At 46.0% G+C, this 71,827-nt stretch overlaps 3 protein-coding genes across 4 annotated transcripts in view; all 3 read right to left on the bottom strand.

Annotated features, from left to right (window-relative positions):
- ube2z (ubiquitin-conjugating enzyme E2Z) overlaps positions 1-1,799 on the bottom strand; it is an 11,615-nt gene extending 9,816 nt beyond the window's left edge. The window contains exon 1 of the mRNA XM_007904355.2: positions 1,623-1,799. Coding sequence (XP_007902546.1) covers positions 1,623-1,795 — 173 coding nt within the window. The 5' untranslated portion in view covers positions 1,796-1,799. The remainder of the gene's footprint in view (positions 1-1,622) is intronic.
- Positions 1,800-2,922: 1,123 nt separating this feature from the next.
- On the bottom strand, positions 2,923-7,500 carry atp5mc1 (ATP synthase membrane subunit c locus 1). 2 transcript variants are annotated; one of them, NM_001292284.1, is given in 5 exon segments: positions 2,923-3,232; positions 3,832-4,025; positions 4,835-4,912; positions 5,466-5,515; positions 7,431-7,500. In NM_001292284.1, coding segments are annotated over 4 exon segments (429 nt in total). In that variant the 5' UTR covers positions 5,508-5,515; positions 7,431-7,500; the 3' UTR covers positions 2,923-3,117.
- Positions 7,501-35,116: 27,616 nt separating this feature from the next.
- On the bottom strand, positions 35,117-61,997 carry LOC103185712 (tax1-binding protein 1). The gene is made up of 17 exons (XM_042343218.1): positions 61,916-61,997; positions 60,576-60,686; positions 60,245-60,368; positions 57,270-57,459; positions 55,513-55,603; positions 54,411-54,571; positions 53,716-53,874; positions 52,860-53,009; positions 51,974-52,122; positions 51,157-51,205; positions 49,844-50,035; positions 49,356-49,565; positions 41,626-41,721; positions 40,418-40,571; positions 39,271-39,308; positions 38,499-38,533; positions 35,117-36,901 (listed from the first exon to the last, which is right to left on the bottom strand). Exons 4-17 carry the CDS (start codon positions 57,447-57,449, stop codon positions 36,733-36,735), a joined length of 1,833 nt encoding a protein of 610 aa, XP_042199152.1. The 5' UTR covers positions 57,450-57,459; positions 60,245-60,368; positions 60,576-60,686; positions 61,916-61,997; the 3' UTR covers positions 35,117-36,732.
- Between the last annotated feature and the right edge of the window lie 9,830 nt (positions 61,998-71,827).

Raw genomic sequence — 71,827 nt, 5'->3', positions numbered from 1 at the left:
TTAATAGCCAACTGAAGAGCGGGGACCTCCTTTTACTGTCTCATCTAAAAAGCCCTGAACTATGACCTAAAATCCTAACACGAGGCTTGAGCTCATAGTCCAGGTTAAGCCTCAAGCCCAGTCCTGGGGAAACACGCTGTATTAACGGTGTATTAACTGATGTAGAGAATGGAGCTTGCATTTTTATAGGCCTTTTCACTTCAAATCATCTCAAAGCATTTCACAGGTAATTCCTTCCAAGCTGTCATGGCTGTTATTGTAGTCAAAAGGCGAGGAAATGGGATTAAAAGATCTGCCGTAACAAAGCAATGGATCTGTTTGCCTAAATCTCTATCCTTTACGGTAAAATCCTGCGAAGCGTCTCGACAGTATGATAAGGTAAATAATAATCCTTGCATTTGATATTGTGCCTTATCACGTTTTCGAGAGCTTAATATCAAATGCAAGGATCACTAACTCATCGTTGCTGAATCCGACCTCCTCAGCTCCCAGTCGTGGATTGAGTGTCCAAATTATTATTATTATTATTTTTAGGAGGGACTATTACCCCTGGAAAAGCGATCCGCCACTTGACTAACAATCAGGTCCCTACTTACCGTTAGGTAATCGGGCGAGTGGAGTAAGGAAACTTGTCCAGCGTTACGCACTGCCCGGGCACTGAAACCAGGTTGTCTCGCTTGCCAGGTGAGTGCTCTCACCCCTGAGCTACAGGGCTCTGAGTATACTGCAAAGATGTATATAAAGTAGATCTCTATCTATCGCTGAACAAAATGAGTCCAACTGAGGTAAACGCTACATGTTCGTGGTGAAGGGACACTCCTCAGTTCACCATAACCTTGCACCCCAACTAGGATTACTGAACTGTCGCACCGACGCCCCGAACCCCCCCACCCGCCCCACACTGACATAATCACGTCAACAGCGACTCATCCCTTCAAACACAAATAAAATCTGCCTTTTCCCAAACATCAAAAACACCTGAAAAATTAAATATTTTCCACAAAACACACAATCTCAAGATCTTTTGAAATGAGCCCAGAAATCCAGGTACCAGAGAAACCCGTGACCCCTCCTCCCCACCCCAGGGGGAGACCTGTGACCCCTCCTCCCCACCCCAGGGGGAGACCTGTGACCCCTCCTCCCCACCCCAGGGGGAGACCTGTGACCCCTCCTCCCCACCCCAGGGGGAGACCTGTGACCCCTCCTCCCCACCCCAGGGGAGACCTGTGACCCCTCCTCCCCACCCCAGGGGGAGACCTGTGACCCCCACTCCCCACCCCAGGGGGAGACCTGTGACCCCAACTCCCCACCCCAGGGGGAGACCTGTGACCCCAACTCCCCACCCCAGGGGGAGACCTGTGACCCCCACTCCCCACCCCAGGGGGACACCTGTGACCCCAACTCCCCACCCCAGGGGGGAGGCCTGTGACCTGTGACCCCCCCTCCCCTCCCCGGGGGAGACCTGTGACCCCCCCTCCCCACCCCAGGGGGAGGCCTGTGACCCCCCTCCCCTCCCCGGGGGGGAGGCCTGTGACCTGTGACCCCCCCTCCCCACCCCGGGGGGGAGGCCTGTGACCTGTGACCCCCCTCCCCTCCCCGGGGGGGGTGGGGGGTGTTGTCACCTCTTGATGCGGAGCAGACAGGGTTGGGAGGGCTTCTCGCTGTCCCAGTCGGTGCTGAAGGTCGGGTCCCAGGACGTGGCGTGGAGTTGGCTGAGGAGGCCGGTGGTGACGGAGCCGGTGCTGCCCGGTAACAGCAGTGGGTTCGCGCTCTCCTCCACCGGAGCCTCCGCCATATTCCCTGTCGCCCCGCACTGCGCAGCCGCGGCACCGCGGCCCTCCCGTCGTCCCGATGCTCCGCGCCGCGAGCGCCCGCGGCGGCGCCACCCGCCGGTCACCGCCAGCATTGCAGCCTCAGCGCCGCCCTCCGGCCGCCGCCGGTATTGCACCCGCTGACCATCACCAGCGCCGCCCTCCGGCCGTGCGGTGTATTGGAAGCCTCACATTTGCCGAAGGTCACTCGGCTGTTGAGGGCCATTTGCAATGACGGTGTGAATTGGCTTCTGCACTCACCCCACACGGTCACCGCGAGTGACCAGACATCGCGCGAAGGTCTTTGAGAGATCGCAATGCGATGACAGTGTACAATGGCTCTGGCAGTCGGTATCGTGGCTGATCCATCCACATCTGTTGGTGGGGGCACCGCAGAGAGAAACAACAACAACAAACAAAATGTCTCCCTGTGTGTCCGTCTGTGTCAATCTACAACCACCGCCACAACAAAATTACATTCGCAAAGCGCCTTTCATGTCGGGAGGACGTCCCAAGACGCTGGACAGTCGGTGTTTCGAACCCAAGCTGGGGGTCGGGATCGGGGAGGGTGGAGGACAAGTGGGGGAAACATGGTGATCAAAAGCACGGTCAAACAGGAGGGTCTTGAGATGGGTTTCGAAGACAAGGGAGAGGGTGAGGAGGAGGGACTGCGGGATGGAGTTCCAGAGGGTGGGCGCAGAGTGGCAGAAGGCCTGTCGGCCAATGGTGGGGCAGGTGAAGTGGGGGACATGAAGCAGGCTGGAGCCCACTGAGCGGAGGGAGCGGGCAGGATGGTACGGGGTTAGCAAGTCGCAGGGGATCAAGACCATGGAGGGCTTTGAAGGTGAGGACCAGGATCTTAAACTGTATCCCCTGTGTGATGGGAAGCCAGTAGAGTTGGGCGAGCGTGGGGGTGATAGGGTCACGGAGCCTGGTATAGGAGAGGACAGGGGCTGCAGGGTTCTGGATGATCTGCAGCCTGTGGAGGGAGGAGTTGGGGAGGCTGACAAGCAAGGAGTTTGCATAGTGCACACTCTGAAGGGAGAAAATATCTTGCAGGTCTCGGCTCCAAATATTTCAGAGGGAAGCATTCCAAGAAACACAGCTAAGAGACATTCAACCGTTTTATTCAGAGATCCTGTTAGAGGCTAAATCAAAAGTTCTTACACAATTGGAATTGGAAAAAGATTACATCACTGGGGACACTTGGGGTCGACAGTGGCTTTCCTTCCCAGTGCCAATCCTGCGCACCACAATAATTTATTCTTCCACGGCCATCTTCTCGCTTCTGCTGAGAGAATCGACATTACATAGCGAACAGGATCAGGAAGGCGACCATCAGACAGAACAGACCCATCGCCTCAGACAGGGCGAAGCCCAGGATGGCGTAGGAGAAAAGCTGTTGTTTCAGGGACGGATTTCTGCAATCAAAAAAAGGGAATCAGATTAAAATTGATTTTAATCAACTACTGTAGTTTGCTCCCCCCGCCCTGAACTGCCAGCCCGACTGGGACTCCTTTCAGATTGTGCAGATTCAGGCATCAGTTGCCTACAGCAGGAGAGCTCCAATGTCCAACTCAGTTATGTTGATGCAATCCAGCAGCTTACTTCATGACCTTAAAAACCCCAATGCATCAAAGGTTAACCCTAACCCCAACCCACCACTGCCTTTAACTTGGATACAGCTCAGAAGAATTTTTTTTAAAAAAACAGTTATTGGGTGTGAAATGTCCTGCCAAGTCAGGAAATAGACATGTATGTGAAAAGTAAAGGCTCAGAAGAGTGTCGGGATAGACTGAGGCATTGGGGTTGAATGATCAATTAGCCCTGAGAGCCGATGCAGAGTCAATGGGCCGAATGGCCTCCTTCCATGAATGGAGTTGGGAACAAGTTCCATTGCTCTCGCACACAGCCAGCTGCAGGCTTCGGACTACACCTAGAGTGGATTAAGACGGCTTGGCAGTGGAATAAAACCCTACAAAGGCACTCAAGAGTTCCCATTCCCCGGGGAAAGACGTACCTGGCATAGCCGATGATCAAGCTGCCGAACACGGTCCCGATCCCGGCCCCAGAGCCGGCGACCCCGACTGTAGCGGCTCCGGCTCCAATGAACTTGGCTGCTGTGTCGATGTCCCGCGCGATGGCGCTGGTCTGGAAATCTCGCCGCGCTACCTGCAGCAGGGCATTCCCACTGTGTGAGGGAACAGGCTGAGCCTAAAGGGAAAAAAGAGGTAAAGCTCAGAGCTCAAATTACGAAGTTCGGAGATGAAGTTTTTCTTCTTAGGTCTCGCTCAACAACAATTTGCCTTTACACAGTGCCCCACACGCAAGGTAGCGCCCAGAGCGCTTGACAGTGGCAAACCACAACGCCGAGCTGGGGGTACGGAACAGTGGCACGGTCGAAGAGCAAGAACAGACACGACCTGAAGATGGGGAAGGAAAGGGCAAGATGGAGGGCTAGAGGAAGAATGTTCTAGAGGTTCAGGGCATTCCCCTTGTGTAAGAGGCTGGCTGGTAACCCACCCCTTGAATAGGAAACCCACCCCTTGAATGCCCGGCTGAGAAACAATTTATTAAAGATCTGGCGTGCATTCAACTTGGTCTTCAAATCAGACCTGAAGACCTTCCTCTTCAACCATGTCACCTTCCCTCCCAGCTCTGCATCAAGCCATGCAGCTGTTTGAGATGCTACTCGAGTAAAGGGCTCTATATAAATGCAAGTTGTTGTGGTACATCAACCGCACATTACATTCTATTTTCATTCCACTTACAACCTTGAAACATAAAGCACTTTATGGTAATTACTGCCAGAAGTGCAGCAGCCATTTTATGTGAAGGATACCTATTCTATGAAACAGAAGTCTTTAAATGTTGTTGGACTTTAATAAAGAGTCAATAAGGAGAAATTCTTCCCACTCGTCAGTGACTAGAGGGCATCAAGGTGTTTAAGCAGAGTATTCAAATCTGCTGTCTAACAGGAATAGCAATACAAGAGAGAGTAACTTAAACATTAAAGTCCTTACTTGTTCACCTCTGACCTCTGGTCTGCCGAAGACGGAAGCTGACACTGGCCGGAGGAATGTCCTTGAAGTGCTGCGGACCTGCACGGGAAATGGTGCCGTTAGTTTAACCTGGGCCATCACATCAATGTCAGTGATCACAGGACATCGGTGGCCTTGTAGACGTTTGCTTAAAGAGACATTTGCCATCAAGCTGCTTCTAACCTGTGTTACAGACCGAAGCAGGAACGAGGGAGAATGGGTAGCGTCTATTCGAATAAACTGCTCATTTGAGCCGTACACGGCCTGAAGCCAAGGGCTCCTTCTCTGCCTTATGTTCCAGTGATTATTGGGGCAGCACCATGCCACGCAGGGCACAAGGTCACAGGCCACATTTTCAGGCCGTCCTGAATAAGGTGCTCAATCAAGGTCGAGATTCAGCATCAATGCTTCCAAAGGAATTGGGAAGGACAAAGAACAGGTTCCTGCTCCTGATCTCGCGATCCATCAAATCAGTCAAATCTTTGGGAAGGAGCAGCAAATAGAATTTTGGGGGCGCAACCGTAACGAGCCACACATACATTTTTTAAAAAAAAATTAACTTGTGCAAATAAAACAAACAGGTGATAGCCCATCTATCTCAAGAAACACTCACCACAGCAGGGCAGGAGACAAATTTAGCACAGGCATACATCATATTTTCAGCTGTAGGAAAAAAAATTACAGTTTACATTAGTGTATTGTACGTCAAACCAGAAATCCAGAGAAACAAACAGGATTTATAACCGTACCTAACCTGCACACCACAACCTGACTTGGTTACGAGCTTTATTAAGAGTTTTGCACTAACAACCACGATTAGAACATAAATCCTAGACTGAAACATGGGAAGTTATGGGACATAGTATATGGTTTGGACATGTCAAATGACTGCCAGGGTGGTGGACGGCAAACTAGACGGACCTTGGTCTTTCGTTTAGCAAATTCGTATTTTCTTATAGTTATTTAACGAAATAGCAACAAAGAACCGGGTGTGGACAATAATAACCATTCTACTGCTCTTGAGTTTTTGAATTTCCAGGTTCAATCTCGGTAATTCCCCATCTGATACAGCACTTGGTTACCAGCATTAGAACACAGCCATGCGCTGCCACATCGCCCCTGCTGTCAACGCGAGCGAATAAAACCACAAAAATCAAATCCACTTCAAAACAAGAGTGGAAAGACAGGTTAGGCAGTCTCAGGGATGCGGTGCCTCACCAAACAAAGCTCGGGGATCTGCGTGTTCTCACCCTCAGAGAGAAACCCTGAGCTGCTGTTCACTTGTCGCCAGTTTTAAACCCAAGCAAACATCACAGAAACCGCAGTGGAGGGTGTCAGCCTCACTGCAGACATAAACCAGCCGGGTAACGAGCCCGGCTATGATCTTAATCAGTCCACCCGCCCACCATTACTGCCCGTTTCAAACGACCTTGCCACCTGGAAGCTGACTTTAAAAGAGAGTCGGTCTCACACAAGAGACGGACTTCAGTCCAGCTGTGCGCTGCGCTTAAGGCAGGCAGAAGAGCCACGAGGTGCCCCGGGCGCGCGCACCCGCCCGCCCGCCCCGGTTTTTCTGTGACCGCGAGCACCAACTCCAAAGGGGCAGATCAAAGGCGCGGACCGTAACCTTAATCCCTCAATCCGCGGCCGGCTGCGGGCGGCGGCCGCTGCGGCACAACTAATGCGGCCGTCGCGCTTCGCTCACGGGGCGGGCGAGTGGATTCACCGCGAAGGGGCTTCCAGACGCCTCGCTCGACCACGTGAGGCGTTGGATCAGAACCGGGGATTATTATCACCACCGTCATCATCATTATTATCATCATTATCATTATAATCATCATTATTATTATCATTATTATTATCATTATAATCATCATTATTATCATTATTATTATCATCATTATTATCATTATTATCATCATTATTATCATTATTATTATTATTAGTATCATTAGGAGAAATTCAACGACACGAATTAAGCACAAATCGCCTTCAAATCTACAAACGTTGCATTGGGGGAAAAACCCCACAGGAGATCCAACTGAGATCTGAGCAGAAAAGGACACAGAGGCGGTGGCGGCGTCGGGGGGTTCTTCTCGGGGAGTTATTTTTTTTCGCGAGAAATCAAAACAAAAACAGAGGGAACTTTTGAAGAAGAGGAGAAAAAAAAACGACGACGACGACGACGATAATTATAACAATCGGTGGTCCCCATTCGCTTTGGAATCGATCGCATTTGGACGGAGGGAGAGAGAGAGAGAGAGAGAGAGGGCGGAGGGTTTGGAGGTCACAGGGCCCCTCCCGGGCCCAGCGGCCCCGGGTAGCGGTGTGCACCCGGCGGTGGGTGGGGGGGGAGGCGGGAGAGGGAGGAGGGGTGAAGGGGGGGGGGTCGGGCTCTCAGTTCAGGGGCTCAAGCACTCTCCCCCTGTGTACCCCCCTCTCTCCCCGCGCGGCGGAGGTCAAACTCCGGGGCCGAGGCCGACACCGGAGGCCCCGCGGGTCCAAGTCCAGCGGACAAGCGGCGCTGCTCCGGCTCCGGCTCCGGGCCGCCCCGGGGGAGTCGGTGCTGCTGCCTTACCGGGCGCGGGCGGGCGGCGGGCGGGGGGTGTCTCGGTGGCCGGTGTCTGCTCTCAGCTTCTTTTTTTTTTCCCGCCCCCTCAATGGCGGCGCCGCCCTCGTAACTCGCCCTCACCTTCCCCTGGCCCCGCCTCCGCCACGTCCTGGCTCCTGATTGGCCGACTCCCCCCCCCGTGCAGCGCCCGCCTCCCCCTCGCGCCGTGTGATTGGTCCCCGGGCCTTGTCCCTCCCGCCGCTCGTCCAATCCGAACCGCCGCCAGCGCGGCGGGCGGCAAGAGTAGCCCCCCACGCCGGGTCCGGCTGCGCCGCCTGATCTCTCGGAGGACTCCTAGTGGTAGGATTAATATCTCGCCCACCCCACCCCACCCCCCCTTCGCACTGTTGATGTCCTGTCAAGGTCATTGGCAGAGTGGGGAGTGTTGAGCACAGGCCCCAAAGGCACAGCGCTGTCCATGCTGCAAATCTGAAAACAAAGCCACATAATGGCTGCGAACGCTCCGCGACGCCGTCCGGCGCGGAGGGCGCTACATAAATCCAATTGTTGTTGTCGTCGTCGACATTGTCGTTGTTGTCGTCGTCGTTGTTGGGACCACCCGGCAGGTCAGGCGGCAGCTGTCGCGGGTTAACGTTTCCAGGTCGACGACCTGCTGTCAGGACTCTCGAAACGGCCCAATCGGCCCAATCGCCCGCGCTCGCGCCTCTTAGGTTCCCACCGCCTCCACACCAGTGCTCGGTCACGGTAGATAATAATAATAATAATAATCCTTGCATTTGATATAGCGCTTTTCACGTCGGGAGGACGTCCCAAAGCGCTTCACAGAACACACTGCAAAGTGAATTGACTGTATATTTGTGGGCGAACGCGGCAGCCAATTGCGCACAGCAATGTCCCACAAACAGTCGTAGATTGAAAATGACCAATTAATTATTGTTTTTGGTTTTTGAAGGGATTATTATTAGGCTCTGTCTGGAGTAAGGAAACTTGCCCAAGGTTTCGCCCTCTGCCTGGAATTGAACTCAGGAATTGAAACTCTTCCCTCTGTGCGTTGTGCTAGTGCGGGAGTTTTGACCGGCTGAGATACGATTGGCCCAGCGTCCTTCCTCTCTGCGTGATTCCGGATGGTGATTTTAATTGTGACATTCCTTTGAAAACGCAACCCTCCTTTCCCTTCCCCCCCCCCCCCCCAACATTGCGCTGGACTTTGTGAGTCCGTCCCGTGTTGTGGCTTGAAACCACAATCTTCTGACTTAATGGCAAGAGTGCTCCCAAATGCCAAGCTGCCACACACCTGGCTGAACTATATCACAAAAAGCAGATGAACTGGTTTTATCTGAGGAAGTTTCACAACATCTGAAAAACATATAACCTTTTGACAGGCATAAGAAAGTATCAAACTCCGCTTGCCCATGCCCTCAGTCCTTCCTGGACTCTACTGTTTCCCCATCCTCCAAAAGACCGATTTCAAGGTTCTCACCTTCACTTATAAATCCCTTCACGCCCTAGCACCTCCCTAACTCCAGAGCCGGGCGATGTTGAGGAGGTGGGGGAAGGCAGAGAGGGTCATGGCACGGATGTGGGGTAGAAAGGATAGTTGAGGGTCAAATAAGATGCCAAGGTTCCGGACTGACTTAGTCAGGTGGAGTGTGCATCCATGAATGGTGATGCTGTCAGAGCCTGAGGAGTGGCGGTGGAGGAGGATAGAATGATCAACGGTATTGAAGGCAGCAGAGAGGTCAAGCCAGAGGGAGCCCTGGTTGCAGATGGACAGAATGTCATTCGTCACTACAGTCCATATTGGATCCTTTGGTTGCAAGCGAAGCTGCAACGGGTATTTCTTTCTCGTAACATTATAAGCTCTGGCCTGACTTTGGGTTGTATCGGTATCAGTGTCACCTTCGCCTTTGCTTTGGGCAAAACATAGGATGAGAACTCCATTTCCCACAATGCAGGAGAAGGTTCACACCTGAGGGGAGTACATTCATGTTGGGATCACTTCCCATGTAATGCTTTAACTGACCAATAGGTAGCAGATAAGGTCTGTTAAAACCACAAAAACACTCCTTGGCCAATCTATGTCAGATATTTTGTTGCAAAAAAAGAATGGTATACTTTGGAGTACAACTTGAATGCAATACATTGATGCTGTACTGAAGTCCTTCCTATGTTTGGCTCAGATAGTTTATTCAGATAGTTCACATCTCCTATGTATGGACTATCTTTTTGGCCTTGGTGAAGCTTCCTATCTTACAGATGCAATCCATTGTTTTAGTTTTCATTCATCTCGTACAGAGCATCAACTGTTTAAAGTTACCCTAAATCCCTCCACTTCCCCATCTGCTCCTACCCCACTCCTCTGCTTGCCTCTGATACTCAACTGTTGGAGTCCTGAGGGTTAGTGGTTAGAGCATTTGCATCGCAAGCGAGAGGAACCTGGTTCGATTACCAGGCAGGGGTGGGGGGGTGAAATGTTGGTCAGTTTCCTCACTCCACACACCTTTGTTTAGCTAGCCGTAAGTAAAGTGAATTGACTGTATATTTTGTGGGGGAAACTCGGTAGCGAATTGGGCACAGCAGTGTCCCGCAAATTGTCACGGATTCAGTGACCACATTTTTTTATGGGTTTATTACACCCGGAAAAGTGATCTTTCAATCGACTAACAACCGGGTTCCTACTTACTGCGAGGCAAACAGGGGTGTGTGGAGTAAGGAAACTTGGCCAAAGTTTCACCCTGCCCGGGAATCGAACTCCGGTCCTCTCGCTTGAGAGGCGAGTGCTCTAACCACTGAGCTACAGGACTCCATGTCCTGAAGTGTGTGGATGGTTTTCATTTTGGTTTTGAATTCTGTTATATTTCCTCTGTTTTAGCACTGCGATGACACTTTTTGTAAGTCAGGAAATCCTTTTAAACTCAACAGTAAACTTTCATTCAGCTGTTGGGCCCAACACTTGGCTCAGGAATGAAACATGATCAGAAAAGGGTCAAAGCTGAATTGTTAACATTTTTCTCTTCCACATGCTCGCTGACCTGCTGTCGATGTTCAGCTTGCACACTCTTTTTCTTTTTCTTACCAGGTATTTGTTGGTTTCCTACGCAATTTATCATTGGCGATCCGTTTCCAGTTCCGAATGCAGGTTCAGTTCCAGGTCTTGCACAATGGGCCTTTTATCCTTATAATAATCCTTGCATTTGATATAGCGCCTTACCACATCTTCGAATCGTCTCAAGCGCTTCACAGAACATATTGTAATCAAATTGACTGTGTATTTTGTGAGCGAACCTCGGCAGCCAATTATGCACAGCAGCATCCCACAAACCATCGTGGATTTGGTGACCACATTTTTTTAAGGGATTATTACACCCGGAAGAGTGATCTTCCAATCGATTAACAACCGGCATCCAATTGCGCACAGCAGTGTCCTACAAACAGTGGTGGATCGAGTGACCATATTATTATTATTTTTTTTGAAGGGATCCTTTCACATATTGAACTCTCTAGTAGAGTTCTTAATTAGAAAACACACGCACACACACACACACACAATAAATCTTTGCCATGCTCCTCTGTGGGCTATAAATATGGAAGGGAAAAGGGAATCCAAACGCCCAATCAACTGTCTAATGCCTGTTCTCCAGATTGCAGAGTAACGTTGACTCGGTCTACAGAACACAGAGACTGAAATGAACATCAATCCAATACACTTTGGGGGCCAGACGTCCATTAGATGCATGCCTAGTGGACCAATAAAATCTTTCCAATTCTAGTATATATTTATTATGGTTCTCTGTGGAGTATTTATTATGTGGCTTTTATACGAATCTGGAACCCAAAATAATAATAATGTAATAATAATCCATCAGTCACCCAATTGGTCATTCTTCCCTCATACGATGATAATCCTTGCATTTGATATGGCGCATGCATTCCGTTCCAGAGCAATGGATATTTCATTATGTCTTTGAGACGTCTCAAATATACTGTAAAGTGAATTGACTGTATATTTTGTGGGTGAAACGCGGCAGCCATTTGCGCACAGCGGTGTCCCCCAAACAGTCGTGGATTGAGTGACCAAATTATTATTATTATTTTATTTATTTATTGAAGGGATTATTAACCCCGGACTAACAAGCAGGTTCCTACTTACTGCTAGGTAAACAGGTATGTGGAGATTAGAAACTTGCCCAACATTGCGCTCTACCTGGGATTCAAACCCAGGTTCTCTCGCTTGCGAGGCGAGTGCTCTAACCCCTACAGGACTCCACAGAAATAATAGGTCAAAGTCACTTTTGCTGGGCTAACCCCTCTCCTGATTTGACTAACTCCAGCTGTAATGCGATCCAATGAAGTCGCCTTGGGATTCAGGGGATTTTTCTCTTTGCTGAGCCGTGTGTCTGAAAGAGACTTCCACCTCCGCATGGAAATATCCATTGCTCTGGAAGGGAATGCATACCACTCTCTCTGGGGGTACACACACTTACTGAACTAAAGATATTAGGCACAAGTTGGCAAGAGCCAAGACTTTTGGGGGACTCTAGGGTGTGTATTGGGAGATTAATCAGGCAGAACATGAACTGCTAAGCTTCCCACTGCTTGAGCAGCTCGGACCACCCGTAGGGCTTTGGCTTACAGGGTTAACAGGAGCCGAGTGGGAAGAATCTCCGGGGACTGTCTGCCCTCCACGTCCTGCCAATAAGACAGTCTGCCTGTCATTAGCAGTGTCTCGGAGTACCTTGTATCTGCCTGACCCAAGGAGCGGACAACAGAGACACCCACAGGATTGACTGAATTCCGATTCCGTTGCTAGACATGTCACCTTGGAGCCATGAAAAAATCCTGCTTACTTCCCTTCCACTCCAAGGAAAAAGTCTGTGGAGGTTTTAGCTTCCATTTGGAAATGCCTACATTGTGGGTTAATGAATCGCTGACCATGAACTGAAATCCTAACCATTCGCTTGGCAATAATCTCTCCGATATACGACTCCAATTTAGGAACAATTTATTTGACTGGAGGGAAACTATATATTTTTTTTGCCAATTAAATGTCAGGTCCAGATTAAGGACGCCGGCTGTTCAGTATTGAGTTTCTTGGCAGAAACACAATCTGAATTTGCAAAACAAGATCCAAATTGTTTGGAGGAATTATTCTGTTTGAACGATGTGCATCCATCCCAATGCAATATCCAACCAGGCATGAAATAAGAAGCATTAGAGTATATTGTAGTCTTGGCAGGTGAGCAATGACAAAGTTCACATGACGTTTGCAATTATACACGTAATCATAATAATCAATAATAATAATTCTTTCATTTGATAAAGCACCATTCATGTCAGGAGGACGTCTCAAAGAGCTTCGCAGAATTTACTGTAAAGTGTAGTATGCAGTTTGTAGGCAAACGCGGTTGCAAATCTGTGCACAGTGATGTCCGATAATACTAAGAATTTCAATAGTTTCCTGCTAAACATCTGCAAGAATATGTATTTTTAATTTTAAAAAAACTCATATTACTGGGGTTTCTAATATAGACGGTTGATCACAAAATGTTAGGATGAGAACAGTAATAAAAGTGAATTGACTGTATATTTTGTGGCTGCGCAGCAGTGTCCCACAAACAGTCGTGGATTAAGTGAACAAATTATTATTATTTTTATTTACTTATTTTGAAGGGATTATTACCATGTGTTACCCCTTATGAAAAGGGCATCCTGGCAGCTTCACAGAAAGCATATTGCTTGGGATATACTTGGTATGGTTTTTCCATTAGTAATGGACTCCCAGAGTAAGTAATATCAAGTCCTGTAGCTTGCCTTGCAAGTGAGATGGGACCTAAGTTCGATTCCTTGGCAGGACAAAATATTGGGCAAGTTTTCTTATTCCACATTGCCTCTGTTTACCTACCATTAAGTATGGTAATAATCCCTCCAAAAAAAAATGTGGTCACACAATCTATACCTGTTTGTGGGACACTGTTGTGCGTAATTGACAGCCGAGTTTGGCAGGTTGGCAGGAGCCAAGGTTGGGGACCCCAGAGTATGTGTTGTTGTAACTCCTGGAGTCTAAACCGCTAAATCCCCATCTCTTGAAAACACTATCTGGCAAGCTCTCACGCTGTTTGTCCAGCTAGGACCACCTGTTAGGGCTTCAGCTTGCAGGGTTAATGGGATCTGAGTGGGAAGACTCCTTGCCCCAAGTGACTAGTGTGCCATTCCAGGTCTTGCCGAAGAGCTAGGTGGTGGTGGAGTACTGCTGACCTGCCTGTCTCAGGAATTGGACTACAGAGACCGCCACAGAGGGCTGGCTCAATTCTGATATTCTTTTGCCAACCATATCACCGTGGAATCAGTTCAGGTATAAGGAGATCTTGCTTACCTCCCCAAGCAGGACCTAAGTTTAACACCTCCTCCAAAAGATGGTACCTGTGATGGTATCAGCACATCCCCAGCACTGCATTGGAGTGTCAGCCTAGACTATGTGAGTTTGAGGTCCTGACATGGGGCTTGAACCACAACATTTTAACTTAGAAGTGAGGCTGCTACCAACAGCCAGGTTGACAGACATATAAAATGAATACAGTTTTTGTTCTACTGAACCAAACTGTGCCTAAGATCAGGATTTGCATCTGAGCAATGTGCTAAATAATAATAATAATAATAATAATAATAATAATAATAATAATAATCATCCTTGCATCGCGGAGTCCTGTAGCTCAGTGGTTAGAGCACTCGCTTTGCAAGTGAGAGACCTGAGTTCAATTCCAGGCAGAGGGCGAAACCTCGGGCAAGTTTCCTTACTCCACACAGAGCCTAATAATAATCCCTCCAAAACCAAAAACAATAATAAATTGGTCATTTTCAATCTACGACTGTTTGTGGGACATTGCTGTGCGCAATTGGCTGCCGCGTTCGTCCACAAATATACAGTCAATTCACTTTACAGTGTGTTCTGTGAAGCGCTTTGGGACGTCCTCCCGACGTGAAAAGCGCTATATCAAATGCAAGGATTATTATTATTATTATTATTATTATTAATATAGCGCCTTAGGTTTTCAATGTAAGTGGAAAAATTATTCAATTCAGTGCTAATTAAACAAACCGCTGCAAATTCTGTTTATGTCTCACTCTGTTAGATATCTTCACGACCAGGGTTCACTTTGTTACATGTCCTTTGGTGACTTCCAATTGTAGGGGCAGGACAACAAGTCTGAGTGCATGTTTGTTGATTTCAATAACAGAATATACTGCTGATGTAAGCCCTCCCTCCCTCCCCACTCCACTGCACCTCCACAAATTGGAAATCCCATGAGAATATACCAGATGGAACTCTTTGGGCTATAATAATAATCCTTACATTTGTATCACCCCTTTCATGTCAGGAGGATGTCCCAAAGCGCTTCACAGGATATTGCATTAAAGTCAGTGACTGTGTATTTTGTGGGCAAATGAGAGATGTTGTGGTGTTTGACACAAAACCCATGGTCCCTAAACAGTGATCTAATTTACCAGCGCCACATCTGTTTTGTGTAGGTTGTAGCCACAGAGTACCGTCCGCTGATGTGACTAACGCAATCCGGCAGATAACGAGAGGCAACACAAGCAGAAGGCACGACACCCAAGAAAATGATTCCCAAAACAAAAGCAGTTTATGACGGAGAAAGAGGATGCCGTGTCGTTTTCCTTTGAAAGCAATAAACTGTGTTCCTGTTGGCATATACTTGCAAATATATTACCCAAACGTCAGGATGTTTGCCAATATCTTTTGATATATAACTTGTTCCGTCTAGAGCAGTGGAGTATTGAAGAGCTGTCAGCACTAATATACTTTCCCTTCGCAAACATCTGCCTTTTATTATAATTCACCTAAGAAGAAACTTGCTCCAGAACAGAGTAACAGGAAACTTTCTCTCCCCCCAACACCCCCCCCCCCCCCACCAACCCTCCTCCCTTCCCAAGACAGGATGTGAGAATATACAGGAATATTGGTATTTTATTTGAAACAAATTTTGTTCTGCTTTGCTCTGGAAGGGGGTGACTTACACCAGGGTACAACTCCACAGGCATTGAGTGCCTCACCTCGATTTACATGTGAGAGGCATCACACTAAACTTCCTCCGCGTTGCCCCTTCAACAACAACAACAGCAAAATGACATTTGTTTAACGCCTTTCACGTCGAGAGAACGTCCCGAGGTGCTGTCCCAAGGCTTCCTCATCTTCAAATTAAGCCTGAAGACCTTCCTCTTTGACTGTGCCCATGGTTACCTCCCCCTCCTCCCAGCTCGGTGTCGTGCTCCGCCACTGTCAAGCGCTCTGAGACGCAATCCTTCGTGAGGGGGCGCTGTGTAAATGAAAGTTGTTGTTATTGCACCACATTATTGGGCAGTGCAGCCCAACCCTGTCCTCACCCAAGCCTGAAATTCCAGTCAAGATGTCAGCCTGGCTCAGTTGGTAACACTCGAGTCAGAAAGTTGTGGGTTCAAGTCCCACTTCAGGGGCTTTGAACCTTTACTGTCTCGGCTGACACTCCACTGCAATACTGGAGGTCCACTGCATGTTCGAGATATTCAGGGGGATGTTAAACGATCCAATGGTACTATTTGAAAAGAAAAAGAGTTTCTCTCTCCTCGGGTCCTGGCCAAAATCCCCCAGATAAAATTGGTCACTCACTTGATGGTCGTTTTCGAAACACTGTTGTTTGTAAATTGACTGTCTCGTTGCCCAACAGAAATGCACAGTCACTGCAGTTTATAATGGATCCTGTGAAGGGCTTTGAGATGTCCTCCTGATGTTAAAGGTGGTATATTAAATGCAAAGGTTTGACACAGGTTGATTGAATATTTAAATTTAAGAGCGTTCAGAATCGTGAAAAATCCTTAAATCCAGTATTAATTTGGAAGCTGCTTTTTCTTAAAGTGAACTGGCTTTCAAATTAAGAGTGAGTTGAAGAATTTTCCACATTTATTAGACTTTAAAGATAACAATAATAATAATCCTTACATTTGGCATAGCGCCTTTCACATCAGGAGGACATCTCAAAGCACTTCACAGGATATACTGTGGAGTGGAATGACTATTTTATAGGTGAATGCGGTAGAAATAGCTTGTTCCCACCGTTTGGGGAGTGCATAACCAGAGGACACAAATATAAGATCGCGACTGAGGGATCTAAAAGAAAATTTAGGAGGACAGTGAGATTGTGGAACTCACTGCCTAAATCGGCGGTTGAATCAGATAGTGTAGACGCATTCAAAAGGAAGCTGAACCTTCACGTGAGGAAGAAGGGAAAAGAAGAGTGTGGGAGGCGGTAAGTAAAGGAATGGTGGAGACTTGGGTGGTTTATAAATAGCGGCACAGAATGGTTGGACCGACTGGCCTGTTTGCGTGCTGTAAGTTCTTTGTCACCTTTGTAAAGCAATGTCCCACCAAGTGAATGATGAGTAAGGACGAGTTTTTAGGACACGGGGAAAGCTCCCTTCCCCTTTCGGTTAATAATCTTTGGGTTTCCAGTGTTAACTCACTCACTCACACACACACACACATCCTTTGCAGCAGGAATCACAGGCTGGGACATTGGGTGATTTTTCTCTCTTTAGCCCATCAGTGCTGAGACCAGTTGTAGCCACAAGTCAGATCTCAGTTGAGATGAATTAACTCAGCACAGGTGGAGGATTGAGCCTGAGATTTCCTGGTGTGTTGGGGTCAATTTCACACTGGGCGATGAACTTATCAACTGAGTCACTGGCAGAATTACAGTCGCCCTCTTGTTAGATGGATGTGGGGACCTTGGATCGAAATTGGGTCAAATTCTTTTTTCCCCCCCTCTTGAATTGATCTGAAAGGACAATGTGAGCAATTGTGTGACTGGGTTAATTTGCGATCAAAGGATCTTTGGTCTGGTGGTGTCATCAAACGGAATTGGGAAAGGAACTGCTGGATATTGATTCTCCCGTTTGTTGTGGCAATCCTAAATAGTTTTGAGCCGTAGGTAAGATTTATTCGCAGCCATAACATTCCCTGCCAGTTAGGCTTGGAAGAGGAACTATATAAATTACCCGACTATAAAAGGAGTTAGCTCCATCGACCTGTTTCAAATCAAAAGCAGCCAGCAGTCACATAAAGATGATGGAATGTGTTGCTGTGTCAGCCAGTATCCCTCATCCAGCCTCTACACCAGGTCCCCATCCTCCAAACGTGCTCCATTACACCCAGATATAACATGCGTTCTGTTATCAGTAACAGACTCAGTTATAAAATGTTCCCTCTTATACATACACCCAGTAGAAGACTCAGTTCTATCCTTGCTTTCTTACACACACCTTAATAACAGGCACAGTTATAATAACTCTGTCTTACACATGCCTCCAGTCACAGACTCAGTTATAATTCTCCCTCTCTCATACGTATGCTATGCTAGTAGTACCAGACTTGGTAATAAAACTCTCCGTTACACCCACTCTCAATATCAGACATCAAAACATTTGTATCCCGAGAAAAGAAATGTGAAGCGCTCACAATTTAAAAAATGTTTGCTGAAATAAATCAACGTGCTTTAATGTGGGTAAAACCGCTAATATTTCAGCCTCTTCACTCTGCGGCCCCTGGAAAAGGGAAAGCCCTTTAAAAGAGCCTGAAATGGAGAATATTTGATCGTGGCTGGAGGTTGGTATTATTCAAGCGCTCTGAGAAGCTGCTCTGAGTGAAGGGCACTATATAAATACAAGTTGTTGCTGTTATTGTTATTGACTGATATGTGACTCTGATTGAGACCAGGAGGATTGATGTAGAATCCTCTGCTAGAACATAAAAATATATGAATAATCTTTGTATTTTTTATAGCTCCCATAATGTCAATTTGCAGTAAATGTATTTGTACGTAAATGTGGCAGCCAATTTGCACACAGTTATGCCTCACAGACAGCCATGAGGAGAATGACCAATTTTATCTATAGAATTGTAGGTCAGCACACTGGGAGAAACATCTTCCTCATTTCACATAGCGTCAAATGGGATCTTTAACAGGCACACGCGACTTCGGTTTAAGATCTCATCTGAAGGTATTGGCCTGGACTATTAGCTCAAGTCTTGATGCAAGGTTGATAACATCAGTCAAAACCTCATGGCTGTTTGTGAGACGTTGCTGGGCACAAATTTGTTGCTACGTTAGTCAACAATGCGCAGTCAAAAGGGTAAAGTCTTGAGGAGGGCTTTGAAAATGGGGAGAGGGGGTATGGGTTGGAAGGACTCTGGGATGTATTTGCAGACAGCGGGGCAGAGGGCTGGAAGCTGGCTGGGGCAGATGATGGGGCGGATAGAGCAGGAACATGAAGCAGGCTAGCACTATAATATATAATAATAATCATTGCGTTGCTATAACACCTTATCACCTTGTTGAAAAATCTCAAATTGCTTCACAGAATAGAATAGAGTAAAGTGAATTAACTGTATATTTCTGTGGGCGAAACATGACAGCTAATTTCGCACAGCAATGTTGCACACACAATCATGGATTGTGTGACCAATTATTTTTTTATTTATTTATTGAAGGGATTGTTACCCCTGAGAAGCGATCGACTAACAACCGAGTTCCTATTTATTGCTAGGTAAACAGAGGCGTGTGGAGTAAGGAAACTTGCCTAAGGTTACTTAATCCACTTACAACAAGTAAATAGAAAGAAAAGTAGAACAAACTTCTTATTCATTTCATAAAACTCTTTGAGAGCCTGTGAAAGAGGAGATTATTACACCCGGAAAGTGATCCGGCAATCGACTAACAACTAGGTTCCTACTTACTGCTAGCTAAACAGAAGCATGTGGAGTAAGGAAACTTGCCTCAGGTTTTGTCCTGCCTGGGAATCGAGCCCAGTTCCTCTCACTGTGAAATGTAGTGACTGTGTACTTTTAGGCATGTAGACACGTGATGCTCTCCGGTAAGGCGGAGGTCGGTGACTGACCTGTTCCGGTCAGAGCGAGGGATTAGCACAAAAAAAAGAGACAAAAGTAAAATAATAAGAAAAATACAATTCTCTCCTTTGCTGTCAATCACCGCAGTAAGGAGACTGGCCACATTGGGAATCTCATCAGGCTTTACTACCTGCTATATTTGACATCTGTTTATGGGTCTGTGTCCTTTCCATTGTTCATCAACACACATCGCAAATATGTCATCGGGTGAGAAGCCATGTTTATCTAACAGTAAGTAGAAACCCGGTTAGTTGATTGGCGGATCGCTTTCCGGGATAATAATCCCTCAAAAAAAAGAGATTTGCTCACTCACTCCATGATTGAATGTGGGACACTGCTGTGCACAATTGCCAGGGCGTTTCGCCCACAGAATATGCAAGGATTATTATGATCATTGGTGCTTACAAAGAACCCAGCTTCCAGATTAAGACTGAATTGAAGAATTTTAGACAATTCTACATCGTCTTAAATTTTAACAGAAAATGACAAGCTAAGACTGTGTGGAATTTCAGCTCGCGTGAGGAGGAAGGTTTAAGAAAACAGAGGAGGTCAGAGTATACTGGTGATGAAATAAGGGTGGAAACTCTAGGATTACAGCACATCCAAAGAATGATGGCTCTGGATTGAGCACATTCTCGGATCAGAGAAAATTAGTAAATCTGTAGAGAATACTTTAATCTCCTGAGGTGCCTCAATTGGATAAATGAGCAGCTGTGGTATTTCCTTTCTCACTCGGGACTACTTCATAACAGGAAGTAGTGTGTGTGTGTAAGTGTGTGCGCCAGAGAGAGATTTGTCCAATGTGTAAATAGCTAGAATTCCTAAGGGTCCAAGGTCAAAGTTTTCCTAATAATATAATAAAATAATAATAATAATCCTTGCAGTTGATATAAGCGCCTTTCACATATGGAGGATGTCTCAGAGCGCATTACAGGATTTTACTGCAAAGTTATTGACTGTGTATTATGTTGGCAAATACGACAGCCAATTTTGCACACAGTTATTATATCCCACAAAGAGCCACAGCATGAATGACCCATTTTATCTGGGGAAATGCTTGCCAGTATCATTTTGAATAGTGCAATAGGATCTTTAATGTTCACCTGAATAGGCAGATGGCCCCTTAGTATGAAGGCCTCACCTCCGACATTGCAACACTTCCCAGCACTGCATTGGAGCATCAGCCCAAAGTACGTGAGTTCAAAGTCTCGATGTGGAGCTTGAACCTCCAACCTTCTGACTCAGAAGTGATGAATTTGACAAGGATGACATCAAATAATATTGGGGAAGGGAACATACCAGCGAGATATGTCAGGCTGATCAATGGGAAGAGTAAATAATGTTGCAGTCAATTGCTTGGAGCCGGAACTGCACAATGGGAGTCAGTGAGAAGGGTTTTGGCCATTGTGGTAAGAGTGGGAATGGGTTTGATCCATTGGGTTTTGTACTTTGGGAATGAATGGGAAGGAATTTGCTCCTTTGGGTTTCCAAGTTATACGCCTGAAAGGGTTTGGAGCCGTTGGGATTCTGTACAATGAGGGAGAATGGAATGATTTGGGATTGATTGAGGTTCTCTATGTAATAATAGTAATCATTGTATTTGATAGAGCACCTTATCACATCATTGAGACGTCTCAAAAAGTTTCACAGAACATATTGTAAAGCGGAGTGGCTGTGTATTTCTGTGGGGGAAACACGGCAGCCAATTGTGCACAGCAGCGTCCCACAAAACACAAAGACGTGATAAGGTGCTATATCAAATGCAAAGATCATTATTATTAATATCTTTATTCTCTAATCAGTCTTTGTTGTGCTACAGAGGAGCTGGGCATCACGTACGTGCAGGGCGGAACAGAGTAAAAATAAAACGGCCTTGGTCAGACTTGCCACATAAATTCCACTTCTTGGTAATCACAGAGTCTTTGACAGTAAAGTGGCTTCTAAAGCTAAAGGCAATTGTTCTCTCTGCCACCTCTGCTTGTTAAATTATCTCTGGTCTGAGTCTCCTCTGCCTTGTGAGTAAAATCTTTTCACTTTGCTTCCTGTTGTCTAGACACATCCTGAGGGTTTGTTTTACACGCTCCTCTGTTCCACACTGCCCCCAACATGAGGCTTGATCCCACCACCTTTTTGAGTCCAAAGTTAGATTGTTACAACTCAACCAACCCGTCCCCCTGTTACCTCTGGGGTTAAGCTATCAGTCAATAACTAGCGGGCATAGGTTTAACATTTAATAATAAATAATAATAATAATCTTTACATTTCGTATTGTTCCATCTCTGCCAGATCGCAAACGCGACTCAACTGCTTCACAGGATATAAAGTGTAATGACTGTGTATTTCGTAGGCAAACACCGCAGCCAATTTGTCACAGCAATGTCCCGCAAACAGCCATCAACTGGGAGAAACTTTTTTTGAATAGTGTAACTGGATCTTTAACTCCCACATGAAGAGACAGCCGACACTTCAGTTTAACGTCTTCCCCTGAAGGATGGCACCTCAATCCATAAATAGTAATCCTTGCATTTGATACAGCACCATTCACTACGGCAAGACATCTCAAAGCACTTCACAAGGTTTACTGTACAGTGTAGTGACTGTGTATTTGCAGCACTTTGTGATGCTATCCGGCCAGACAGTGCCATCAATGGTTTTAGCCGGTTAGACTCCAGCAGTTACCCCAACGCACACTCTGGGGTCCCCAAGTCTTGGCTGTTGCCAACCTGCGCCTAATACGTTGTGGAATTAGGTAAACAGGATACATCCCTCCGGGGAGAGAGCGCATTCCATTCCAACAAGCTTTCTCTGACATCTCTATGAGTAGGCAGAGTGTGCGGAAATCTCAGCTTGGTTTGGATACTCTTAAGTATGGTGATGGGTTTCTGCCTGGGTCAGACACCCGGCCGACCCCCAAAAAAATCCTGTGAGAAGGTTGCAAATTGTTGTATTTTGTAAAAGAGCGTTCCAGAATTACAATAACGAGCGAGAGTAAAGAATAGAGCCCCTGTCTTGAAATGTTACTCGCTGAAATGCAAAGCAGACTCGGAATTTGCTCGTGTTCCAGGCGATTGATTTTTATATTTACGGTGGGCTGCGAGCGCGGAACTGGGGGAAGACGTGAACGTACATCAAGCAAAGGGTGAGATCGGAATTTGTTATTTCAACCGCAGAGCTGTGGGATGTACTCTCAGTCACCGTCGGGTCTGTCTTCAAAGAGAGTAGGATTGACTGACATCTGGTTTGGAACTCCTACAAATAGCCACTGGGTGTCAGCATAGCTCAGTCGCATGTACTTGCCACTGAGTGAGAAGGTCAGTCGTGGTTTCAAGCTCCATGTTGGGTCTTTGAACTCACATGAGCCTTGAACTCCAGGCTGCCACTCTGACGCTAGAAGTTTACAGGACTGCGTTACTCGATCGCCTGTCCTTTAGACGAAACTTTAAACCGAGACACTGTCCGGGCCAGTTCGGGTGGATGTTAACGATCCCATGACACTATTTGAGATGAGAAGGCGGGTTTCTCCTGGTATCCTGGCCGAAAGATAAAATGGGTCATTCACTTCATGGCTGCACGTGGGACATTGCTGTGTGTGCAAATTGGCTTCAGTGTTTGTTCTCCGATTACATTGTCATTAGCCTTAAATCCGACAAAGTGCTTTGAGATGTTTTAAGGACACACAACATACAGTATTTTTAAATCAGAGATAATAAAATAATAATGATGATCCTGGCATTTAATGTTGTTGAGATGCCACAAAGCACTTCACAGGATATATTGTGATGTGCGGTGACTCTGTCTTTGTAGGCAAATGTGGAAGCCAATTGAACTCAACAACGCTCACAAAAAAGCTATGAAGTGAATGAGTAATTTTCGTTGAGCTTCTTGACTCTTCACGTTCTACAGTAAAGGTTTTGGGCATTGACTGTCAATGCCAAACACAGAGAAATGGGCTTAACATACTATATGATCCTGTCTGTCTGTTCGGGTGGACATAAAAGATCCCCTGAAGCCATTTGTAAAGAGAAGGGAGTTTCTCCTGGTGTCCTTGCCAACTATCTCCCCCCCCAAATATATTGGTCATTCACCTCCTGGTTGGTTGTGGGACATGGCTGCCACATTTGCCTTCCAATGTCACTTTGCTTAAGAGTCATTACGTTCTGACATAATAGATGTGGTGTCGAATACAAGGATTGTATTGGTTTTTATGATGAGAATGAGCTGTTGATGTGCCTTGTTGTAGTGTATCTGAGCAGTGGCCAGCAGGGGTCTCCGCAGCACTGTGATAAGCTTCATTGATCTCCGCATGGCTGCCGGCTCCTGTGGTTGGGTGCAGTTTGGGGGGGGGATGGGTTTACCAGCGACCCACAGCTCAGGTTTTATGACCTGCACTACAGGCGTCGCAGACTGAAGCACGCACTAAGTTATTGCAGCAGGTTTTTTTTTCCGGGACCATTTTTTGGACACACAAGACAATAAACAACAGCAACACCTCGCACTTATACTGCGCCCTCCACCCAGGGTAGCGTCTCAGAGCGCTTAACAGTGGCAGAGACTGACTCCGAGCCAGCGGGGACGTGGGGGGTGAGGGGTGGGGGGGTGGGGTTGTGGGGCTGGGGGGGTGGGTGGGGGAGGTGGCCGTAAACACGGTCGAAGAGGAACGTTTTATGGGCGGGACTTGAAAGAGGGGAGAGAGGGGGCAAGGCGGAGGGATTGAGGGAGAGTGTTCCAGAGTTTGGGGACGTAGTGGCTGAAAGCGCGACCTCTGATGGTGGGGCGGAGTGATGAGCAGGAGCCATTGCCAGTCGAGCGGAGGTGCCGGGTGGTGAATGGGGAAGTGAGGAGGTCGGAGAGGGAGGGAGGAGCCAGGGAGTGTTTGAACATGAAAGTGAGGATCTTGAAGTCGATCGGTGTGGTGATGGGGAGCCAGCGGAGCCTGGGCCAGAACTGGTGAGATGGGGGTGTGGAGTTTGGTCGGGTCAGTATGCGGGTGGCAGAGGTTTGAATGAGATGGATCTTGTGAATGGTGGAGCTGGGGAGACGTTGCAGTAATCCAAGTGGGAGGTGACAAACGCACGCACGAGGGTTTCATCTGCATTTGGGGTAAGGTACGGTCGGAGGTGGGCAATGTGGCGGGAATGGAAGAAGGCCTTCCTGGTCAGGGACTGACCAGATGTGGGGGAGGAAGGACAGTTGGAGGTCGAACCGGATGCCTAGATTGCGCACTGGTTCGGTGAGTCAGAGGGAGAGCCCAGGGAGGTTCAGGAGTTTAGATCCGCAGGAGTGAAGACTTTGACAAGGAGTATGGCTTCCATCTTGTCCATATTCAGCTGCAGGAAGCTTACACTCATCCAGGCCTTGATGTCTGCCAGACAAGCTGATAGAATATCGGCTTTGCCGCCAGTTGTTGGTACTGGAGGAGGCAAAGTACATTTGTGTGTCATCCGCATACATGTGGAAGTTTACCCCGTGTCTGCGGATGACATCGCCCAGAGGGAGCATATAGTTAAGGAAAAGAAGAGGGCCAAGGATGGAGCCCTGGGTTACCCCACTGGTGACCGGGCGGGGGCGTGAGGAGAAACCATTTGCTGAGATGAAACGGAGGCGGTTGGTGAAGTGGTACTTCAACCATACGAGTGCAGTCCCACTAAGGTAGATGACGGAGGAGAGCTGATGGAAGAGGATGGTATGGTCGATTGTGTCGAACGCGGCAGAGAGATGCAGGAGGACGAGGAGGCAGAGGGAGCCCTGGTCACAGATGGAGAGAATGTTGTATGTGACTTTGACAAGTGCTGTCTCCGCGCTGTGGGCAGTCGAGTTGAAAACCAGACTGCAGGGGCTCAAGGAGGGAGTGGAGGGAGAAGTGATACCGAAGTTGAGCTGCAACAATGCGTTCCAGGACTTTGGCATGGAAGGATAGGTTGGAGATGGGACGTTAGTGTGAGAGATTAGAGGGATCGAGGTGGGTTTTTTGAGGAGGGGGTGATGACAGCAGTTTTCAGGGGGAGTGGAGCAGAGCCTGAGGAGAGAGATTGGTTGAACGTGTCGGCCAGCAGTGGGGAGAGAAGGGGAAGTTGAGTGACCAGCAGCCGAGTGGGGAGGGGGTCGAGGCAGCAGGTGGTGGACCTTAAAGATCCTGGGGTGTTATTCGTAAAGAGAAGGATGTTTCTCCCGCGATCCTGGCCGACAACAACAATAACAACAACAACAAATTATATTTATATGTTGTCTTTCACGTCAGGTGGACATCCCAAGGTGCTGGACAGTCAAGGATTTGGACCCGAGCCGGTGGGGGGGTGGGGGTTGGAACCAGGGTGGGTGGAGAGCAGGGAGGATGGGGAAGGAGGGTGCCTGAAGGTATGGTCGAAAAGGAGGGTCTTGAGAGGAAGCAAGCGAGGAGGCGAGTTGAAGGGACTGTGGGAACCTTTTCGCATTGGGAGGACTCAAGCGCTTCAAGGATATAAAGGTTGGTGACTGTGTGTTAATCTTGCTCGTGTTTCTGTTGAGGAGATGTTAACCTATGTGAAAGGTGCTATATTGTTTATTCCTGGGGCCGGTTCCATTGGGGCTGATTGTCCTCTTCTCCTACTGTAACACATTATTGTATTATTGGCTATTTATCATCTGAGAGGCTTGACAGTAAGTGTCGGTGGATTGAGGTTGTTTGACGGAGGGGGAGGAAGGGGTCCATCACAGCCCAGCCCAATCCTCGGCTCCCCCAATGTTGGCTGGTTTGAGCTGCTCTTTGCCTCCCCCTCCCCTCCAACAGCCCCCAGTGTTCCGTTCGCTCCCTCCACCTGTTTCACGTGCCCTGCCCCCTCATCACAGGGTGGGCGTTCAGCCATTCTGCCCCCGCTCTCTGGTACTCCCAACAACAAGAACATGCTTTTATACATAGTGCCCTTCACTCATGGGTAGCTTCCCAGAGGGCTTCACAGTGGCGGAGTCTGACAAGGAGCCAGAGCGAGAGGGAGGGGGGGAGGTGACCGAAAGCACGATCAAAAAGGAAGATCTTTAGACGATCGATGAAGGAGGGCCAGGGTGGAGAGTTTGAGGGAGAGAGTTCCAGAATTTTGGAGTTTAGTGGCTGAAGGCATGGCCACCGATGGTGGAACGGAAGGCACGAGGCACAATTAGCAGGCAGACGAGGGGAGGTGGCGCGTGATGGAGTGGGTGGGAGGGGGGTAAGCAGGTCGGTTAGGTAGGGAGGTGTGAGGGAATTAAATGATTTGAAAACTAGTGAGAGGATCTTGAAATCGATCTGTTAGGTGATTAGGAGCCAGTGGAATGCATCGGTTGTGAGGTTCAGACAGAGGCGGACAATATGGCGGAGGTGGATAAAAGTGTTCCTGGTCCGGGAACTGATGTGTAGTAGAAAGGAAAACTGGGGATCGAACCTGATGCCTAAGTTGCGGACCTTGTTGGCCACCCCCCACCCCTCCATCGTTCATGTTTCCAATCAGTTGTGTGAAGGGCATTGAGACATCCCCACCACACGAAAACCACTGTATAAAAGTAAGTTGTTTCCCCTTCCAGAGAGAGACGCTGAGGTTAGTTGTAACCCTACGGGGATGTTGAGGGAGAGCGATTCCCACAGCTTGCTTGCCCCTGGTTAGCCCACTGCTTTGAGAAGTTTAACAAGGAGTTTTGTTTGATCCTCGACTGTCCTTTTTATCCCACATCCATGCCATGACCCTCTCCTCCGTCCCCCACCTCCGCAACATCGCCCGACTCCACTGGCTCCCCATCCCACCATCGGTGGTCAGGCCTTCAGCCTCTCTGCCCCCACCCCTTGGAACTCCAACCCACAGTCCCTTTGCCTCACTCCCTCGCTTGCCTCCTTCAAGGCTGGTCTCAAGACCTCCTTATCTTAGGTCACCCTCCTACCCCTACCCTCCACTGCCCTCCACCCCTCCTGCTCCCAAACCCCAGCTCGGGTCCAAATCCCTGACTGTCCAGCTCCCGGGGACGTCCTCCTGACGTGAAAGGTGCTATACCAATGTCATTTGTTGTTGTTTGTTTCACCGCTGATACAAGGTTTCCTCAGCCTTAGATCTGAGGTAATTCAGTTTATGTTGATCAGTCTATGTTGCCCACGTAAGCAAGGTTAAAGTCACCCTGGCACCACTGTTTGAACAGCGCTCCCAATCCGCAGGCTGGTGGGTTCAAGGTTCAAAAGAAAGGAACTTTATTTCCTAAGAACTCTTCCCTGGTCCTAGTGCCTTCATATACTGGGCTCGAGGCCAGCATCATCGAATCATGGAAATTTACAGCACTGAGCTTGAAGACCCATTGAGTCTGAGGTGGCTCTCAGAGCAAAAGCTGTTCATTCAGTCCCACTGCCCTGCCCTATCCCCTACCCTCGACACTGCAGTTACACGGATCTGGTCATTAAAGACTAGGTGGAGAGATGCTCGTGTCCACTTTGCGCCTCTCAGCAACTCCACAATACAGTTCTTCCTCTTTATCGCCGTATTCACAAGATTGAGCAAAAACTTAAGGAGGAAAAAAAACCATGTTGTACATTTCAGGGACCAAACAGGGCATAAAAACACAATAATTAGCTCGTGGAAGAAGACCAAGGTCCATCTAGTTCACCTTCGACCATCCTGGCAGTCAATTGACATGTCAAGCTATATATATTGGGACTTGAAGTTTTTTTTATTGTTTAAGTTTTTTTTGTTGTCTGGTCCAGGCTGAAATCTGGACTCTCCTCGGCCAGTAAATTCACTCTAGTCTGAGCACTTGGCCCAATTAGGGCAACCTACAGAGAGGTGCTGCCACCTGCTGCACTCATTAAGTGTCCCTTAACCTTAGGTAAGCTTAGGTACTGTTTATCCAGCAGTAAGTAAGAACCCGGTTGTTAGTCGATTGGCGGATTGCTTTCCGGGGGTAATAATCCCTCCAAAAAAAAATAATAATTTGGTCACTCAATCCACGACTATTTGTTGCACATTGCTGTGCGCAATTGGCTGCTGTGCTCTATCTTCGAGACGTCTCAAAGCGCTTCACAGAGTATACTGTAAAGTGAATTGACTGTATATTTCGTGGGTGAAACGCAACAAGTCGTGGATTGAGTGACCAAATTATTGTTATTTATTTATACCGTTTTCTGAACTGACACTGAATTTAAGGATTTATCACCTTTGCATTGGGATACAGCGCTTTTCACAGCAGGAGGATAACTTAAAGCGTTTCACAGGATTTTACTGGAAATCCTGTGGCTGATCCCGTTCTTTGTCACAAAATGTATTCAGTGAATTCGGAAACGTAACTAATAAACTGTAAAGGAAACAAATGCCTCCCTGTCTGGGATCATTAACAGAGATCCTGTGTCTTTATGTGAGGACATGCAGGAGTGGTGTCTCCGTGGCTGATAATGGAGAAATAGCCAGACAGGGAAGGAATTAATGATCCATGGATCTGCAGAGGCCTGAAGAGCAACAACACTAGAGAGGGCTCTGTCCACTTGTTTACTGGCCGAGGGTAATAGTCAATGGTTCATCTCAACTGACTTCCAGGATCCAGCAATGACTGATTGCTTTTACTCCCATGCACACACACAACCTGAAATACACACAACACACACGCACAAACTTGCACACACGCACAACCTGAAATACACACAACACACGCGCACAGACTTGCACACACAGAACAAGTCGTGACATCTACCCTTTTATCTAAAAAAAATCATAATTTCCTTAAGACTTATTAGACATTGTAATGGCATCACGGCTTTTGTGTCACCCAGAAATATATACACTGACATAGACACCCACACGTGTCCCAGACATGCACTCACACACACACACGCACATATATATACACACACTCACACAACCAGACATAAATATTCGCACACACAACGACACACACAAAGTGCCAAAGTAAACTTTGAATACGCTGGGAGTACAAAGCTATAACTTGGCGGCTATCAAATATTCTAAGAATCAACAGCAACAACAACAACAACAAAATTACATTTACAGAGCACCTTTCATGTCGGGAGAACATCCCAAAGTGTGGAATCCTGAATCCTATTGACAGGGGAGCCGTTTACACTGTCCATATCCCACAGCTTGGAATTTATTGAACGAATACATTGTATGGATGGGGTGGGGGTGGGGGAGGTGTTTTGGGGGTCGCTCTTTGAGATCCCACTGTACAGAATTTATTAATTACAACCATGGTCTCTGCTCTTGCTGGTTCTTTCACTTCTAAGCCAAATCCTGTTCAGTGAGCAGCGTGAGGTGACTGGCAAACCAGCAGTCCAATCTAACCGTACTGGTTTGGATTCTTAACCAAGTTTCATGGGTGAAATTCATTCATTGGAACATTCAACCAACTACTCAATATCAGTGCTCCCTTTGAGCCACAATTGTCCAGACAGGAACTGACTGTGCTGCCAGACCTACTACAGATCTGCCGTACCTGTCAGTGACTACATGGACTTCACACGGACCGCTACAACTGGAGTAGGTCACTCGGCAACTCAACAATTCCTTTTATTTCCCTCCTGTTTTCCATTTCCCTTAATATCCTTGCTTCAGTACAGGTGTTGGCCTGGTTTGGTTGGTAGCAATCTTGGCTCTCAGTTGGAAGGTTCTGGGTTTGAGTCACACTAGAGCACTTTGAGCTAACAGGCTTGATTGAACATTACAACGTCAACAACAATTTATATAAAAAGCCCTTCACTGAGGATAACTTCTTGGAGCGCTTTACAAAGACTGTTTGGGGGAAAAGGAGCATGGAATGGTCAAAGACGAGGCATTAAGGTGTGACTTAAAACACAGACAGAGAAAGCGGGTGAGGTTTCTAGACATTAAAATATGAAGGTTCAGCCACCAAGATTGTACAGATTGTACAACACAGTGATAATAATCCTATAGTAATCCTTCCATTTGATATAGCACCTTATCATGTTGTCGAGACGTCTCAAAGCGCTTCACGGAATATACTGTAATGTGGATTAATTGTGTATTTTGTGGGCGAGATGCAGCAGCCAGTTCCACGCAGCGGTGTCCCACAAACAGCCGTGAATTGAGTGACAAAATTGTTATTATTTTTTGAAGGGATTATTATTACCCCCAGAAAAGCGATCCGCCAATTGACGAACATTCAGGTTCCTGCTTACTGCTGCGTAAACAGAGGCGTGTGGAGTAAGGAAACTTGCCTAAGGTTGTGTTCTGCCCGGGAATCGAACCCCAGTCCTCTTGCTTTGCGATGCGAGTGCTCTGACCACTATGTTACGAGACTCCATGAGAGAGGAGGCCTGCGTTGTCCCTGTGTTGTGAATAATAAGATATTATTCGTACAGCATCAGATTACAGACTGTTCCCACTGTGAGATGTTGCGGAGGCTCTCAGCTCTCAGCTCCACAGCTCTCGCTGCCCACCCTTTAGAGGAATCCTGGGTTTGATTTTACGTGTGAGATCGTTAAAGTGTGAAGCCTTCTGCACAGTGTTCAGACCAGCATCTGTGTTTGAAAGACTCAAACATGACACAAGGCTTCAAAGGCATTTGGTGTCAAAGTCCCTCAGGAATTATGATCCTTCCAAAACGAGCAAATGCAAAAAAAAAAAGCAAGAACGTCTCTATTTTAGGAATCTCCCCCCAACCCCCACTACTTTGTTCGTCTAACACTAAGCTGCACTGATAGAATCAGGAACACTTTTGTCCAATAAATCTCAGAAAGGCAATTTCAACTGTCATTGCGTAATTTCGACTGATTCAACTGCCAGTCATTGTGTAACATCGAATAGACCAAAAATCCACCGAGTGTTTAAGCTTGTAAAAACAAAGCAAATTAAATTATGTTATACAGCAGCAGTAATAATACTAATCCTTGCATTTGATACAACGCTTTATCACATCTTCGAGACGTCTCAAAGCGCTTCACACGATGCGCTGCAAAGTGGATTGACCGTACATTTTGTGTGCAATAAAGGAATAAAGAAAAAAGTAAAAAAATGGCCATGACGTCTCAAAGCCCTTTGATTAAAGTCTGCTTGAGTAATAAGGAGAAAATGCGGTATGTGATATTATCACCAGTGATATAAAGCTGTAATAAGTCATATTAATCCACCCAATTCCCCTGCGCTCCCACATCAGTGTCGGGTGCAGCACAGAGCAGCTGGGATAGTGCGGGGGGAAAGAGAGGAGAAATTGAGAAGGAGAGACACCATAGGAGTGAAAGAGAAGGGAGATAACGGACAAGAGAGAGGTGGGTATGGAGATAGAAAGTAGGTAGAGCGTGAATAAGAAAGATTGCCAGGAATGACCTAATAATAATCCTTACATTTAATACAGCACCTTATCATGTCAGTAGGATGTCTCAAAATGCTTCACAGGATTTACTGCAAAGTGCAGTGACTATGTATTTTGTAGGCAAACGTGGCAGCCAATTTACGCAAATGTCTCGCAAACAGCCATGAAGTGAATGACCAATTTTACCCTGGGGAATTGTTGGCCAGAACACCGGGAGAGTTGTTGTCTCTCCCATCATCCCAAATGACTATAAATCATATCAGGATTGTAGTCCCAATAGTTATTCTTTGCTGTAACCAAATTAAACAATAAAAAAGAGAGTGAAATCGAGAGAGGAAATCGCCGGAAAGAGATTATTGTAAGAAGACTCTGCTAACTTCCTGTTAACTAAAACACTGTGAAACAGGCAAGGGCAGGTTCCATTCACACACAAGTGCACAGTCAAATATTGGGAAAGCTTTTAACTTTAACCTTCCCCTTGCAATGAAGATTTAGTTCAGTGACTGTAAGCCGTCTGAATGCTTTCTCTGCATTATAAAAGCCTCATGACTGTCCGGGCTGACACATAAACATGTCTATCAGTGCCTGTTAGCCCTGACTCCCTTTAACATGCCAAAGCTCAGTGAAGGATGGCTCGGATTAATTTGATTGGGAATGGGTGGGGGGGTGGTGGTTGGGTTGGAAAGGATGGGGTAGGAGGGGTGGGGAGGGCTGGAGAGTTTGGACAGGGTGGGGGGCGGGTGTATTGGAGAGGGTGGGGGGAGAGGGGGGGAAGAGAAAGAGACTTTTTTAATGTCTTGGTTCCATAGCTCGATAAAAGTCAGAGTTATTGCTGTCCACTTTGCCTGGGACCCAATTAAAAGACACCAACCAGAGCAGTCCGTGCCTCTCTCTGCTTCTTATCTCCACAGCACTGTCAGCAGTTGCACTTAATGGATCACCTTTATACCCAGTGGATTTAGCACCAAATCCCAGACAGCTTTTTGATGTTAAACCAGCCACCATCCTGGGAAGTGCTCAACAGAAGCACTTACTGCAAAGGTAGCTTTGACGTTGATGACAGAAACAATAAATAGATGTATAATACCGAGAGAGAGAACCTGGGATCTTATCTGGTTCCATGTCTGCTTAGCAGACATTTTATCTTAGCAGTTAGTTTTGCTTCCTTTATTAAAACAGAAAGTATGATTTTTCTTCAAAGCTGCATACTACACACCCATTGCACCCATACATTACAACTGTCACACACTGCAGTGTGTAATGCATGGAGTGTCCTGCCAGGAAGGATACCTGAGAGCAGAACAACAATAACAACTGCCCCTCACCCTGGATATCGTTCTGGAGCGTTTAATGGAACATGACTGAATAAAAATAACATCTTGATGCAGTGTTTGGGGGAAGAGGGGGGGACATAAGGTAAGTGTACTGGTGTGATGAGATCAGATTTTGTTTTGAGATCAGACGGGTCAAAGGGCCTGCCTTCTTCATTCAAATCAACCCTTGTGTCACACAGGATGTACTGGTTGGAATGCTGATCTACTGAACTCTTCCAGTTCCCCACTGAGGGTCGCTGTTTGACACTTTAAGACACAAATTCACAGCCACGAGATCCATTCAGTGGAAGAAAGCCCTTTGCCCATTTGATCTCATTGTCTATTTATAAGCAACGTGGCAGCACAGTGTGAGGTTCTGCAGATGGCAATGAACTGAATCACCAGTTTTATCTGGTGGATTGTGTCCTGTGCCTTTTTAGCTGTTCCATGGGCTCTATAATGCCCACTTGACAAACAAAGGTCTTGGTTTAATTTCTATTTGAAGGTAGTCGCAGTGCCTTTCCCTGGTTATGTGCCAGTCTGGATTGTGAGCTCAACAACAACAACAAATTAAATTTAAACAGCACCTCTCACTTCAGGAGGACGTTCCAAGACGCTAGACAGTCAGGGATTGGGACCTGACTAAAGGGGTTGGGATCAGGAGGGGTGGAGGGCGGGGAGGTTTGGGTTAAGAGGGTGGACGAAGGGGTCAAAGGCCAGGGTTTGAGATATTCCTTGAAGGAGGCAAGGGAGGGAGTAAGGTGAAAGGTCTGTAGGACAGAGTTCCAAAGGGTGGGGGCAGAGAGGCTGAAGGCCTGACAGCTGAGGGTGGGGCCAGTCGGGTGGGGAAATTGGAGCTGCCCGCTAATCGGAAGGAGCGGACGGGTCGAAATAGCAAATAGCTCAAATTCCTGACGTGGGGCTTGAACCCATAGCCTTCTGACTTGGGAGGTGAGAGTATTACTGACTAAGCCAGACTGACACCCGGGATTAGCCCGTGGAAGGAAACGTTCCTCACAGAATCTTTCAATATGAATTGATCATCTGAAAGGAAACCCGTAAGACCGATGTGGGGTTCAATCTACTCTCTGACAGACCAAGGCAGAAACACAATAACCTTGTGATTTATAATAACCAGTCAGTGGATATGGGCAAAAGCATTGAGATCAGGAGGGATAGAGAGTAGGAAGGGTAGGGGTAGGAGGGTAACCAAAGGCATGGTCGAAGAGGAGGGTCTTGAGACGGGCCTCAATGAACATCCCCTTGAGGAGACAGAATGAATGGCTTCACCCCCTTGTGATGAGCGACCAACTACAGCACCAAATCCTTCTAAGGAGTGCTACAGTCACAGCATTTGTTGTGCAGTTACTAACAGAGCAGTGGTGGTGAAGGATTTCTTAAAAGGGAAATCAGTACTAATACTTACACTCAAATCTCCGTGTATGAGAGTGTGGGTCATGCCCGGAAAACCAAACTTGCACAGTGATTTTAACAATAAAAGGAATGGTTTATTTTGAAAACGAAGCTCCACTTTTTTTATAGCCATCTTCTCAAGGCTCTCCTCACTACTCTCTCAAGCAATCGGCTCTATTCTGGTTCTCATTACCTGGTGCTCATTAAGCTGTGGTCGGTGCCCAATTAGCACTTAGGGCTGGAACTCCTGATTGGATTGTGGCACTTTTTTCTTGTAAACCAAGTCACACAAAAACCCCCCCACGTTCCTTCACACACGGGTTGAGGGGACAATGACCGTGGAAAACAGGGACAGGGTTTATCCCCGTTACATTCCCCCAATGCTCGCTTTGTAAAGCTGCAGGTTATTATGAAGCTGAATCGTGCAGACAAGCAGGGGGTGGTCCAACCTTTTGGCTGCTGAGGGCCGGTTGCCCTATGTGAGAAAAGTCCACGAGCCACATAAGCAATATTTTTGAGTCTCCCTTCCAGAAACATAACACTTATGGGTTATGGAGTAGCAGGTGGGGGTGGGGGGGAATGAATGAAAGGGCATTTGGTATAAGAGTGAATTACATCCCAGCAACATCTGGAAAGAAAACTTGGGGGTTGGGGGTGGTGGGAGAGAGAGAGGGAATTACAAGTGTTACACAAAGTTTGGTCGACTTCAAAGTGAAATAATTCAACACAACACATCTGCATTCAGCTTTGGAAGGCGTTTAATTCCACCTTGTAATACGTCACAGCATACAAATCTATGAGGTACACAGCTGCAATTTAAACAATATTTATTGGTGAAACAGGTGAAACCATTTATTGGTTCTAATATCTGAACCAATATCTCTGGTAAACTGCCTTCAGTGATTAGAAATAAAGTTAAGATGACCTGATCGTGTCGGGCAGGTTCAGCCACGCACAATTCACAACCAATACATTTAAGCAATGAGCAGTAGTCTGAAAGAATCCAATCAATTTAAATGCATTAACTGGTTATGTGCAATTTACTTGGGAATATCTCTGTGATATAATTATATATTACATTAAGAACACATCTCAAAGCACTTCATGGGATACACTGTAAAGTGTAGTGACTGTGTTTTGTAGGCAAACAATCATGAAGACCACCATTGGAAATTAATCCAAACAGCAATCATTTTGATCCATTAACATGTGAGTGATTGTGTGCACTGTATCTGCATGGGAACAGAATGGTTTGCGTGATAACTATCCTTGCATTTGATTCAGTGCTTGGAAGGAGCATTGCAAGTGTTTTGACGGATTAAGTGAGTGACTGTATGTTTCCAGCTAAATGCAGAGCAGCAAAGTCCTGCAAACAGGAGCTGAAAGACTTTTGCTCTGGTCGAGTGCTGTGAGAAGCACCTCATCAAAGGTCAGCTGGGGCCGTGAAGATCAATCTGTGGCTGGTGCAGGTTGTTTTAACAGAGGACGACAGAATGTTAGAACACTGTCAAAATGATGAACATCACACACACAGGACAGCCTTGTTACACAGGGCGAAAATCGGCCATTTTTGCAGTCAAAAAGCACTCGGAAACTTTTCAAAGACTAAGGTGTGTGTTTTTATTACCCAGAGAGTTGTTATGTCCAGGAATGCACTGCCTGAAAGGATTCAATAGTAGCTTTCAAAGGGGAATTGGGCAGGTACTTAAAAAAGAGAAAAATGTGCAAGGCTATGGGGTGAGAGTGGGGGAGTGGGACTAGTTGGTGGCTCTTTCAAAGAGCGGGCACAGGCACGATGGGCCGAATGGCCTCCTTCTGTGCTGTAAAATTTTATGAATCTATGAAAAGAAACGGCTATGTTGTTCGTCTAACTTTAAAAGCGGAACACAAGATCATGTCCAAGTATAAAGAAGCTTTCTCTGCAGGAAAGCCAGGTGTTGTGTGTCTGTGTGAGCAGCCTTGTGCCGCTGTCCATCACATACAGCACATTCCCTTCTTACGAAGCAGCAAGTGTCTACAACAAGCCGGGGGTGGATGTTTTTTTATTCACAAATAACTGTTAGCTTTTTAAAAGTATTTTGCAGGGCAGATGGCAACGCAAAAAAAAAAAAAAAAAATCTGTACGCCTGACTAACCTAGCGAGGTACAAACAACAACAAATTACATCTGTACGATCTGTTCTTTCATGTCGGGAGGACATCCCAAGGCACTGGATGGGTTCTCCTGACGTGAAAGGCGCTATACAGATGCACAAAGCGAAAGTTAGAAGGGGAAAGAAAAAAAAATGGAGAGAGAGAGAAAAAATCTACCATCTTTGCAAACACAGGGTTGAAAGCTCAGTTTGCCGTTCGCCCTTTCAGACTTTAAAGTGATTCTCCACATGCTCATTGAACTCGTGCTGCGGGGCGTCAATGAAGATTTTGTGACACATGGGACACTCCAGGTGGAAGTGGGTTTGCACGTGCTCCTCAAACTTGTGATCCTCCATGTTGATCGGGAACAGAATTTGACAAACCGGACATTTCCTGCGGGGGGAAACAGCCCAAAGTGATACACGGTCATTTAATAACCCTTGATTTATGACTTTATTGAGTTGTGTGAAAGCGCTTCACAGAATAGACTGTAAATAATAACAAGAACAACTTGCATTTACACAGCGTCCCTAAGTCAGCGTTAGACAATGGCAGAGCACGATGTTGGGGAGGGAGGGGTGGGGGGGACCTTGACCGAATAGGAAGGTCTTCAGGCGTGACCTAAAGATTGGAAGGAAGGGGCAAGGCGGAGGGATAGAGAAAGAGTTCCGGAGTTTGGGGGCATAGGGGCTGAAAGTGCAACCATTGATGGTGGAATGGAGGGCACAAGAGACATACAGAAGGCCTGAGCCAGTCGAGCGGAGGCAGCAGGTAGTGGGTTGGGGTGGGGGGGGTAAGCAGGTCAGAGAGGTAAGGAGGTGCCAGGGCATGAAGGGATTTGAAAATGAGTGAGTATCGTGAAATTGATCCATTCAGCAGCAGAGAGGCAGTGGGGCCTGATTAGAACTGGTATGATGGGGGTACGCACGGACGAGTGTTTTGACTACACCTGGGGTAAGGTAGTCAGAGGGGGCAATGTGATGAGGGTGGAGGAAGGCAGTCCTGGTTAGAGACCAGATTCGGGGAAGCAAGGACAGCTGTGGGTCGAACCTGATGCCAAGGTTGTGCAACAACAACAACAACAACAACAAGATTCCATTTATAGAGCGCCTTTCACGTCAGGAGGACGTCCCAAGGCGCTGCACAGTTGGGTCATGACCCGAGCAGGGGGGAAATGGTCAGGGTGAGGGGAGGGAAGGGAGGGAGAGAGGAGGGGGGAAATGGTCAGGGTGAGGGGAGGGAAGGGAGGGAGAGAGGAGGGGGGAAATGGTCAGGGTGAGGGGAGGGAAGGGAGGGAGCGAGGAGGAGGAAGAGAGTCGAGAGGGGAGCTGAAGGCACGGTCAAAGAGAATTTGCACCGTTTTGGTGAGTCTGAGGGATAGGCCAGGGACGTTGAAGAGGTCAGAGCCGCAGCACAGAAGACGTTGATGGGTGCCAAGGAACATGGCTTCTGTCTTGTCAACATTTAGTTGTAAGAAGTTTGCGCTCATCCAGGCCCTGATGTCTGTCAGACAAGCCGACAGAACATTGTCGGACCTGGAGTCGCAGCTAGAGGAGAAGTAGATTTGTATGTCATCCACATACATGTGGAAGTCTGTGAACGACACTGCCAAGAGGGAGCATAGAGATGAGGAAGGAGGGGGCCAACGATGCAGCCTTGGGGTATGCCATAGGTTACTGGGCGGGAGGAGAAGCCGATTGAAGAGACAGCAGTGTCCCATAAACAGTTGTGACCAAATTATTATAATATATTTTTTTGAAGCGATTATTACCCCCAGAAAGTGATCCAGCAATCGACTGACAACCGGGTTCCTGCTTAGGTAAACAGAGGCTTTGCAGAGTAAGGAGAACTACCTAAGGTTTCTCCCTGCCCCGGAATCGAACCCGGGTTGTCTCGCTTATGAGCCGAGTGTTATAACCAATACGCCACAGCCCTTAGGAGAGGAGGTATGGAAAGGGTTGAAGGAAGGGGTAGAAGAAACAAAATGTACCTGGAATTTTGATCCTCTTTCTCCGCGACACTCTCCTGTGTGAGGTAACAACAAAGACTAGTTTGAGCTGCTCCGCTTCAGTTGACAACAATAATTACATGAAACACGAAAGCTAAACTCTTGACTCTCCCCAGTTATTGGCCACCCCAGGGTTGGCATTCTTGCTAAAATGGCCAACTTGGCTCATTAGGTCACCATCACCTCTTTGCTGCGCAAACGTAAAGCAGGAAGTGACATCGGCAGCGACCTGGACGACAGTTTTTGTTTAAGAAGAATGGTGCACAGGGAACGAGCTGGTCTGCTCCAATATAATAATAATAATCCTTGCATTTGGTATAACGTCTCATCGCGACTTCGAAAAGCGTCACAGGATATACTGTAAAGTGAATTGACTGTATATATTATGGGCAAAATGCGGCAGACAATTGCGTACAGCAACGTCCCACAAACAATCATGGATTAAATGTCCAAATTATTTTTATTTATTTATTTATTTAGAGGGGATTATTACCCCCGGAAAACCGATCCATCAATCGATTACCAACTGGGTTCCTACTTACTGCCATCCCTTAACATTCAAGGTAACTCGCCACCTCCTTATATCATGTTGGTCTAAAAGTTGGTAACTTCAAGCCTTGATTGTAGCATAAAGCAAACTCAACAACCGTTAACACCTCAATCTTGGCCAGGCAGCCTCCCCCTCCTACTCAAGCCCCCCCACAGGACAAACAAAACAATCAATAAAAAGTAGATAGAATCTACATTCAGTTACCATGCCTTCAGCTGGAATGGCGGATCCGGTCGGCATATCTGAAAGAAGGAAAAGAAAAGCCAGAACTAATAAAACATCTGGGATGAGAGGAGACGAGTCGCTTTAGCTTTCAAGAATGTGCAGATAAACACCGGGAAGTTATTGGATTGAAGCGTTTCATTGCTTAGTTGACACCTACACACACATTACTCCCACCCACCCCCACCCACATACACACTCACCCACACACACACCCACATACACATAAAATCACAACGCCTCAGGCAAGCTCATCAGCTTTGGACTCTTTATTGATGAAACTGTAGACTGGAACGTTGAATGTCTATTTTTCCCTCACTGTCCATCTCTCACTCGCTCTCTCTTTCCTCAGTAATGTTAAGACGCATTAGCGACTGGAGAAAACTAACAGCTTAGGCTCCTCTCTCAGTCCTGTTTTCCTTTCCCATCCCTCTATCTTGCAGGTGATCCCCATCTCCCAAACCCTGTGTGGGGAAAAAACATCCCGTAATAACAATAATCCTTGCATTTGATATAATAATAATAATAATAAACCTTGCATTTGATATAGCGCTTTTCACGTCGGGAGGACGTCCCAAAGCGCTTCACAGAACACACTGTAAAGTGAATTGACTGTATATTTGTGGGCGAACGCGGCAGCCAATTGCGCACAGCAACGTCCCACAAACAGTCATTGATTGTGTCACCAAATAGCCTTTTTTCACGTTTGGAGGACATCCCAAGGGAGTATTATCCCTGGAAAAGCGATCTGCCAATCTACCAACAACCGGGTTCCTACTTATTGCTCGGTAAACAGAGGCGGGTGGAGTAAATGTTTCGCCCTGGCCGGGAATTGAACTCAGAGTGATACACTCTCTTCCCCAGAAAAATGATCTGTTAATGCTTACTGTCTGGACTTGCTTATCAAGCACAGGCACCTCACTGGAGGTTACTGGAGGTGGAGGGTGCCAACGCCACACCCCATTTCAATATCTTCAGAACAGGGTTAGGGACACACAATCGGGGAACGGAGGAAAGTAAAGGAGAATTAAACACGTTGACCAATCAAGATTATTAGAACACAACAGGTTTGATATCGTGACTGGTACTCAAATGAAAGTGTGAGTGCAAAGTGATGTGATGCACGTACCTCTCTCAGTGTAAGGGTTGCCATAATGGAGCCCGGATTGTGAGGGCTGGGTTACTGGAACAGGCACACCATAGGGATTGGGATGTTCCAAGTGGAAGATTCTTCCCCGAGGAGCTGAGTTGGCTTTTAGCTCATCAATCTTGCTAGTCAGCCTCTGTGAAAGAAACTCAAGTCTATTATTTGCCGTCACAGAGGGAGAAGTGCTGGGGGAGCAGGAATGGGTGAGGAATTTTTCAACATAATTTTTTTTATAACATTTAAAAAAAATTGTTGCAAAGTTTTTTAGATTTTATTTTGAAATTCACGTAGGGAGCATTGGGCAATTAACATGATCAGATAACAACAACTTGCATTTATATAGTGCATAGATAACTAATAATTGAATTAGTTTAAGCATCCAAAAATGTTGGGCAAGTTTCCTTACTCCACACGCCTCTGTTTATCTAGCAGGAAGTAGGAACCCAGTTGTTAGCCGATTGGCGGATCGCTTTTCTGGGGGTAATAATTCCTTTAAAAAAAAATGATAATAAATTGGTCACTTCAATCCGCGACTGTTTGTGGGACACTGCTGTGCGCAATTGGCTGCCGTGTTTCGCCCACAAAATATACAGTCAATTCACTTTACAGCATTTTCTGTGAAGTGCTCTGAGACGTATCAAAGAAGTGATAAAGCGCTATGTCAAACACAAGGATTATTATCTAAAAAGGGGAGTAGACAGTATGGGGAAAGAGTTTGGCATTAAGATTAGCACAGGTGACTTCATTGGGTTCAGATGAAAATGACCTTTTGTCCATTGAATCATTTTTTAAATATCCTTGCAATGATACAGCACCTTATCACATCGTTGAGACGTCTCAAAGCATGTCACAGAATATATCGTAAAGTGACTTGATTGTATACTTTGTGGGCGAAACACGGCAGCCAATTGCACACAGGAGAGTTCCACAAACAGTTGTGGATTGAGTGACCAAATTATTCTTATTATTCTTATTTTGAAAGGATTATTATGCCCGGAAAGCGATTTGGCAATCGACTAACAACCAGGTGTGGAGTAAGGAAATTTGCCTAAGGTTTTGCCCTGTCTGGGAATTGAACCTGGGTCCTCTCGCTTGCAAGGCGAGCGCTCTAACCAATATACTACAAGGCTCTTGGGGGAGAGAGATGTGGGATAGAGTAAATTCCTGACAGGGTGTTACACAGAGCTGACCTCAATTTCTTGGCTTAACTCAGACACTTCCATTGTGCGAATCTCCACGATGCTGTTCTTCTGTTGAAGGTCTTCTTCCATTTCCGTAAATCTGATCTGGAAGAGGAAAAAAAAATCTCACAAAATCACCTTCATGACAAGTGTAGTACGCTTGGAAGAACTAGGCAACTTTGAATCGCCAGTTCGCAAACCTTTCCACTGTGTTGTAGACTAATCCATACAGAATTAATTACTTTCAACATCTCCATTATTATAGCATGCGACTAACAAGATGGTAGAACGTGGGCTTGATGGACCTTGGTCTTTTTTCGTCCAGGAATTCCTATGAAAAATGACATTTTTGTAGGACCTTATTGTGTGCAATATCAAGTGCAAGCATTGTTTTTGGGGTGGTGGGGGGGGGGGCAAAAGTCAGGAACGCTGGACCAAAGGAAGGACCTGATCACTTGGATCCTCGGAGGAGGAACACTGCAGGCCAGTTGTATTCAACGTTAATTGTGTTTGTATCATATGATCAGCAACATCCTGACCAGGTGTCTGGCTCAGGTGGTAGCACTCTTGCCTCCAAGTCAGAAAGTTGTGGGTTCAAGCTCCACATCAGGACTTTAAACTTGCACAGTCGAGGTCAGGGATGGTGAATGTGTGGGCTGGATTCGGACTGCACTCTGCATGGATGGGAAAAAACTAGCAGGTTAGCCATCCCTGGTCAAGGCTGACATTCCAATGCAGTGCTCGAGATACACTGAAGACGTCCTTTGGATGAGACAATAAACCGAGGCCTGTTCAGGTCGACGTTCACAATCTGATTGGATTGTTCAAAAAAAGGTAGAACATTTCTCCCGGTGCCCTGGCCAACAAACAGTGGTGCCTCACTGTTTGACAGTTTGTAGGACATAGCTGTGTGAAAAATAGCTGCTGGTTTTGCCTACAAATACAGAGTTACTACACTCTACATCAAATCCTGTGAAGGACTTTGAGACATCCTCTCAACGTGAAAGGTGCTGGATCAAATTATTATCCCGCAATGCTATTCAGAAAGAGAAATGAGTTTCTGCGATATCCTGGCCAACAATTATTCGGATAAATTAATCATTCACTTTATGGCCTTGAGACCTCAGTGTCTAATTGACTGTCACGTTTGCCAACAGCCACTACATGGGAGAGCTATTCCCTATGAAGTGCTTGGAAACGTTTTGAAGTTATAGGTGAAATAACAAAAGCAACGTAATATCAGAATCGAGTCAATCCCCTGTGGCAGTATCTAGTCTGGTCCTGAACCCACAGCACTCCAGGAAACTGCTAAATAACAGACAAGCGAAGACGCATTGGCAGGACTTGGGAATCAAGAGACCAAATTATATATAAATACATATATATATATATATATATAAATAATTGCAGGAATTAATTAATTATAACTATTATATTTCGGAATCAATAAAGCCTACAAACCCAATGTCCTCCCAAGGTACCACTATTTAATGTTCAAAAATCTACCAGTGGCTTATTTCAGTCTCCAAACTTTACACACAATCAGAGAGTTGTCCCTCATTCCCTCCGCTCTACCATCGGTGGCCGTGCCTTCAGCCACTAGGCCCCAAAACTCTGGGACTCTCTCCCTCAATCCCTCTGCCTGACCCCCCTCGCTCCCCACCTTCAAATCACACCTAAAGACCTTCCTTTTTGATCGGGCTTACAGTCACCTCCCCCCTCCCTCTGCTCGGTGTCAGACTCAGCCACTGTCAAGTGCTCTGGGAAGCTACCCTGCACGCAGGGCGCTATATAAATGCAAGTGGTTGTTGTTGACTAATGAAACTGTCAGCACATAAAATTACTCACCATTGCCTCTGCTGCCTTCGCCCTGATCCCTGTCTGTACTTCAGCTAACTGAGTCCCAGGCTGTTGCACAGTCACCCCCCCTGAACCTGCTTCGTTAGTGGAGTAAAAGAGGACGAGATGATGAGTGGATGAGGAGACAAGAGGCAACAGCTTGCAACGCGGTCTCCACGGGTCAGCAACACACATGCCAAATCGATTAATAACCGATCCAACATTAATAACCAATGCAATAAAAGAATGCAAGTTCAAAGTCTGGATTGGGATGTGGACAGAGGAACACTTTTCAGGTTCGGGATCTTTGGAGTGTACACGTACCATGAGCTGGTGATGGGATTAGCTTTATTGAGACTATTAAAGTGCTCAATAGTGTTCAGTGCTATGAAAGTGCAGACTCCTCATGTCCGTTAGGTTAGCCCAATCCACAATAACTCTTAGGAGCGGAGATCTGCTAAAGTTGGAAGGACCTATATGAGGACTGCCGGAGGGAAGGAAATTGCAGAGGTACAGGGATAAATGCAGGTAAATAGGACTGAACAGATTGTTCTTTAAAAGAGCTATCAGACACACGATGGGTTGAATATCCTTCTTTTTCTGTCCTCCTTTTGGAACAGGCTCGAAGGGCTGAATGGCCTCCTCCTGTTCCTACTTTCCTTTGCTGTAAATTTCTACGGTTCTGTGGAGATGCACTTTACGTCCCTGAGGTGTAAACGCTGTGATCTTTGCCTGCTCAATCGCTCTTTCCAGCTTCACTGATTCTCTGCGACACAGACCTGGCAACTTATAATAACAATAACCCTTGCACTTCATACCTAACAGACTTGACTAATTGCAAAGAAACAAAGATTGACGTTTGCTGCTTTTTTTTGTTCAGTTCACAGCGAGTTCAGCTGCTCGTGGCAGTGGGCGATTGGTTCATGGCTGCTGCTCACTCTCTGGCACCTTTTCCCACCAGATAGTCTTTGCGTGTGAGCCTGGGCAGTAAATAGCAGCAGCCCGATCTCACACACGTGAACACTGGCTGGCGCGGAGGGAAAGAGGAGATGGAAATAAATATAAATCTTGCACCAGAGCCAGATTCTGTCCTCTCCCAATCTCCGCACACAAGAACTTTCCAGTGCTCGATAGCGATAGGAGTGATTCCACCCCTCTTCACCCCCCCACTCCCCGTATCAGAAGACAAGTTTTTAGCCATCTAACGCCACTCTCTGGAACTCCATCCAGGGTTCCTCTGCCTGCCTCCTTTTTCCTTCACCCGCACCCCACCCCCAATCTTTAAAGCCCATCTTGACTTTCTTTTGGTAACATTCCCCTCTCTGCTTCCCCAGTTCAGAGTCTCAGATGAATCCGTGAAACTCCATCCCATAGTCCATTCTCCTCACCCTTACCCCCTTTAAGACCTTCCTCTTTGACCACATTTTCAATCATCTTTCCCCTGTCACCCCCACACCTCACTTGGCTCTCACCCACTCCCAAATCCAACCCTCTGAGACATTCTCCCAATGTGATAGGTGCTGTACAAATGTATAGTCGTGTAGTGTATTGGTGAAGTCCTGTAGTGTATTGGTTAGAGCACTCGCCATTCAACCAAGAGGACCTGGGTTCGTTCCCAGGAAGGACAAACCTTAGGCAACATTCCTTACTCCACATGCCTTGGTTTACCTAGCAGCAAGTAAGAACCTGTTTGTTTGTCGATTGGCGGATTGCTTTTGTGGGAGTAATATGTACCTACCCGCTCCCTCTGCTCAGCGGGCTCCAGCCTGCTTCAGGTCCCCCATCTTGCCCACCCCATCATTGGCGGGCGGGACTTCAGCCACTCTGTCCCCATCCTCTGGAACTCCATCCCATAGTCCCTCTGCCTCGTCCCCTCCCTTGCCTCCTTCAAGACCCATCTCAAGACCCTCGTCTTCAACCGTGCCTTCGATCACCCTCCATCTCCCCCTGCTCTCCACCCTCCTTACCCCCAGCTTGGGTCCGAAACACTGATTGTCCAGCGCTTTGGGATGTCCTCCCAACCTGAAATGCGCTATACACATGAGACTGTTGAAGTTGAAGTAATAAACCCTTCAAATAAACAAACAAAAAATAATAATTTGGTCCTCAATCCACAACTATTTGTGGAACACTGCTGTGCGCAATTGGCTGTTGAATTTGCCCACAAAATATAGTCAATTCACTTTACATATACACTGTGAAGTGGTTTGAGACATCTCAAAATGCAAGATTATTGTTATTGTAAAATTGCCGCTGTATTCATTTTCCAGGGCGTCTTGGAAACATTTTTAAAATAACAAAGTGTTATTATTCATCTCTGGAAATAATTTGCTCAACTGTACTGTCCTCTACCTGTTTCTAATTCATCCGTGTCCTCAACTAGCTCCTTGATCGCAGATTGAACCTTATTCCTCATTTCCTGGTGTACAGCAGGACATTTCTTTGCATTCTAAAATCAAAGGGATCTTGATGTGTTATTGACATCGATACATTCCATGTAGGTTACTTCGTTTAGGGGTGTGCGCCACTTGTGAGCTAGTTCATCTGAAAGGCTGGCGTTGACTGTGCTCAGCACATCCCGCATTTCTGGTTGGAAACTCTGTGCCATTAGCACATTACCAATGGCTCAATGATCAACATGGGGTCATGTCAATATGGAGGGAAATCATTGCCACTCTCTTTTGTATGCACAGAATCTGTAGCTCTTTCTGCACAGGGACCCAACTGGGACTCAAGATCATGAGAGACTTTGATGAAGAAGATTCCTTTGTGGCCCACCTAACGCTATCTTTCCAGAACACCCACACAACCCTCTTCCCATTGTATTTTATACACAAGTCCAGTGTTCTGGCTCGAATCGTTTCCCCCCCACCCCCGCCACTCATCCCTCTTAGTAACAATAATAAATTGCATTTCTTTGTACCATGTCTTTCATGTCAGGAATATGTCCCATGGCATCCGAGCTGGGGGATTGATTCAGGAGGTGTGAGGATAAGGGGGGGTGGGGGGAAGTTGACCGAACGCACGGTCAAAGAGGAAGGTCTTGAGATGGACCTTGAGTGAGGCAAGGGAAGAGGTGAGCCAAAGGGACTCTGGCATGGAGTTCCAGAGAGTGTGGGCATATAGGCTGATAGCCCAACTATCAATGGTGGGGCGAGTAAGGCAGGGATGTGAGGCAGGTCAGTGCCTGCCAAGCAGAGGGAGCGTGCAGGTTAGTAGGGTTTAAGAAGGTCACAGAAGGGACTGACGATGAAGATCGTGAACTCAATCCTCTGGGAGAACGGGGAACAGGTGGAGCTGGGTAAGGATGGGGTGATAGGCTAATTTCTGCCCATTTTGGCTTAGTTGGTAGGAGCTACGTACATCTCTTCATAGAGGTGAGTGGATCAACCCTGTTCAACCCATGGAGCATTCAGAGTTTCTTACATTGAATACATTGGGGGAAAACATAATCTACCATTTTCTTTACAAGTTAAAATTGAATGAGGACCCGAGTTCTGCCTTCAAGTCCTGAAGGTTGATGGCATTGGTAATAAAACAGATAATTCAGAAAGCCTAACACAACTCAAGTCTACCAGGTTAGATGGAGTATCTCAAGAGATGACCCAACACCATACTGATAAATAGAATGACAATTTGATGAATGAACTCGGCTTGTGTCATACACTCCACGTCAAAGTGAAACTCCCACTATGTAGCCTATTGGATGGTGAGTGTGTGTGGTGGTGGGGGGGCGGAAGGGAAATATATACATTAAATAAAACTAATAACCTTATCTTTACTTAATCTGATGTATACTCACTCACCTAGACTCAATCAACCTACCAATAAGACTTTCAACCTGTCAATCTGTTTGTGCAGTTTCTGGCATTCCTTGTATTTTTGTACATAACAAGATTTCCCGGTCAGTAGCTTAGACTTTAAGTTGGCAATCTCCTTCTGCAGTGGGTGGTTGATGGAGCTTCCTCCCTCAGTACCAGCCTACGAGCACAACACAAGCATTTTGTACATTTGCACAGAGTTCCCTGGGATCGACCTGGTTCCTATTCGTCAGGATTACATTGCAATTAGGACACTATTGGAAGAAAATATTCATCAGATCATAAGACTGGTTTGGATGAAGAAAGCTCTTCAGACTATTTTACCTTATCTTTCCAGAATACCTAACCTATGGTGTTTCCATCCCAAAACCAAGCTTTTTTTTTAAAAAAACTTTCTTTTAAATGAATCTGGTGTCCTGGCCCAAGCCACTCATCCTGGTGACCCCATTCCAATCTTTTAGTCAGTAATGACCCACTATATCGTGGAGTCCTGTAGCTCAGTGGTTCAAGCACTTGCCTTGCAAGCGAGGGACCTGGGTTCGATTACCAGCAGGGTGAAATTTTGGGCAAGTTTCCATTCTCAACACACCTCTGTTTACCTAGCAATAAGTAGGAACCCAGTTGTTAGTTGATTGGTGGATCACTCTTCCGGGGGCAATAATTCTTTAAAAACATTTTTTTAATAAAAAAATTGGTCACTCAATCCATGACTGTTTGTGGGATGCTGCTGTGCGCAATTGACTGCCGTGTTTTGCCCACAAAATATACAATCAATTCACTTTATGGCATATTCTGTGAAGCGCTTTGAGAAGTCTCAAAGACATGATAAGGTGCTATATCAAATTCAAGGATTATTATTATTATTACTACTCTATATGGGTGGGACTTTCAGTCTCTCTTTAACCCTGGTATGATGTGGACCCATGCATTGAATGGAATTAAGACAGGAGAACAGATGGGACATAAAATGCAGATTTAAGTTTAGAAGAGGTATTAACACAATGGTTATTAGGATGCGGAATGTCTTCATTCCTATAAATAGTCATTACACGCTATAGTAAAATCCTGTGAAGCTCTTTGAGACATTGAGGACATGTAAAGCATTATATCAAATGCAAGTATTATTATTATAGTAAATATTGTAGTGAAGGATCATAAACTCAGATTGTAAGGATCATCAAAGATGTCACTTCCTGTACACGGATGACATTTCCTGTGATCAGAGCAGGCAGCCCCCCCCCCCCCCCCAATATTGCAGGAACCACCTGCGCTTAGTTAGCTTCTGCAGTCGTTACCTCATGACCTGAAATTCAGGCATTTTTCTAAACCCAAAATAAATCGCCCAAAATAAGAAGGGAAAGGTAGACACTACAGATATTATTTGTTTTTTCCTGAAAACCCGAAGCCATATTTATTGGTGTTCATGGAAGCCAGTCTTAGCTGATTAGATCGCTTGAAAATAGTTGGGACACAAACAGCCCCGACCGGCAACAGTCAGCATCAGCCCAAACACCAGCTACAGTCACCATCACCCCAAACACCAGCTCCAGTGAGCATCACCCCAAACACCAGCTACAGTCACCATCACCCCAAACACCGGCTACAGTCACCATTGGGTTGGCTAAACCAATCGATTGAGACAATCACAAAGAACAAAAGCAACATCTAATCCCAAAGTTACTTAATTCGTGAAAACAAAAGCAGTAAAGCAAGAACTGCACAAAGCGCTCCCACAGGAGGGTTTGGCTAATTGACTCCATTCACTGTGATGGGTGAGTGTTGAGAAGTCTAACCTGTCCATCAAGTCCAGTCATTATTGGGTGAGTAGCAAGCAGTCTGTCAGTCACACCAGCTCTCTCGCGTCACTAGAGCAGAGCCAGGGCTTCAATGTTTTTCGTAATTAACATTCCTTCCACCTCAGATTCCTCTGGTGGGTAGAAGGAATTGTGCCTGAGACCAGCTGACAGCCGACAGGTAAATTAAACCGAGGACCTTCCTGTGTTACGTAGCTCATTGTACAATGGGCAGCAGCTTCAAATTCAAAGTGATTAGATTCAGTCTCCTCCCTGCCGAGGTTACCTCGTTCTTGGAGAGATTTTGCTGGATCTTGTCAAAGTTGTTTTTCCAGAGTTGGATGTCTTGACGAGCGATACAGAGCTCAGCAGCGCTCGATTCTCTGACAACCTCTGATGCACGCAGGTTAGCGGCTGTTTGCGCCTCCCTGCATTTGGCCACCTGCAACTCCTCCTCCGTGAATTTCAAGATTTGGCAGAGATTATCCAATTGCTCCTGTGAAAGAGGAAGGACAGATGTGTACAGGACCAGGGTGGGTGAGATGTGGTCACGTAGCCTGGTGCTGGAGAGGACACGAGCTGCAGAGTAGATCACAAAGTGGATTGATTGTGTATTTTGTGGGCGAAATGTAACAGCCAATTGCCAATGTCCCGCATACAGGCGCGGATTGAGTGATTATTATTATTATTATATATTGTGGAGGGGTGGGGATTATTTCCCTTGGAAAGCAAAGAAAATGGGCTGGTGGATTCTGAAATGTAAAGGGCTGCTACCTTGTCACTATCAGTGATTTTGCATTTCTTCCTCAGATTCTCGTATTCGGTTTTGCGACGGTCTGGAAATTTCCCTGTGTCTGGCATACAGGTCTCCTCTGTGGAACGCCCCATCTGATCCTCAACTTTGACCGCTTTCTGGAGATGCTTGGTCAACTCCTGGTTTTCTTTCCTCAGAATGTGCAGATCAGACTGCGGGAAAAAGAGTTGAATTGAATCACATAAACCATTCAGTCCATTTGAGCCTCCACCCTTTCTGCCTACCCTCCCCTATTGTCCTTTATTCCTTTGCCCCTCATGTACATAATGAGATTCCTCCTAAAAGCATTGATACTTTCTGCTTCAATAACAAATTCCACGTTCTCACCACTCTCTGTGTAAAGAAGCTCCTCCTAAACTCATGCCCCCTCGTTATGGACCACTTGTGGTGGAATTTGGTGTCTTACAAGAAAATAAACTGCTGATAGAGAGGCAAATAATATAATAACCCTTGCATTTGATATAGAGCCTTATCACGTCTTCGAGACATCTCAATGCAATTCACATATAGTGTAAAGTGAATTGATTGTATATATTGTGGGCAAAACACGGCACCAGTTGCGCACAGGAGTGTCCCACAAACAGGTAATTAGAGTTAGGTCTGAAAATCAGCCATGATCTTATCGAATGGCGGGGCACAGGCTCGAGGGGCCGAATGGCCTACTCCTGCTCCTAATTCTTATGTTCTTATTCTAAGTATAGTCTAACCAAGGTTCTATAGCAGTTTACCATAACTTCCCTGCTTTTCATTTCTATCTCTCTAGAAATTAACCCTAATGCCTGGTTTGCTTTTTTATGACCTTATTAACCTGCGTTGCTACTTTTAGTGAATTGTGTATATGTACCCCCAGATCCCTTTGCTCCTCTACCCCATTTAGGTTTTTATTTTCCAGGATGTATGTGAAAAATTATAATTTTTTTAAAGGATTATCCCCCACAGAAAGCGATCCACCAATCAACTAACAACCAGGTTCCTACTTACAGCTAGGTAAACAGAGGTCTGTGGAGTAAGGAAACTTGCCAAAGGTTTTGCCCTGCCCGAGGACTGAACCAGGTTCCTCTCACATGCAAGGTGAAAGCTCTAACCAAATCTCATTATAAACAAGGTTGGAGGTTGAGTGGACCTCATGGTTTCCTTACATCTCATTTGTCTGACTCTCATGGAGTTCATCCACAATTACCTTTATACTCTATATGAGTTTTGGATCTGTGCTTCCCTCATACATCATGGGATATAGAAGTAATTCAACAATCTGCAAACAAAACCATCTTACCTGAGCTATTTCAAGTTCACTTAATGCCTGGCTCTTCATGTTCGTCACACTAGAAGTGAAAAGTAGAGGTTTTACATTCCATCGGAGGAGTCTGTTTATCTTCTTTTGTGGTCAGCCAGGTGTTTGACAACATGAAACTCATTACCATTCTTGAAAACAACCTACTCAAGAGTTTTGCAAAGGTCTGGAAATTTCCCTTTGGTATAAAGTGTGAACTCCCACAATTTTCTGATATAATCCTAGTGTGTTTAGGCACAAGTTGGCCAGAGCCAAAACCTAGACCCCAGAGTGTACATTGAGGTACTGCTCCAGCAACTAGCTACCTAAAAGACACCAATAATGCCGACGTATGGCTTGAACCTACAAACTTCTGACTCAAGAGATAAGAGTGTTATCAACTGAGCTACACTGACAGAAATCTTAGCAAAGTTACTTGGTTCAGCAACAAATCCCGAACCAGGAATAATTGGGTTGAAATCCTGGATGATCCATTCAGCCCTTCCCTCTTTCAAGTACAATAAAGAGTACTGTGCCATGGTTGAGCAACATCATCCTGAATGAGAGGGTGACAAGTGTGGGATCTCTAGGAGTTGAACTAGCTCCAAGGAGACAGGTCAGGAAACAACTAGGAAGTTCAAGGCAGAATTGAAAGCACAGTATCGGCTTAGCTCTAGAAACTAAAGCCATAAAGTAGGCTTTGTCCCATAACTGGACATACCTCACACTGTGTGGTTGCTATGTAAAGTTCCTGTTTTGAATATGCATCCCTGTGCTCAATGAAAGCAACAAACTAGCTATAGATGTGTGGGAGCCGTACCTGCCCAGTTCAGTCTTGTATGCAGCAATTTCTGCTTTGAGTGCCTCGGTTTCTTGCTTGACTTGCTCCAGCTTATCCATAGCTTTCTCGTACATCTGCTTAGACTGCTCGATGGTGGTTTGTGCTGACTCCAATTTCTCCTGCAGCTCCTAGATGAGGAAAGAAAACAGACTTATGAATGCAGACGTTCGAATCCAGTCTAAAAAGAGGAAACAAACACATGAAGTTGGAGAGATGAGGAAGATGGAAGAGTCCCAGAATTCTAGATTACTTGAGTTGACCAAAGGGTTGACCAAAATTCGCGAAGACTCATTGACTTGTTTTACTTCTGGAAAGCTGCAGCTGTTTGAAAGCCAAGGATGGTGGAAGCACATTTTCTTCAAAATCATCGTGGGACAAAGACTTGTTTTCAAACAAGCTGTTGGAATTTTGATATAAGTTTGTTCTTGGTTTGCAGCTGGTGTTTCTAACAACACATTGAACAGACTGACGTATGTGACCAAAAAGGTATGTGTAAAAAAAAAAGACATTTTTTGGATTATATCGGAGAAGAGACTGGAGCAGTTAATCACAACCAATCTCGAGGAAAGTGGGTGTATTACAATTGATGTACGTTAACAAGCCAATTCTGACATCAAAGCCACTATACTGATCCGATCAACCCATTTTGGTGAAATGTCGTAAGCATACATTTGATTTGAGGAAACGCATTTCTTTACTAATTTGTATTAATAAATATGAATTGATTGAAGAATTTGTGTCGGTCCTTACTTCACCACAAGGTCACAAATTTAATTAACCCTTGCACGTCTATAAGCCATCCTAAAGCCAACAAATGATTTGAACAGGGTAAAGAGCCATACCCCTACTGGACAGTCGTGTTTACCTGGTTTGCCTTCTGTGCTGTTAGGTATTCTTCCTTCTTCTGAGTCAACTGCTTCTCAAGTTGATCTGCCTTTTCACACAATATTTTGTTTTCCACCTCATGCTTCTCCTTTTGTTCCAACACCTGTTTCTCCATTGATTTGAGGTCGTCCTGTTGTGTACAAATAGGAGGGAGTTGTATCTACTGCACACAAATCCAGTTACTGGAGTGATCTCCAATGGAGGACATAATTGTATTGCAATAGCACCTTGCTATGAACTACAGTAAACTCGGTCAGCATTTTAGGATGGAGTGAGTGCAGAGTTAGATCTAAAGGATTTATTTCTTCCAAATTAAACTTAAATCCTATTTGCCATTTTCTAGATCTCAAGTTCTTTTCTTCTGGGGAACTCATTCAACCTTTAAAACACTTAATCAGAAAGATTTACTCAAAGATTGTTCCATTTTTTTCCTGCAAATTTCATTCGAATCAATGCGAATTTCATTCTGATCAATCAGTGCTGGGGATCGAATGATTGTTACAGAGGAATGATTACGTCTGCCTATCATGTGTAGCAGAAGCGCTCCGGGATGCTCACCCTCGTGAAGGGCGCTGTATAAATTAAAGTAGTTGTTGTAGCAGAAATAAAACTTCTTATACATAGGCAGCCCCAGGTTAGGGAACTCTGATCTCATAAAACCCAACCAACCTCACTACCCCAACTTCACCAGTGTAACATACCCATTTTTTCATCACCCACCTTTGCTGTGTCTCAATCAGACAGCAAATGTAGTCCGTACAGTTCTGAATCATGGATACGTTTGCCTTTTAGATTATGCCAGTGTAGCTGGGTGTGTGGCTACTGTTATAACATACCTTAGACTTCTCTAAAGCTGATGAATAAGCTTCCTTTGCGTGTTCCACTTGCTTTTCAAATCCTTCGATCTTTGCCTTCAGGACAGTGTTTTCCTCTGTCAGTGTTGTGTTGTTAAGCTCCAGTGCCGCTTTTTCCTTCTCGACTTCTTCAATTTGCTCCTGTTTCACAAACATTTCAGGGAATTATAATAATCCTAGTAACTTACATCTGATATAATGCCTTTCACGTGAGGAGGATGTCTCGAAGCACTTCACTGTAGAGTTTAGTGACTGTGTATCTCAGTAAGAGAAACATGGAATGTGAACACTTTCATAAACAATATACACGCAGAGAACAGAAAGTGGCCATTCGGGCCATCTTGTCTACGCTGGCTCTTTTAAGAGCAATCCTTTCAGTCCCAATCATGTGTCCTTTTCCGAAACACCGGTAGCTTACTCCGGTTTAGGTATTTATCTAGTCCCCTTTGAAATCTAGGGTTAGCATGAAGGGGAGAAATTTGTAGGCAAAATAATCCAGTGGCCAAATCAGTCACAATGGTTTTACCAGATGTAACTGTGCACACCACCACCAACTTGAATTACTCTTGCAGAGCAGCGTCCCAGAGCACTCGACAGTGACGGAGAACGACGCTGAGCCAGGGCAAGGGGGCGGTGACCAGATAACTGAGGATCGGCAGCATAAGGCAGAAACTGACCTGGGTGGTGATGACCAGCATTTCCTGATTGTCTGAGACGTCTACAGTGATGGTGCCAGGCTGCCTGAAGCCTATTGGTGTGCTCGCCCCACGGATCTCCCCCTTGTGGGTCACGTAGCAGAATTGGTAAAAGTCATTGTCCTCTTTCGGTAGGTAATAAGCTAGAAGGTAAAAATAAAAATTGCAAAAAGTTGCAATAATCTTTGCATTTAGAACGGAAGAAATGCCAGACAAAAAACAAAGAAAAAAGTCCATCTAGTTCGCTTTCCACCTTCCTGGTATTTACGTGACATGTCATGTCATAAAGTGCAGTGACTGGTTATTCGCAGGTGAACGCAGCAGCCAATTTGGACACACCATTTTCCTACGTACAACCATGACGTGAATGGACATTTTTAATCCAGGGATTGTATGCCAGTACGCTGGGTGAAACAAGGTCAGTTCCATCAACACTTAGCAGGAAATAATGTTAACATCAACCTAATGACACAGGAGTCAGCCGTATTGGTGCCAAAAGCTGGCCAGCACAAGGGCTGGCTATGCATAGAGTCATGGAAATAATAATAATAATCATGTCGCTCAATCCACAACGATTTGTGGGACACTGCTGTGTGCAATGGGCTGCTGCGTTTCGCCCACAAAATATAGTCAATTCACCTTACATTATATTCAGTGAAGAGCTTTAGGACATCTCAAAGACATGATAAGGCGCTATATCAAATGCAAGGATTATTATTATTATTAGAAATTCACAGCGGAAAAGGCCATTCAGCTCATCAAGAGCTGCTCTCAAGAGCAAGGTGTTCATTCAAGCCCACTGTGGTGTCCTATCCCCACACCCCTTCAAGTCTGTATCTTTCATGTACCTGTCTACTTCCCTCTTGAAATAATGGACTCTACCACCTGGATTGACAGGGCATTCCTTGTCCCAACAACACTGGGTGAAAAACATTCTCCTAAGCTCTCCTTTTGTTCTCCTTGTGAAGGGAGGAGATTCAGGGTGAATTTGCGCCTCAGTGAAACACATTATAACCTGGTTTCACTGAATCCTCAAAAGCCTTCAGTTGGAAAAAAAAGCATAGAAAGTGTCCAACCGTTTTACCTTCAAACGTCACCTGCTGTTGCCGCTGGTCTCCCTTGGGTAAAGGGGCCCACACGAAAGTGTGGTAATCACGAGCAGTGCTCCAGCCAACCTAGAGTCGAAAAAAAATCACTTTGATAATACAATAATAATCCTTGCATTTGATATAGCGCTTTATAATGGCTGTGAGTGGTCTCACAAACCCTTCACAGAATATACTGTAAGTATATTGACTGTGTTTTGTGCATAAAACGTGGTAGCCAATTGCGCACGGCAATATCCAGCAAACAGTCATGGATAGAGTGACCAAATTATTTATTTTGAAGGGATTATTACCCCTGGAAAGCAATCTGCCAATCGACTAACAACCGGGTTCATACTTATTGCTAGTTGAACAGAGGCGTGTAGAGTAAGGAAACTTGCCTAACGTTGCTCCCTGCCCAGGAATCGAACTTGGGACCTCTCGCTTGTGAGGTGAGTGCTCTAACCACTGCACTATGGGACTCCACAGATTCTCTTCGCACACAAGATAGTTCCAACGACCAATAATGAAGGAAGAAAACAAAACCTAAAACAGGACTTTAACCTTTCATCCAAAGGTATCTTGCTGACAGTGCTGCAAACCAACACTGCATAGGTCTGTCAGCCTGAACTCTGAACTCAAAGTCCCAATGTGGGGCTTGAACCCACAACAACCATCTGACTTGGAAGTGAGTGCTTCCACTGAGCCAGGGCGCTTCAGTAGTATGGTGAGAAGGTGGGAAGTTGGAATGAGGGGCAGTTGGTAATACATGGGTCAACAAATTGGACTTGAAGCATCAATGGTCTAATCCTGGTAACGCCAGGCAGCCCTTTGGGAGGGTAAAAGGGCACATAATAATCCTTATCATGTATTCAAGACGTCTCAAAGTGCTTTACAGAATATACTGTATATTTTGTGGGTGAAACGCAGCAGCCAATTACACACAGCAATCCCCCACAAACAGTCGTGGATTGAGTGACCAAATTATTTTTTAATAATTTTTTTGAAGGGATTTTTATTTGCCGCAGGCTGACTCACTGACAGTGAACTGGAAACAGAAACTGAAACGGTGGATGATTGTATCACACATTTGCAAGTCTGAATCTGACTCACATTCACTCCCTAATGTAAGGAGTTTCATTGAGCCTCTCCCACATCCAATGCAACCAGAAATACAGGATTATGTTTTATAACTTGGGAGATCCCTCTCTCTAATTGAACAAATTCAGTGATCAAGTAGACAAATAATGTGGTAGAAGCAGAGTACACTGTGGGTTTCAATCATAGAATCCTACTGCACAAAGGAGGCCTTTCGGCCCATTGTATTTGTGTTGGCTCTTTGAAACAGCTACCAACTAGTCCCACTACTTTCCCCATAGCCCTGCAATTTATATTCTTTTCAAGTAAATATCCAATTCCCTTTTGAAAGTTATTATTGAATCTGTTTTCACTGCCCTTTCAGGCAGTGCATTCCAGACAGTAACAATTTGTTGCGTAAAAAAAATTCTCCTCATCTCTCCTGTGGTTCTTTTGCCAATTATCTGGAATCTGTGTCCTCTGGTTCTCGACCCACCAGCCATTGACATGAAAGAAAGAGATTTGCAGGGGCATGAGGATTGGGCAGGGCAGTGGGGTTGAAAGAACAGTGTGCTTGCTCTGAGAGTCCATGCAAACGCGATACTCTTAAAGTGTGGTGATGGGTTTCCGCGTGTGTTCCACATCCCACTGACCAAAAGGAAAATAAATAACCACTTGCCTTGAAAATTCCGATCCAATCTCTGTTGTTGGGGTTGATCAGAGAGGTCAGGAGGTAGTCGCATTTGACTGGCGTGTCCATCATGTAAGACTTCTCCATGTTGACAAAAATAACCTGAGCAAAGGCACTGGAATATAGGGAGGGGCTGTCTGCAACTGGTTCTGCTTGGCATTGATCCATGATGTCCGGTCTACAGAGCAAAGGCAAGAAATTACCTTATCGGAGGAGCTTGCATTTTTATACTGTCGTCTGTTGAAATATCTCAAAGCAGTTTACAGGAATCATCTCCAAATGTAATAATAATCCTTACATTTGACATAGCACCTTGTCACGTCTTTGAGACTCTCAAAGTGGTTCACATAAAATACTGTGAAGTTAATTGACTGTATATTTTGGAGGCGAAGCGTGGCAGCCAATTGTGCACTGCAGTGTGCCACAAACAGTCGCGGATTTTTTTTAAAAGGGATTATTACCCCCGGAAAAGTGATGTGCCACTCGACTAACAACCTAGGTGAACAAAGGGGTGGCAAGTAAGGAAACTTGCCCCACGTTCTGCCCTGCCCAGGAATCAAACTCAGGTCCTCTGGCTTGTGAGGACAGTGCTCTAACCACTAAACTACAGGACTCCAACTGAGTCAATCTCAAACCAAGGTCCAGCTGTTTGTGGGACACTGCTGTGCATAAATTGGCTGCCACGTTCACCTGCCAAAAAGTCACCACAGTGAAACCTATAAAGCACTTTGTGACGTCTTCCCGAAGTGAAATGTGCCATATCAATTTGCTTAATAATCCTTGCATTTGATATAGCGCTTTTCACGTCTTCTCGACGTCTCAAAGCGCTCCACAGAATAGACTGTAAAGTGAATTGACTGTATATTTCTGGGCGAAACGCGGCAGCCAATTGCGCACAGCAGCGTCCCACAAACAGTCGTGGTTTGAAGTGACCAATTTATTATTGTTTTATTTTCTTGAGGGATTATTATCAGGTGTGTGGAGTAAGGAAACTTGCCCAAGGTTTCACCCTGCTGGGAATCGAACCCAAGTCTCTCGCTTGCAAAGCAAATATTCTAACCACTGAGCTACAGGACTCCTCACGAGGATTTATAGATTTATTTTGAACAAAAACACATCGACTGGACCTCACTCTACGAGCCTGAACAATCAAAAAAAAAAACTTAAGATTCAAACCTCAACCTCAATGAACAGACTGCCTGAACGGCTAACATATTATTGTGCCAACAAGTGGAGGCCAATGCTACAAAACCCATATTCACATTCCTTCAAGAACATAAAAGCATAAAATCACCACTGAAAACCAAGAGGTTTAAAAGACCCTTTTCAAAAAAAAAAACACAGTATGAATTGCAATTCATGCATATAAAACCACATGGCCTAAAGAGAGATTCAGATAACTTCACAAATCGTGACATTTTAATATGAACTTACTTGTTTGAACTACAGGGTATATTGTCTATGCAGCTTTCCTCGGGCCAGGGCGTGGAGGATTTAAGGAAGGTTTCAGGATAAGTTACTGCAGGTCACAGGTTTGGATCTATTTTTGGTTGTTTTTAGCCAACCACAGATTTACTTTGCAGTTTACACACACCCTTTATTTTGTTCTCCTTCCACTCTCCTCAAGCCACTAACAATGCTACGATATGGTTTAACAGTTACTGGCTGCCCTCTGGTATCTCATGACTCTTCATGGTTGAACCGAGGCTGTGAGCTTCCAGCCCTCCCGCCTTTCAGCCTTTAAACTCTTCTCCAAAAGCCCACTTGGTAAAGTCACACAAAGGTGTGTGCAAATCTAGAATTCATTACTACCAAAGGCTTAGGAGCCGAGTTAATTGAAATATTTAAGAGAGTGGTAGATGAACATTTGGCAGGTGGCGAAAGGCCAGTGATATGGGATTAAATTGAAGGTCCAGCTTGGGTGGTCGTGCCTTCCGCCACTACGCCTCAAAACTCTGGAAGTCTCTCCCTCAATCCCTCTGCCTTCCCCGTTCCTTCCATCTTCAAATCCCGCCTGAAGATTTTTCTTTTTGATTGTGTTTACAGTCACCTCCCCCCAGCTCGTTGTCAGACTCTGCCAAGTGAAAACTCAACCAAAAGCCACTGCCTGCATCCTCACTTGCACCAAGCTCTGCACTCGTACCATCCCAGATCCTTACCAGGCCCCACCATCCAATGGCTGCATCTTCAAGGTCCTCACCTCTCACCTATAAAACTCTTCATGCCCGAGCACCTCCTTATGTCTCTGATCTTCTCCTATCCCGCTCCTCTGCCCACCGACTCTGCTTGGAAAGGCAGGCTTGCTGCCCATCCTTCATCATCTCCTCACCACCATCAGTGGTCCAGCCTTCAGATTGAAACTCGACCTCTGGAACTCCCCCTCCCTCTATCTCTCCATGAAATCTCGCCATCTTTCTTTCTGTCCAAACTCGCACCTTAAAACCTACCCCTTCAACAACGCCTATGACCACCATGTCCTCCCCACCCCGCTTGTCATCCGATCCCCATCTCTGTAAAGCACTTTATGAGACATTATTCTACATGAAAGGCGCTGTATAAACACAAGTCATTGTTAACACTGGATTAATAGTTTTTTTTAAAAAAAACAACTAGATTGTTCTTGTACAAGTGTTTGTGTGGCAATAGGTTGGGAGTTAAAATCAGGGTTACTGTTCCAGGGCCCCCTAGTGGAAGATGGGGTTTTGGTTGGTGAAGACGAGATAAAATTCCACTGAGATTCCCCCTCCCGCAGTCAACTAACCTGCCGACACTCACTATCCACAGCAACAAATTACATTTGTGTAGTGCCTTTCGCGTCGGGAAGACATCCGAAGGCACTGAAACCTAGACTCCAGCATTACGGCAGGCCAGTTAGGAACATAGGAATAGGAGTAGGCCATTCAGCCCCTCGAGCCTGTTCTACCACCCTTTCTATAAGATCCTGGCCCCATATCCCTCGATACCTTTCAGCGGCTCCCGGACACTCCCCGGTGTGAAGGGCACGATGTAAATACAAGTTATTGTTGCTGCTGATGCCCTCAGTTGGGTGAAGTAAATACGCACCACAAGCCCAACAGGAATGTGCCCCTGGAGAACAGGAGAAAGATTTGGAGAGGGAAGAAAGGTGACTTTTAAAGCAGATTGTCAGTGTTTCAGATTTAGGATCTGCCAACAGGACCTCTTAATAGCTCACTGCTTCACCTGAGGGGGGACTGAGACACTCCAACAGGTAGGTTACCAACTTCATATAAGCAAATATATCTATTTTTTTCAAAAATTTGGAAGCAAACTTACCCCAGTAACACACTTCCCTTGAACAGCAAAGCAGGGAGTGGGTGAGACAGACCCCGAGAGGAAGGAAGGAAGGGAGGGGGGGGGAGAGAGAGAGAGAGAGAGAAGGCAAAACTGAAAGTAAAACAGACAGAAACTCAATCATTAACAGCGAAATGCAAAGCCACGTATTTACACAACAATTCTTTTTCATCTTAAAAAAATCAGAGTAAATGTTGGCGAGAAGCTGGAGAGATGCTCACTCACTCACACTCACCCCCACACACTCACTCACTCACTCACACTCACCCACACACACACACACACTCACTCACTCACTCACACACACTCACCCACACTCACTCACACACTCACCCACACACTCACTCACACTCACCCACACACACTCACTCACACACTCACTCACTCCCACACACACTCACTCACTCACACACACTCACTCACACACACTCACCCCCACACTCACCCACACACACACACACTCACACTCACCCACACACACTCACTCACACACACTCACTCACACACTCACCACACACACTCACTCACTCACCCCCACACACACACACTCACTCACCCCCACACACACACTCACTCACTCACACACTCACCCCCCCACACACACACTCACCCACACACACACCCTCACACACCCCCCACACTCACCCTCACACCCCCCACATACCCCCCTCACACCTCACCCCCCCCCCCACACTCACCCTCAAACCCCCCACAACCCCCCCACACTCACCCTCACACCCCCACCCCCCCACACCCCCCCCCCCACACCCCCCCCACACCCCCCCACCCCCCCCACACTCACCTTCACACCCCCACACCCCCCCCACACTCACCCTCACACCCCCCCACACACTCACCTTCACACTCCCCACCCACACACTCACCCTCACACCCCCCCACACACTCACCTTCACACCCCCCACACACCCCCCACACTCACCCTCACACACCCCCACCCCCACACACTCACCCTCACACCCCTCACCCCCACCACACCCCCCCCCACACTCACCCCCACCACCCCCCACCCCCCCACACACACCCCCTCACCCCCACACACACACACCCTCACCCCCACACTCACCCTCACACACCCCCTCACACACCCCCTCACCCCCACACACCCCCTCACCCCCACCCACACACCCTCACCCCCACACTCACAACCCCTCACCCCCCCCCACACTCACCCCCTCATAACCCCTCACCCCCACACACCCCCTCACACCCCCACACACACACACACCCTCACACCCCCTCACCCCCACACTCACCCCCTCACTCACCCCCACACTCACCCTCACACACACTCACTCACCCACCGCTGCGCTTTGTTTCTGAGTTGCTCTGAATCCGCAAACACCAACACAGCAACTCCGTCACAAACCTCAGCTGCGGCCGCCGCGGGGCAGGCTGGGACTTGTAGTCACGGCGGCGGCCGCTGACCCTCCGGTCACCGCGCAGCCCCCGACCGCCCGGACTACAACTCCCAGCGGCCCTCGCGCGCCCCAACTCCCACTCACTCACTCACTGACTCAGATGGAAAGTGGATCTCTCTCTCTCGTTTCCTGACACTGTTACTCAGTTTCCACTGTTTTCTGTTTAGACCCAAATCAAGTCAATCAAAGTTAGATATCTTCCCTGCAGTGCGCCAGCCGCCCAGTTTCATCCTTTTTTTCTTTGCTACTTGTGTGTATTTTGTTTCTGATTTTTTTTGGGGCCCTTTTTATTTGGAAAGTGTTAAGTTTGGCATTTCCTAATTCAACAAAACTTTTTTTTTAATATACCAAAAGGACATCTCTCCAAGTCTCCCCCCCCCCCCACCTCTGGTTCTTTTGCCAATTATCCTAAACCTGTGTCCTCTGGTTGACCGATCCACCTGCTGCAGGAAATCGTGTCTCCTCTGTCTACTCGATCAAAGCCCCTCATCGTTTTGAACGCCTTTGTAAAATCTCCCCTCAACTTTCTCTGATCTAAGGAAAATAATTCCAGCGTCTCTCGTCTCTCCACGTAACTGTCCCTAGTATAATTATTGTAAATCTCCTTTGCACCCCCTCCAAGGCCATGACATCCTTCCTGAAGTGCGGTGCCCGGAATTGGACACAACACTCCAGCTGAGGCCTAACCAGCGATTTGTAAAAGTTCAGTTTAACTTCTTTGATTTTATGCTCTAGGCCTCTATTTATAAAGCCAAGGATCCCATTTGCTTTTTTAACAGCTTTGTCAACTTGTCCTGCTACCTTCAAAGATTTGTGCGTGTGAACCCCCCGGTCTCTCTGTTCCTGCACCCCCTTTAAAATTGCATCATTTATCTTATATTGCCTCTTCTTATTCCTCCTCCCTCCCATCTCGTTATTCCTCCTCCCTCCCAAACTGCATCATTTCACACTTCTCTGCATTACGAAATACAAAATCACATTGGTACAGTGCCTTTCACGTCAGGAGGACGTCCCAAGGCGCTGATTAGATTCCACCTGCCATGTGTCTACCTGTTTCACCAGCCTGACTATGTCCTCCTGCGGTCCTCTACTATCCTCCTCACTGTTTACTATGTTTCCAAATTTTGTGTCATCTGCGAACATTAAAATGTTGCTCCCTATACCCAAGTCACTACTATTCATTAAAAAGAGCACTGGTCCTAACACCGACCCTGAGGGCACACCACTGTATACCTCCCTCCAGTCTGAAAAGCAACCATTCCCTCTTGCTTTCTGTCTCCCAGCCAATATCGGATCTATATTATCACTGTTCCCTTAATCCCATGGGCTTCAAATTTGCTAACGAGTCTATTATGTGCACTTTATCAAACATCTCTTGAAAGTCTGCATACACGACATCAACTGCACTACCTTCATCAACTGTTACTTCATTGAAGAATTCAATCAAGTTGGTTAAACACAATTTGCCTTTAACAAATCCACGTTGGCTGCCCTTTATTACGCCATGTTTTTCCAAGTGAAAATTAATTTTGTCCCAAGATCAAGGTCTTTAGAAGTTTCTCTACCACTGACATTTGGCTGACTTGCTTGGAAGGCTGGCTGAGTAAGGGACCAGGGATCTTAAAGAAACAGTTTGACCAACAACAACAGCTTGCATTTATATAGTGCCCTTCACGCAGTGTAGCATCCTGGAGTGCTTAAAGAGCAATGTCCTGGAAAAGAAGGTGGGACTGATACTTTGGAACAGAGGAAGGAGCCAAATAGGCCAAAGGACCTTTATCATCCAAACATCTCTCGTGATCTTGTCAGGAGCCACTTATAAAGGTCAGTGAATCCCTGAGATTGTATCACCGTCTTGAAATACATTCCTGTATATTTTTAATTCTGTGTGGTATAACTGATACACCGTGGCTCATTTAGAAGCATGCTCACCTCTGATCAGAAGGCTATGGGTTCAATCCCCACATTGTCATTTGAGCTCACAGTCCAGGCTGACACTCCAATCCATTGGAGTATGTTTCATTGTTGGGGGTGCCGTCCTTTGGTGAAACATTAAGTCATTTGTGTGCCTGTTCAAGTGGTTATTAAAGATCCTATGGCACTATTGGAAAGGAGAAGGGAGTTTCTCCCTTGAATCGGTGAACCGTGGCAACCAATTTGCACACAGCAACTTTACAAAAGCAGCCATGAAATGAAGGATTAATTTTTTCCCCCCAAATTGACAGTAAATACTATGAAGCACTCTGAGGCATTTTGTTGTTATATGAAATACAAGGATTATATTATTATTATTAACTGTTTTTTCTTTTCATTTCAAAACGGTGGTACAGTTGGGCCCTGTTATCAGGTGGAGGTATAAAATCGGATATAAACGGGACCTGCCTTAACAATGACTCCGCTCTGAGTTTCTTGATCTACTGCTGATGAAGTCACTTCCCGTGCTGAGGAAGCTCGTAACTGCTCTCGCCAACCTGTGGCTGCTGGGATACTCTCGGTGCAATAACAGCTGCCTTGGAAGGTCTGTGGAATGACTGTACATTACAAATATGTTCAGGAAAAACAGAAAAGTGATCCTGGCGTACACAGATGTCTCGGATATCAGCTTGGCTCAGTTGCTTGCATGCCCGCCTCTGGGCCAAGAAGGGTATGTATTCAAGGCCCAAATAGGACTGGAGCTCAGAGGCTAGGTTGCCATTACAGTACAGTACTGGAGGTGGCTGCAATTTTGCACGAGATGTTAAAATAAGGTCCAGTCTGCCTGTTCATGTGGACGTTAAAAATTCCATGGCACTATTCAAAAAGAGAAGGGAGTTTCTCTCGGTGTCCTGCCAACAATCCTCCAGATACGATCGGTCATTCACTTCATAACTACAGTATTAGTGGGACGTTGCTGTGTGCAAATTTTGTGCTGTATTTGCCAAAATGCAGTAAATTCTATGAAGTGTCTGAAACATTTTGACAGTGAGTTAAAGCACTGTATAAAATCCAAGGATTATTATAAATATTTAAGTATGTTCCCTGTGATATTCTTTTAGCCTGCAGTGAAACATTTATACTGCAGCAACTAGAGGGTGCATGAATTCAACATGTGGAACAGCCCATTCACTGTCCTTCAGACGATCTGTTAAACTGAGGTCCCTTCTGCCTGTTCAAGTGGATGTTGAAGATCACATGGCACTATTTGATAAGAGAAGCGAGTTTCTCTCTCCTGGTGTCTTGATCAACAATCCTCCAAAATAAAAAAAAAGGACACTCACTCCATGGCTGTTTGTGGCACACTACTGTGTGCAACTGTCTGCCGCATTTTGCCCACTTTATAGTATATCCTATGAAGCGCTTTGAGATGTCTCAATGACGTGATAAGGCGCTATATCAAATGCAAGAATTATTATTAGTATTATTATTATTCAGACATTAATAATGACCGCTAGGAGCAAGGCCATTTGTAGAACCGTGCCACAGGAAAAGGAAGGAGTCAAATGTTTTCATAGAGATGATTAAATTAGAGGAGTGAGGAGAAAAGGAAACAAATGATTTTGGCAGCCAGTGGACAGATTGGACTTGCTAAGTGGCAAACTGTTGAGATTTTCATGGCCTGTGCTGCAGGATGGATTGCGTCCAGTCTGTGCAGCCCCTGAGAGGTGTAGAGCAGCCAGCAATTGCTTTTGGCTTACCATAACAATCACAACCGAATAGATGGCAGCTGAAGTTGATGGAACAGAAGGAGAGATCCCTGTGGGTTGAGTTTAGGAACAGCTGTATTGCATGTTTGGTGCCCTCCCAGCTTTGCAGCTGGTTCCAATCATGCAACGGCTGCTGAGCCAACGAGAACGTTAAGAGCAAGCGGAGGCAAGGAACTCTGGAAAGGATCTGTAAGATGAGTGATATTTAGGATTTACATATCAGCGACTGAATCCCAAGCGATTCCTTCATTGCTGCCCTCATCCCTATAGACTGTTGGGCTCATTGCTCGGTAATATAAAAGATTGGGTTATACTGGGTGTGAACTGGTGCTAACGCTCACCTTCGCCTTCCTCCTGCTCGGCATTGGGCTCTACCACTATGAAGCTCTCTGAGACGCAGTCTGGCATGAAGGTGCTATATAAATGCATGTTGTTGTTGTTGGATAAACAGTCGAGCAGTAAACAAGTGTAGGATATAAGGAGAAAGCTGGAAGGTGGGATTAATTTTTAAAAAAAGGTGATTTAGAAAAGCAGGTAGCAGAGTGGCACACATATGATGGGTCACATGGCCTCTACCTTGGCAGAAAATTTGTGCCTACAAATACATATTCACGACACTACACTTCAGTTCAATAAAATCCCTTGAAGTGCCTTGAGACATCTTGACACCATGATAAATTGCTGTATCAAATGCAGGGATTATTTAAGTGCCAGCTGGCTCAGTTGGCAGCACTCTTCCTCTGAGTCAGAAGGTTGTGGGTTCAAATCTCACTTTGAACTCACAATCTAGGCTGATGCTGTAATGGAATTTCTTGTTAGAAACACTTTGCCTTAAAAATTGGTACAATTCTGTGATCAGTGTGCATTATTATGGAGTCCTGTTGCTGAGTGGTTAGAGCACTCGCCTCGCAAGCGAGAGGACCTGGGTTTGAATCCCGGGGCAGCGCGAAACATTGGGCAAGTTTCATTACTCCACACACCTCTGTTCACCTAGCAGTAAGTTAGGAACCTGGTTGTTAGTCGATTAGCGGATCGCTTTTCCTGAGTTAATAATCCCTTATTTGCCCATAAAGGTCTTGAGACGGGTCTTGAATGAGGCATGGGAGGGGATGAGATGGAGAGATTCCGGGGCGGAGTTCCTGAGGGTGGGATAGCAAATGTGACTGGTAATAGTGGGATGAGAAGGACGGGGGATATGGAGCAGACCAGTGCCTGGCGAGCCGAGGGTCTAGACAGATTGGTATGGTGTTATTAGGGAAGACCAACCATGGGGTGTGGGAGGAGATTCCCTTATGCACTTGCAAGGGTGGCCACCAGCTAGTGATATGGAGATGGAACTTTGGGGGTTTTCTTCCCAAACTAAACCAGAGGTTAATTGCAGAGGCCTCCTTGACCCCTCGCTGAGATCAGCTGACTCAGCAAAGACCAAGGATTGAATCTGGGACATTTACTATCCATGTGGCACTATTGGTGACATGCTGAGGTTACAGCTCTCTGAGTGCTTGTTTCATTGCAGAACTGTACTTGAGTGGGAGGTGAGTGGGCAATTCAACTCTGAGGTCCTTTGCAGATAATAATAATAATAATCCTTACACTTGATATAGCGCCTTATCGCATCGTTGAGACATCTCAAAACGCTTCACAGAAAATATTGCAGAGTGGAGCGACTGTGTATTTTACGGGAAAAATGCAGCAACCAATTATGCACAGCAGTGTCCCACAAACAGTGGCGGATTGAGGTACCACATTTTTTTATGGATTATGGAAACCTGCCTAAGGTTTCACCTCGCCCGGGAATTGAACCCGGGTCCTCTCGCTTGCGAGGTGAGCGAGCTAACCACTACCCTTTGGGACTCCTCAGATAGGATCGAAGTACCCAGACTAGGCATCCATACTTACAGTTCTGGGGGTTGTTGACCCCCCCGAAGCTTTGATGCCACTGAGGTCAATTGTAGAGCTTGTATTCCACCCAATAAACTTTGCATTTGATACAGTTCCTCACTCTGTTGTCAAAACATCTCAAGGTGTATCACAAGATTTACTGTAAAGTGTAGTATTTGCACACAAAAACAATAGCGAGTTTGCACACAGCAATGTCCCACCATCAGCCATGAGGTGAATATCCTTTTGTTTTTATCTGTGGAGTTTGTCAGACAGGACACACGGCCCTGGTAGAAACTGCCTTCGCTGTGCTGTGGAGCTGTATCGTTCAGCACCCCGGCTGCTATTGTCGGGTCTGTGCGACAGGGTGAATATTTACACTCTTGACTGTTAAGGTATGAAATTTCCTGGGCAGGTTTTGAGCTGCGTATGTTTTTCATCATGTAACAACGGCAAACGGGTCATTTCCTTTTGGGTAAACTAATTCTGCAATTCTTCTGTTCCCCTTTTAGACCTCCGCGGTCCATTCCGAGTTACAGGTAATAAAAATAATCTTTGCATTTTATATAGCGCCTTATCACGAATTTGAGATGCCTCAAAGCTCTTCACAGAATATACTGTAAAATGAATTGATTGTATGTTTGGTGGGCGAATCACTGCAGCCAACAGTCGTGGATTGAGTGACCAAATTTTTTTATTACATTTACTTTTTGAAGGGATTACTACCCCAGCCACCCTCCTACCCTTACCTTCCTTGCCCTCCATCTCTCCTGATTCCAACCCCACCTTGGGTCCAAGTCCCTGACTGTCCAGCACCTGACATGAAAGGTGCTTTACAAATATAATTTATTGTTCTTGCTGTGACAAGGGTTGTTATGAGGAACAAAAGAATGCACAATACAGGGAATTTTCAGTCTGGTATGGTGCCTTACTTCGTAATGTTAGCAATACTTTCTGTGCATTTTGTGCGTAGACAGCATTCGCAAAGTAGTATTACCACTATTTCTCGTGGTAGAGGTAGAACCTTGATTGAGCTCTCCAGACCATGGAGCAAGTGACATCAGCATTGACCTGACAAGCCGGAAGTTGGCCTTTTTTTTAATGGGATGCTGACTTAGTCGGAAGATTGTGTTCTTATACACACACACACGTACACACGCACAGGAATTGATCTTTGAATGTATTGAAGAATGAAGAAATTGGCTCCCCCTAGCGGCGGCTGAATTGAGTGTTGCAACTTGGGTTTCTCTGTAGCAAACTGGAACACTAATTGGGGCCAGAATAACCCCAAAAATTAGGATTTGACTGGACGTTGAGGCTGGAGACTTTGCATTTTTCAACCAGAGAGAAAATAAGGTTTGTTTTACGTCATATAGTGGAAATCTGGAACTTTCTCTCCCAAAAGGCTGTGGATGCTGGATCTATTAAAATTTCAAGACTGAGGTGGATAGATATGTGTTAGATCAGGGAACCAGGGGATACGGGGCAACGGCGGGTAATTGCAGTTGAGGTACAGATCAGCCATGATCTTATAGAATGGCGGAACAGGCTCAAGGCACTCAACAGCCAACTCCTGTTCCTATGTTCCTACTTTCATGGCTGGATGAGGGACTTTGGCCAATCGATGCCACATTTGCCTCCATTAAAATAGTTCTCTAACATTTGTGAAGTGTTTTGAAAAGTTTCGACGTGATAAAGTGACCTAAAATGATTTTTTTTTCTTTATTGTCTCTGATTCTGAGATTAATACCCCAGGAGCTATTGGACCATGAATTAGGTCCTTCTATGGTGTCGGAACTCTTTGAAGCCATCTCCCCTATTGACGCTGTCCACATTTACAGCAGGAAGCGTGTAAACACAGTGGCTCCTCCTAGTGGCTGGACTGAGATATGAAACTCATTGTGTTCTCTCCCAGCAGGTGAATTGAGTTCCATCCCAAGATCACACAATAATAATCCTTGCATTTGATATAGGACCTTATCACATCATTGAGACTTCTCAAAGCGCTTCACAGAATGATGCAAAGTCTCTCGGTGCTGAGCTGTTATTTGCCTATTTATTTCTCTCCTTTGTGTTTAACAGGAACTCTTCCCACTGGGGCCCCTTTTGTACTTTGTTGCCTCAGTGTCCTGCCTTTCTCTCTGTCAGTCTGGCTCACTTGGTACCACTCTTACAACTGAGTCAGAATGTTATAGGCTCAAGCCCCATGTTGGGGCTTTGAACTCAAAGTCTAGGCTTACGCTTAATAAAGTGATGGGGGCGTCTGCTGCATTGTTGGTGGTTCCATCTTTCAGATGAGATATTAAACCAAGGTCCTGTCTGCCTATTCAGGTGGACAATAAAGTTCTCAAGGTATTTTTCAAAAAGAGGATTTTCTCCCAGTGTCCTGGCCAACAATCCGCTAGAGAAACAAAAACGGTCACGGCTTCTTGTGGAACATTGCTGTGCACATATTAGCTGCATTTACTACAACTAGACAGTCACTACACTTTACAGTGAAATTCTGTAAAGGGTTTTTTTGAGACATTGATGTGATAAAGAGCTACTGTATAATCAAATACAAGGATTATTATTTCTTTCCTGAAGAGTCATGCTGGTCAGATCAACCCAAGTAACGATTCACCATGTGTGAGCCTTTGCCTGTGGGATATTAGATCATGGAGGGTGTCACAGCCAAATCTGATCCTGTCCTCACCAATGTCAGCAACAACAAAAACAACTTGACTCATATAGCGCCTGTCACGCAGGATTGCATCTCAGAGCGCTTGACAGTGGTGGAGCACGATGCCGGGCCGGGGGGACATAAGCACGGTCGAAGTGGAAGTTCTTCAGCGGGACCTGATGATGGGGCAAAGCGGAGGGATAGAGGAAGAGTGTTCCAGAGTGCAAGGGGAGTAGTGGCTGAAAGTGCAGTGGATTGGAGGGGACGAGGGACATGCAGGAGGCCGGAGCCAGTTGAATGGAGGCAGCGGGTAATGGGTTGGGGAGCAAGCAGGTCGGAGAGTAGGAAGGTGGGAGGGCATGAAGGGACTTGCACACTCTTCCTGTTCAATACCAGTCAGCAGATATGCAAGGATTATTATAGATTGCGATCAAGAGGAGAGAAACCTGGCTGAGTTTTCATTACCTGGGACACTCAAGGCAATTGCCATGCCCCGATTGCCTCGCGGAATATTAATGCTCCACGAGGACCCTTTTTAAAGAGGGAATCACTCTGTCAAGGACAGACTTGCATTGAGAAATGCACCAATTAATAAGATCTATGGCCACATTGTATATCTCTTTATCCCAGTTGCTTTTTATGTCCATTTCTGTTTTATTTCAAAACATTTGCAACCCTTATTGGAACAGTGCGTCCCGTCATGGGAACAGCCAGGGCAGAGGCACCAAGGCTGACACAGAAAGGAAGCTAGGATTAGTGTTAGTACAGAAGCTAGGAGCTATTGGGAATCCTGTGCCCTGATGGGCTCAGTAAGTCTCTGAAATCAGTCTCTCCGAGCAGCACTTCCTAGCTAGATTTTGAAATGAATCCGAGTTGGATGAGTGGGAACGATTTTGATGTTGATGGAGAGATTTCCAACTTTTCATGCGTTATCACGAATAATAAAGACAAGTCTTTACTCCGGTAGTTTGTCCTCAATCGACAATAAGAGGTAAAGCAGCCTGTGTTTCCTCTATTTCTTACCTGTTTTATCCCCACTGTTGATTTACACACTCGCCCATGTTCTCTTAGAAAGGAAATATAGTATAATAAAGAATGACAGTAACTATGATATATGGCAACATAATTTCCTCTTTTGCCAATGTTGCTTATAAATCAAGCTAACTGGATGCATGTGTGCAAACAGCACCGAGGTTCAAGGAAAGAAAGAATTTATTAATCTGTGGGAGTCTTGATTTCAAATGTTTGTTGAATTTATTTCATGGTTTTACAGAAGAATTTGATGAATGGGCGCTGTAGGGTTTTGGGTGACGCAGTTAGAATAGTAAGTAAATGTCCTTTGTGAATATGAGCCACACAGCCTCAAAAGGATGCAGATTGGATTGCTGTTCTCATCAAGGATGAAGGAGCTACAAACACTGTCCCTGGGCTGAGGGGGAGGAAGGGGGCGAAAAAGCAGGTGCCTCTATTCTTGACCTGCCTACAAAAACACAGTCACTACACAACAACCACAAACAACAATTACATTTCTTTAGCCCCTTTTCCTCGTGGGGAGGACGTCCCAAGGGG

Source organism: Callorhinchus milii, unplaced genomic scaffold (genome assembly GCF_018977255.1).
Source record: "Callorhinchus milii isolate IMCB2004 unplaced genomic scaffold, IMCB_Cmil_1.0 Scaffold23, whole genome shotgun sequence".
NCBI lineage: Eukaryota > Metazoa > Chordata > Chondrichthyes > Chimaeriformes > Callorhinchidae > Callorhinchus > Callorhinchus milii.
Note: the sequence above shows the minus strand (reverse complement) of the source record. Positions and strands in the feature narration are given on the sequence as shown.

Excerpts from the sequence above, each read along its gene's own strand:
- atp5mc1 (XM_007904357.2), bottom strand. Across the intron at positions 4,913-5,465 it reads TTGTCTCCTGCCCTGCTGTG|GTCCGCAGCACTTCAAGGAC; the intron begins GTGAGTGTTTCT and ends TTTCCCGTGCAG. Across the intron at positions 3,233-3,831 it reads TTGATCATCGGCTATGCCAG|AAATCCGTCCCTGAAACAAC; the intron begins GTACGTCTTTCC and ends TTTTGATTGCAG.
- LOC103185712 (XM_042343218.1), bottom strand. The coding sequence starts at position 57,449 with ATGGATCAATGCCAAGCAGAACCAGTTGCAGACAGCCCCTCCCTATAT. Across the intron at positions 55,604-57,269 it reads ATTGGATCGGAATTTTCAAG|GTTGGCTGGAGCACTGCTCG; the intron begins GCAAGTGGTTAT and ends TTTCGACTCTAG. Across the intron at positions 41,722-49,355 it reads AAAATCTCTCCAAGAACGAG|ATCAGATTTACGGAAATGGA; the intron begins GTAACCTCGGCA and ends TTCCTCTTCCAG.